Source organism: Vanellus vanellus, assembly GCF_965231255.1.
Source record: "Vanellus vanellus genome assembly, chromosome: 27".
NCBI lineage: Eukaryota > Metazoa > Chordata > Aves > Charadriiformes > Charadriidae > Vanellus > Vanellus vanellus.
Window position 1 is genome coordinate 2,615,078 of NC_138932.1, and position 69,102 is coordinate 2,684,179.

A 69,102-nucleotide genomic window follows, 5' to 3' on the forward strand; every position below is an offset into this window, starting at 1 on the left:
TTTATTTTCTCTCTCTTTTTTTTTTTTTTTTTTTGGGGGGGGGGGGGAGGGGGGGGAGGTTTCTGCGAACAAAAGAGGCAGGAAAACACATCATTTGGGGAGAGACTCGCCGCCAGCTTTTTCTCCCCCTCCTCCCTCTGCCGCAGAGACGGTGGTTTTCCCGCGGGAGGGGTCCCCGCTCCGTCCGTCCGTCCGTCCTCGCCAGGGCAAGGAGGAAAAGAGTAAATGTCCCCTCCGGAGTTGTCCCAAGGGGAAGGTTCCAGGAGAACTCCTCTGGAGCGGCGAGCAACAGTCCCCTCTGCTGGCAAAGGCCACCCAGAGCCATCCCAGAGCTCCTTCCAGCTCCATCCAGGAGCCCGGTGGGGTCCCCGCGTCCCCCCACCTCTGGGAACAGCTGTAAAAGGGGGTCTGGTTTCCCCCCCCCCCCCCACCTCCGGATGCTGCCGCATCCCCTCTCGCTGCCTGGCTGGTGGTGGTGGTGGGAGGGTGGGGGGGGTGTGGGGATACCCCAGCTTGGGGGGTCCCCAAAAGCATCGGCTTCCCAGCTCATCTCCGGCCAGACAGCCTGTCCGCCTCCCCGGCCCCCGGCTCCGGTTTGCCTCTCGCAGTCGGGATTGAAATGCCATTAAGCAGCGCGGGGAAGCGCTGAGGTGGCGGTCATTCATCTCCGGGGCTCCGGAGCTCAGGGCGGCGGGGTGACGGAGCCCTGCCGCGCGCCTTCAGCCTCCTCCTCCTCCTCTTCCTCCATGTTTCCATAGCGCATCCGCTCCGGAGCCCGCCGCTCGGCTCTTCCACCAGCTCCCAGTTTCCTCCTCCTGTTGGGTGCCCGTGGGGGTGACTGGGCGCCCCAGGGCTGCCCAAGGGCCACCAGCCCCCAATATTGGGGTCCGCCACCCTCGGGATGGAACGTTTCCTTCCTCCCTGGCCTCGCTGCCCTCTTCCTCCTCATGCCTTTGCTTTGGGTTGCCCCACCGTGCCTGGTCCCCTCTCCCTCGGCCAGCACTGGGGCTCGCTGGGACAGCCCCAGATCCGGCAGCCCAGGGAAGAGTCGGGATGCCCAGGGGGTGTAGAGGGGTCTCAGCGCTTCCCCGCCTGGGGGCAGAGCTGGGGGGGCACCCCGGGGTGGGGATGTCTGTGTATCCCTTCCTTCTGTGGGGTGCTCGGGGTGGGGAGTCACTTGGGGGAGGGAGGTCCGTGTCCCGGGGGGATGCTCGGGGTCAGGATCCGCTGGGATGGGGACATCCATGTATGTCCCGGGGGGATGCTCGGGGTCAGGATGCCCTGGGATGGGAATGTCCGTGTCCCTGGGGGATGCTCGGGGTCAGGATGCCCTGGGATGGGGACATCCATGTCCCTGGGGGATGCTCGGGGTAAGGATCCCCTGGGATGGGGACGTCTGTGTCCCTGGGGGATGCTCGGGGTCAGGATGCCCTGGGATGGGGATGTCCGTGTCCCTGGGGGATACTTGGGGTCAGGATCCGCTGGGATGGGGACATCCATGTATGTCCCGGGGGGATGCTCGGGGTCAGGATGCCCTGGGATGGGGATGTCCATGTCCCTGGGGGATACTTGGGGTCAGGATCCGCTGGGATGGGGACATCCATGTCCCTGGGGGATGCTCGGGGTCAGAATCCCCTGGGATGAGGACATCCATGTTTGTCCCTGGGGGATGCTCGTGGTCAGGATGCCCTGGAATGGGGTTGTCCTTGTCCCTGGGGGATGCTCGGGGTCAGAATCCCCTGGGATGGGGACATTTGTGTCCCTGGGGGATGCTCGGGGTCAGGATGCCCTGGGATGGGGATGTCCATGTCCCTGGGGGATGCTCGGGGTAAGGAACCCTTGGAATGGGGTTGTCCGTGTCCCTGGGGGATGCTCGGGGTCAGGATCCCCTGGGATGGGGCCGTCTGTGCCCCCCCGTCCCCATGAGGCGCTCGGGGGGGGGCGGTGTGGGGAGCAGCAGCAGTTTTGGGGGGGGGCGGTGTGGGGTGGCAGTTTGAGGGTGCCGCAGCCCCGCAGCCCCCGGCGGTGCGTGCCGCCCTGGCGTGGGGGCCCGGCGGGGAGCCGGCGAGCTTGGCACGGGGTGCGCGGCAGGCGCTGCTACGTGGCTGTGAGCAGGGCTGGAGGAGGAGGAGGAGGAGGAGGAGGAGGAGGAGGAGGAGGAGGAAGCACAGCTGGGCATTGGGGCCCTGGACGCAGCTGGGGACCGCCTGCAGCGGGGGGCTGCCGATTTTGGAAGGGGTCCCCGTGGGGCCGGACCCCTTCCACTGCTGGGGTTGAGCGTGGGGCAACGGGGAGAGCTGGGAGGCCCCCGATATCTCTGGGGCTGCAGGCAGGGGTGGGGATTCTCTGATGTCTAATAAGGGTTGTGCCCCGCTGCCGCCTTGCTCCTCTCCCTCCTCCCCCCCCCCCCCCCCCTTCCAGGGGCTGGATGTCCCAAGGGCTTTGCCCCACCGATGTCACCGGCCAGGAGGGACCAGGAGCTGCCCTGGGAAGGGGCAGGCAGAGCGGCAGCCCTGGAGGATTCACTCTGAGCCGGCGAGGAAACCCCGGCCAGGACGGGAACATTTGTTCCCAATTAGGATGGGGGGACGATCCTTGCCGAGCCGGCACGCCGCGCTTCCCCCGGCCCCGAGTCTTTTTGCCGCAAAAGTGCCGGGTGTAGGATGTGACCTCATGGGTTGGGGACGGGGTGGGGGGGATGGGGTGGGGGACGACGGGCAGAGGCCGGGGCAGCCCGTGGGTTTCACCCCTGCTCATGCCGGTGTCCATCCCAGTGTCCTGGTGTCCATCCCAGCTGTCCCAGTGTCCATCCCAGCATCCATCCCGGTGTCCGTCTCAGTGTCCCGGTGTCCATCCCAGCATCTACCCCAGAGTCCTGGTGTCCATCCCAGCGTCCATCCCGGTGTCCATCCCAGCATCCATCCCGGTGTCCATCCCAGCATCCATCCCGGTGTCTGTCTCGGTGTCCCGGTGTCTGTCTCAGTATTCTGGTGTCCATCCCAGCATCCACCCCGGTGTCCATCCCAGCATCCATCCCGGTGTCCATCCCAGTGTCCCAGTGTCCATCCCAGCATCCACCTCGGTGTCTGTCTCGGTGTCCCGGTGTCCATCCCAGCATCCACCCCTGTGTCCATCCCAGCGTCCATCCCGGTGTCTGTCTCGGTGTCCCGGTGTCCATCCCAACATCCATCCCGGTGTCCATCCCAGTGTCCCGGTGTCCATCCCAGCATCCATCCCGGTGTCCATCCCAGTGTCCCGGTGTCCATCCCAGCATCCATCCCGGTGTCCATCCCAGTGTTCCGGTGTCCATCCCAGCATCCACCCCGGTGTCCCGGTGTCCATCCCAGTGTCCTGGTGTCCATCCCAGCGTCCATCCCGGTGTCTGTCTCGGTGCCTCGGTGTCCATCCCAGCATCCATACCAGTGTCCATCCCAGTGTCCCGGTGTCCATCCCAGCGTCCACCCCGGTGTCCCAGTGTCCATCCCAGTGTCCTGGTGTCCATCCCAGCGTCCATCCCGGTGTCTGTCTCGGTGCCTCGGTGTCCATCCCAGCATCCATCCCGGTGTCCATCCTGGTGTCCCGGTGTCCATCCCAGCATCCATCCCGGTGTCCATCCCAGTGTCCCGGTGTCCATCCCAGCATCCATCCCGGTGTCCATCCTGGTGTCCCGGTGTCCATCCCAGCATCCATCCCGGTGTCCATCCCAGTGTCCCGGTGTCCATCCCAGCATCCATCCCGGTGTCCATCCCAGTGTCCCGGTGTCCATCCCAGCATCCACCCCGGTGTCCCGGTGTCCATCCCAGTGTCCTGGTGTCCATCCCAGCGTCCATCCCGGTGTCTGTCTCGGTGCCTCGGTGTCCATCCCAGCATCCATACCAGTGTCCATCCCAGTGTCCCGGTGTCCATCCCAGCATCCATACCAGTGTCCATCCCAGTGTCCCGGTGTCCATCCCAGCATCCACCTCGGTGTCTGTCTCAGTGTCCCGGTGTCCATCCCAGTGTCCATCCCAGCATCCACCCCGGTGTCCATCCCGGTCCCTCACCGCCATGCGGTTGCCCGGAGGGCAGAGCGTTGCGGTGTGCATCGCCCGCTGGGCTGCACCGCTGCAAACGAGACCGTCTCCGCCGCCTGTAATTATTTCCCAGGGCGACGAATGATTAATTCTGCTCAGGAGCTGCGGCTTTCTGCAAACTCACCCCAGCAATTATCTGGCGGGCTCCGCGCCGGCCACCCTCCCCCCCCCCTCCATCCTCCCCGGCCAGAGGATGCTCCACGCCAGAGAAAGTTTTGGGAGAGATCCAGTTAAAAAAAAGCCCCCGACGCCGACTCGTGGATGCTGTGCTTCTCCCGAGGGGGCTGGGATCTGCAAACGGGGGTCCTCAGCCGCACCCCCCAGACCCCACTGGGTGCCCGGGGCTGCGTCCCGCCACGGCCCTGCAGCGTCAAACCTAAAGATTCATTAATTACCCCGACTGGCCGTGACAAGGACGCAGGTGGGTAAACTGAGGCACGGCACCCGCTCTCCGCGGGACCGAGCTCGGCCGGGAATGCCGTGCCGGTGGGGTCACATCCGGCTGTTCCCACCGCTCTTTTGGGGCTGACGAAGCCCCCGTGTCCCTCCGGCCCCCGGACGGTGCCTCCAACCCCGGTGGGGGGTCCGCCGGCCTGGCTGCAAAGGGGGTTTTACATGACAAAGCCTCCGCTGGCTACCGGGACCCCCACCCGTGGCCCCCTCCCCATCCAGCTGAAGCTGCCAAATATTAGAAATAACCACCCAAAGGCTATTCCAGTGCCACGGAGGGGGGGGTGGGGGGGGGGGTATCCCACTTTCTCCGGTCGGGTTCAGGGGAGCCCACGTCGGCTTCTCCTCCGCTTCTGCTGCGGCGGGTGAAATAACGTGCCCGGGGCTGAGCATCCTCCTCTCCCCGGCGCTCAGCATCTCGTGTGGGGCTTTGCCAGCGGCCAGGAGGGGAGGGGAGGGAAGGGGAGGGACGAAGCGCCTGCCAAGACGGTAAGAATTTATTTCTTATTTATTTATTTTTTTTTTTTTTTTTTTTTACCCTTCTCTTAATTAGGGGAAGGAATAAATATAAAAGGAGGAGGGAAAGGGGAAGGGAAAAAGGAGGGAAAAAAAAAAAAAAAAAAAAAGAGAAAAAAGAGAGAGAGGAGGACACGGAGACGCCCAGAAGACTCCTCTTTTCTGGGTGTTTGCACTTATGCCTGGTGGAGCTGGTTCCCAGCCCTCCTGCCAACCTGCTGCCCGCCGCTGCCTGCGCTGCCCCGGAGAAACCGCAGCTCAGCCCCTCACCGGCGTTTCGGGGAAGGGGAACACCTCACGGAGCTGCCGTTCCCCCACCACCACCACCACCACCACCACCACCACCACCGCCGCCGCCGAGAAGGACCACGGCCGCGCACGGAGCGAGGTGGGACGCGGGGAAAGCGTTGGGCTCGGCCCCCATGGGCAAGCGGGGGGGGGGGTCGCAGGGGTCCGGCCGGGCAACCGCCCGCTGCCGTACTGCGCTATTAATCGCAATATCTCGTTTCACCTCTGCGCCGGTGGAAAGTAAAAAGAGAGCTGAGCCGGAGCTGAGAGGATGCCGTGAGCTTTGCCGGTGGTTTTTTCCCCCCGCGGTGGTCCCGTTTCGGGGGAGGTTTGTCCTTGTCACCCATCTCCCGGGAGGACAAAATCATGCTGGAAGTTGTTGGTTTTTTTTTTTTTTTTTGCCTTTTTTTTATTTTTTTTTTAATAGATCAGCTTGTACCGGCGTTGGCTCTGCAGCGCCGGAGGCAGAGCAGGGGGGAGGGGGGGGGGGAAGGTTTTTTTTGATTTTTGTTTTTTTTTTTTTTTTGTTAAGTTGGATGGAAAAAGGACTTTGGTGCTGCCCGGTCGCCGCAGCCCGGAGCTCAGCCCGTCTCGCTGCCCGGCCAACGCTGGGGCTCGAAGGCGTTGGGGATCAGAGGGGATTTTTGGGGGGGGGGGGCTGCTCCCCAGGGGACCCCCGTTTTGGGAGAGCTGTCGGAGGGGCTGAGGGGTCCAGCGTGGGGAAGGGGCGTCTTGTCGTGGGGGAACACCCCCCCACCCCCCTCCTCCGGTCTGTCCTGCGGAGCCTCTGGATGATTCCTTGTCCCAAGGAGGCTGCAGTCAGGGTAGCAGTGGAAAGGGAAACTGAGGCACGGAGCTGGGCAGGGTCAGCCTCCCCCCCCCCCCTCCCGCCCGGCCGCGTCGCTGCTCTCCATGGAGGGGGGGGGGGGTCGGTTTCGGTGCCCCTCCGGCGACCGGAGCATTTTGTCTCCGGGATGAAGGAGCTGCCCTTGAGCATCCCCTTCCAGGGACCGTTTTTTGGCCGAAATCACCTCCTCTCCCATCACGCTGACTTCTGCCGGCTCAGTCCAACCCACAACCTGTTGCTCTTCCTTTCGGCTGCTGGAGGGGTGGGAAACGCTCCCTTTCCCCCCAGTCCCCCCCACCCCCACCCCCCCGCTCCTTTCCCAGCCGCTGGGTGGGCGCACGGCAGCGGGAGGGCGATCGGGACGCTTTCAGGGCTGCTTTGCAGGGAATGGGTTCAGACTGGGGAAACTGGGAGCCCCGGTCCTTCCTCGGGGGCGCCGCGGTCTCGCACCGGGAGTAGGGGCTTCGTGGGTCCCACCTGAGCGGCGGTGCCAAAATCTGGGAATTCCTCCCCCCCCCCAATCCTCCTACCCCACATCGTGCCTCAGTTTCCCCAGCGGAGCCCCACGGCCGGGAAAGGCGGGGATGGGGGTGCGAACCTTCAACGTGCGCGTGCGACGCCTTCACCCGGGTGTGCCTGTGCCCCACTTGTCCCTGGGGGTCCCCACGGGGTCCTCTCCCATCGCCACCCCTCCGTGTGGGGCTGGATCTCCCCTCCCCCCCCCCCCCCCCCGCTGCGGGGAGGGGGCACATCCCGCCATCTCGGCCCTGCAACAAGAAACCCCTTTCTCCCTGCTGGGATGGAAGGAGGGGGGGGGGGGTCTGGCAGCCGTAGGGACCCCCCCCCACACCCCACACCCCCCCCCCCAACCCCGTTCTTCCGGACTTTTAAGCTCTGCCAGCGGCCGCTGCCAAGAGGCTGCCGAGCGCTTCCCGCTGCATCCCCTGCACGGAGGGGGGGGGGGGGGGGATCTCCCACCCCGACCACCTCCTGGGGGAGATGGGGTGTCCCCCCCCGTCCCCCTCCCTCCCAGCGCTGTCCCACTCCGCGGACCCCCCCCCGAGCACGGCTGCACCCCACGCGCAGGCGGGATGCTGGATGCAGCAAGGAGGGGGAGAGGAGGTGTGGAGAGAGAGGGGGGGGGACACCCCAATATAGGGAGAGCCACGTGGGTGCTCCGGAGATGGGTACACGCGTGGACGGGGCCGGAGTGTCCGAAATCGTTTGTGTCAGCGGAGGGGAAGGTTGGGGGGGGGGTTGGGGGGGGGGGGGATGTGGGTTTGTGCCCCTGGAGCGGGGCCAGGCTCTGCCCGTGGCTGCTGACTCATTCTGCAGCTGAGCATCCCTGGAAAGCCACCGCTCCCGCTGCTTCTCCTCACCCCCCCCCCTCCATCCCACCCCCCCCCCCCACCCCCCAACCCCCCCCCTTTTTCCCTCTCCGTCCCCGCTGCGGGCTGGCAGGGCACCTTGTGAGCCGGGATGAGTAACCGTCACGCGGAAGGGACAAGGGGGGGTCTGGAGAAGAAAAGCCCCTCTCTGGAGATGGGAACATCAGGCCCTCTGTTGTCATCACCCCCCCACCTCTCCATCCCCCCCCCCCCCCCCTCCCCACTCGGCAGCATCTCCTCCGTTTCACCCTGGACCACGTTCGCCGGCCCCGAAAGCGGGGCCGAGCTCAGGGGAGAAAAAACGATGGCTCCCGTCCCAAAATAGACTTCAGCTCCATTTTCCACCTGGTTTCCCACGGAAATGGAGGTTAGCCGGTCCCGCCGTGTGCGTGCGTGCGTGCGTGCCCCCGTCTCGGTCCGTTCCCGGCAGCTCCTGAGCTCGGAGGTCTGGGAGACGATCAAGTCCCCCCGCGAGCCGCAAACATTTCCCCCTCTCTGAGCTTTTTGCCCACTTTTCCCTAATCCTGCTCCCACCTTTTCCCTCCTCATGTGTGGGCTGAAAAATTTTCCATTTGTGGCAAATAGGGGGGAAAAAAAAAAAAAAAAAAAAAAGCCCCAAATATCCAACCCCAAACCCCCAAAATCCAACCCCAAACCCCAAACATCCAACCCCAAACCCCAAACATGAGAGTTTCTTGCCATCACGGGACTCCAGGACCTCAGGGCATCGCCCACGGGCAGGGAAAAACTAGGTTTAACCCTCTCCATGTCCTGTTCCCGGTGCCGGCACTGTGGTCCCAGCCGGGGATGGGCACTGGAGGGGACGGGGTGGGGGGAGCAGACAGCCTCCCACCCCAGCTTGCCCCGTTCCTGCAGAGTTTTATCACTTGAATTTCCTCCCGGGGGCTTCGCGGCGGCCGCCGGCCACCGCTCACGCCACCGCGGCGCCTTGGGAACGGGAAGAAAAGGCGCCCGCGACAAAAAGCCTTCCTCGCTTGGCCGCTCGGAGAGGGGGGGGGGGACATGGCAGCCAGCCCCCGCGCTGGAGCCCGGCCACGGCCACCGAGCAGCAGGGTTTTGTCCCTCGCTCCGCAGCCGTGGGGCTGAATTCAAATGATCCGGCCGGAGCAGAGAAAGCCCCCGGCTTGGCTCCGGCACCGCCGGCCGGGCCCTGAGCGATGGGGCTGGGGCTCCTGCTGGGAAGGGGGTGGTCCGTGGACGGCACGTGATGGTCGGCGTCCATGGTGCACGGTGCTGGGGGCTGCACGTCCGTGGTCCTTGGTGCCTAAGGGGGCTGTGCATCCATGGGACTTGGTGCCAGGGGCTGCACGTCCATGGTTCTTCATGCCAGGGGTCATATGTCCGTGGTACATGGTGCTATAGGGGCTGTACGTCCATTGTGCACTGTGCTGGGGGCTGTACATCCACCGTGTGTGGTGCTATAGGGGTTGTGCATCTATGGGACTTGGTGCCAGGGGCTGCACGTCCATGGTTCTTCATGCCAGGGGTCATACGTCCGTGGTGCATGGTGCTATAGGGGCTGTACGTCCATGGTGCATGGTGCTGGGGGCTGCACATCCATGGTGCATGGTGCCAGGGGTCATATGTCCATGGTGCACGGTGCTATAGGGGCTGTACGTCCATGGTGCACTGTGCTGGGGGCTGTACATCCACCGTGTGTGGTGCTATAGGGGCTGTGCATCTATGGGACTTGGTGCCAGGGGCTGCACGTCCATGGTTCTTCATGCCAGGGGTCATATGTCCATGGTGCTTGGTGCTATAGGGGCTGTACATCCATGGTCCTTGGTGCCTATAGGGGCTGTGCATCTATGGGACTTGGTGCCAGGGGCTGCACGTCCATGGTTCTTCATGCCAGGGGTCATACGTCCATGGTACATGGTGCTATAGGGGCTGTACGTCCATGGTGCATGGTGCTGGGGGTCATATGTCCATGGTGCTTGGTGCTATAGGGGCTGTACGTCCATGGTGCACTGTGCTGGGGGCTGTACATCCACCGTGTGTGGTGCTATAGGGGCTGTACGTCCATGGTCCTTGGTGCCTATAGGGGCTGTGCATCTATGGTACTTGGTGCCAGGGGCTGCACGTCCATGGTTCTTCATGCCAGGGGTCATACGTCCGTGGTACATGGTGCTATAGGGGCTGTACGTCCATGGTGCACTGTGCTGGGGGCTGTACATCCATGGTGTGTGGTGCTATAGGGGTTGTGCATCTATGGGACTTGGTGCCAGGGGCTGCACGTCCATGGTTCTTCATGCCAGGGGTCATATGTCCATGGTGCTTGGTGCTATAGGGGCTGTACATCCATGGTGCATGGTGCCGGGGGTCATATGTCCATGGTGCTTGGTGCTATAGGGGCTGTACATCCATGGTCCTTGGTGCCTATAGGGGCTGTGCATCTATGGGACTTGGTGCCAGGGGCTGCACGTCCATGGTTCTTCATGCCAGGGGTCATATGTCCGTGGTACATGGTGCTATAGGGGCTGTACGTCCATGCTGCATGGTGCTGGGGGCTGCACATCCATGGTGCTTGGTGCTACAGGGGCTGTATGTCCACAGTGAGTGGTGCTATAGGGGCTGTGCATCTATGGGACTTGGTGCCAGGGGCTGCACGTCCATGGTTCTTCATGCCAGGGGTCATATGCCCATGGTGCATGGTGCTGGGGGCTGCACATCCATGGTGCATGGTGCTGGGGGTCATATGTCCATGGTGCTTGGTGCTGGTGGCTGTATGTCCATGGTGTGGGGTGCTATAGGGGCTGTACGTCCATGGTGCGCGGTGCTATAGGGGTTGTGCATCTGGTACTTGGTGCCAGGGGCTGCACATCCATGGTGCTTGGTGCCAGGGGTCATACATCCACGGTACATGGTGCTATAGGGGCTGCACATCCATGGTGCATGGTGCCAGGGGTCATACGTCCATGGTGCACGGTGCCAGGGGTCATACGTCCATGGTGCTTGGTGCTATAGGGGCTGCACATCCATGGTGCTTGGTGCCAGGGGTCATACGTCCATGGTGCACGGTGCCAGGGGCTGCACATCCATGGCGCCCGGCGCCGGGGGCTGTACGTCCTGGGGTGCTACGAGTTGTACGTCCGTAGTTCTTGGTGTTGGGGGCCGTGTGCGCGCGGTGCGTGGTGCCGGGGGGCTGTATTCACAGCCTCTCCCCCGCTGCATCGGTCCCGCGGGCAAACTCAGGGAGGTCGCAGAGGGATGCGGGTGACGGGGACAGCCTCCCGTCAGGTCGGCCCTGGCAGCCGGCGAGCTGGCCCCGAGTGCGCCGCGCGGGTGCCAAATCCGCTTCCGCGGCTGCCGAAATCAATGCAGCCCAAAGAGTTCATCAATTAAAAAGCTGCTCCGAGTCTCGGGGTGGCCCGTGCTCCCGCCCTGGGGAACCGTGCCGGGCATCCCCGGTACCACCTCCCCCCCCATCCCCCCCACCCCCCAACCTCTGCAGAGGGGTGAGGGGGTATCGGGGCTGTGCCCCCAACGCACCGCACAGGAGCATCTCCCCGCATCCCCAGCGTCAGCCACCACTCCGGGCGGCTGCAAGAAGCCCTGGGCAACCGGAACCCCTCCGCGACATGCCCAATGTCCCCAGCGGTGCCCCCGGGGAGGGTGGGGGGCTCGCGACGGCAGTGCTAGCCACCGGGCTCTCCTTTCAGCGCCCGTCCCCGGCCCCATTGTGCCAGGCAGCCTTGAGAGAGCCCTGGGATATAATGGCAGCTTTGCTCGGCCCCGGTTTTCCCAGCCCGCGCGCGGGGAACCTCCGGCGTGAGCTGAATGGCAAAGAGAAGCCCTCCCGCTCCTTCCCTCCCCCTCCGCCCCGCGCTTTGTCTGCCCTCGGCTGCGTCCCCCCCTCTTCCATCCCGGCACCTCGTTGACCTCATCCCACTCCCTTCCCCCTTTTCCCACTCCTCTCCCCCCTCCCGAGCAAGCGCCCGCGTGCGCCACGGCACGCACACGCATGTGCGCAGCGGCAGGCGTGCACGCTGCAGCGGGCGGGCAGAAGCACAAGGGCCACACGTGCGCGGCCCCGCTTGCACGCTCGCCTCCTCCGGCCGGGGCTCCGCCGCCTCTCGTCCTGCCCGACACCCGCTGGGAAAAATAGATAATAAATATCCCCGTCTGAGGTTTCGCCGATGGGACCCAGTGGGGCTGATGGGATGCAGTGGGGCTGATGGGATGCAGTAGGGTTGATGGGACCCAGTGGGGCTGGATGGGACCCAGCGGGGCTGGATGGGACCCAGTGGGTCTGGATGGGACCCAGCGGGGCTGGATGGGACCCAGTGGGGCTGATGGGATGCAGTGGGTCTGGATGGGACCCAGTGGGGCTGATGGGACCCAGTGGGGCTGATGGGATGCAGTGGGTCTGGATGGGACCCAGTGGGGCTGATGGGATGCAGTGGGGCTGATGGGACCCAGCGGGGCTGGATGGGACCCAGTGGGTCTGGATGGGACCCAGTGGAGCTGATGGGACCCAGCGGGGCTGGATGGGACCCAGTGGGGCTGATGGGACCCAGTGGGACTGGATGGGACCCAGTGGGGCTGATGGGACCCAGCGGGGCTGGATGGGACCCAGTGGGTCTGGATGGGACCCAGTGGAGCTGATGGGACCCAGCGGGGCTGGATGGGACCCAGCGGGGCTGGATGGGACCCAGTGGGTCTGGATGGGACCCAGTGGAGCTGATGGGACCCAGCGGGGCTGGATGGGACCCAGTGGGGCTGATGGGACCCAGTGGGACTGGATGGGACCCAGTGGAGCTGATGGGACCCAGCGGGGCTGGATGGGACCCAGTGGGGCTGATGGGACCCAGCGGGGCTGGATGGGACCCTGTGGCGCTGATGGGACCCAGCGGGGCTGGATGGGACCCAGCGGGGCTGATGGGATGCAGTAGGGCTGATGGGACCCAGTGGGGCTGGATGGGACCCAGCGGGGCTGGATGGGACCCTGTGGGGCTGGATGGGACCCAGCGGGGCTGGATGGGACCCAGTGGGGCTGATGGGATGCAGTGGGGTTGATGGGACCCAGCGGGGCTGGATGGGACCCAGTGGTGCTGGATAGGACCCAGTGGAGCTGATGGGACTCAGCAGGGCTGGATGGGACCCAGTGGGGCTGATGGGACCCAGTGGGGCTGGATGGGACCCAGCGGGACTGGATGGGACCCAGTGGGGCTGATGGGACCCAGTGGGTCTGGATGGGACCCAGCGGGGCTGGATGGGACCCTGTGGGGCTGATGGGACCCAGTGGGTCTGGATGGGACCCAGTGGCGCTGGATGGGACCCAGTGGAGCTGATGGGACCCAGTGGAGCTGATGGGACTCAGCAGGGCTGGATGGGACCCAGAGGGGCTGGATGGGACCGGTTGCTCGTGCTGTCTCCCCCCCCCCCCCCATTAACCAGGGCACGTTTCCTCCTCGTCCCTCTCCTTTCCACCACCCAACGGTCCCCGTTACCCCGCGGCAGCGCCGGCGGCCGCCTCTCCCTCCGTGTCCCACCGCCGCCACACGCGTCACCCCCTCGCGGGCCGGGGGTCTCTCCCCGCCCTCCCCTCCCTCCTGCAGGGACGGGATATTTTTGCTGCTTCTTTGGATTTTAAGCACAGCCGGTGGGTTTTCCTTCCCCCCCCCTTCCCTTGCAGGGCAGAGGATGGCCTCAGCCCTCCCGCTGCTGCTGCTCCTCGGGGTGTTGGCCCCCACGGTGGTCCCGGAGGTGTTTGGCGCCGGAGATGGCACAGGTAATTCGGCATCGTCCGCTGCGGCCGCGCCGCTCCCTGCCCCATGGGTGCCCCGCCGTGGGGGTCTGGAGACACCCCCCCCACACACCCCCACCCCATATCGGTCCCACTCACGGCTCCTCTCTTCTCCCACCCAGAGGACCTCAAGGCTCTGCAGGTCTCCATCCCACGTCGCCCAGCGCTGGACGCCGTGCTGGCGGGCGACGTCACCATCCCCTGCCTCATCACCTACCTCGGTCCCCAGCCCACCGCTGGCACCACGGCCGGCCGCCGGGCCGTCCTGGCAACCCCCCGGGTCAAGTGGACCTTCATCTCTGAGGGTAGAGAGGTGGAGATCTTGGTAGCCCGGGGGGAGAAGGTGAAGGTGAGCGAGGACTACCGTCTCCGCGCCTCCCTGCCCATCTTCCACCAGCGCTACACCAACGCCTCCCTGCTGCTCACCGAGCTGCAGCCCAACGACTCGGGCATCTACCGCTGCGACGTGCAGCACGGCATCGAGGACGGCCACGACATCCTCGAGGTCAAAGTCAAAGGTACCTCGAGGTGGGGAGGGAGGTGGGTGGGGGGGGGGGATGGTGCGGAGGTCCACCCTGCCCAGGTGCCTTCTCCCGGCTCAGCAAACCCCTCCTGCGCCCGGGGGGCGGATGGACCCCTATGGGTGGGGGGCTGCCCTAAGGGGTACACATGTGGGTGGGGGGCTGCCCAAAGGGCCACCAGGGTGCAGATGTACCCCTATGGGTGGGGGGCTGCCCAAAGGGGCACCTGTGTGGGTGGGGGGCTGACCCAAAGGGCCACCAGGGTGCAGATGTACCCCTATGGGTGGGGGGCTGCTGGAAAGGTACCCCCTGGTGCAGATGCACCCGTATGGGTGGGGGTCTGCCCTAAGATGCCCCTGGGTGCAGATGTACCAGTATGGGTGGGGGGCTGCCATAAGGGGTACTCATGTGGGTGGGGGTCTGCCCAAGGGGGCACCCGGGTGCAGACATACCCCTATGGGTGGGGGGGCTGCTGGAAAGGTGCCCCCTGGTGCAGAAGTACCAGTATGGGTGGGGGGCTGCCCAAAGGGGCACCCATGTGGGTGGGGGGCTGCCCAAAGGGCCACCAGGGTGCACATGTACCCCTATGGGTGGGGGTCTGCTGGAAAGGTGCACCCGGGTGCAGAGGTACCCCTATGGGTGGGGGGCTGCCCAAAGGGCCACCCGGGTGCAGAGGTACCCCTATGGGTGGGGGGCTGCCCAAAGGGGCACCAGGGTGCAGATGTACCCCTATGGGTGGGGGGCTGCTGGAAAGGTGCCCCCTGGTGCAGATGCACCCGTATGGGTGGGGGTCTGCCCTAAGATGCCCCTGGGTGCAGATGTACCCCTATGGGTGGGGGGCTGACCCAAAGGGCCACCAGGGTGCACATGTACCCCTATGGGTGGGGGTCTGCTGGAAAGGTGCACCCGGGTGCAGATGTACCAGTATGGGTGGGGGGCTGCCATAAGGGGTACACATGTGGGTGGGGGTCTGCCCAAAGGGGGACCCGGGTGCAGACATACCCCTATGGGTGGGGGGCTGCTGGAAAGGTGCCCCCTGGTGCAGATGCACCCACGTGGGTGGGGGTCTACCCAAAGGGGCACCCATGTGGGTGGGGGGCTTCCCAAAGACGCCCCTGGGTGCAGCCCTACCCCTATGGGTGGGGGGCTGCTGGAAAGGTGCCCCCATGTGCAGATGCCCCCGTATGGGTGGGGGCTGCCACGAAGCCCCATGCCCTGTCGTGTGTGTGTGTGTGTGTGTGTGTGTATGTGTGTGTGTGTGTGTCCCACCCGCCGCCGCAGGGGTGGTGTTTCACTACCGGGAGGGCTCCATGCGCTACGCCTACACCTTCGCCGAGGCGGGGGCGGCTTGCGCCAGGATCGGCGCCCGCATCGCCACCCCGGAGCAGCTCTACGCCGCTTACCTCGGCGGCTACGAGCAGTGCGATGCCGGCTGGATCGCCGACCAGACCGTCAGGTGGGCACCGCCGTCAGCCTGCCCGGCGCCCCCCCCTCCCCGCCCCCCCTTCACCCCTCTGCGCGTCGCCAGCCCTCCCCTCTGCCTTCCCGCCCCAGGTACCCCATCCACACGCCCCGCGAGGCCTGTTACGGTGACATGAACGGCTTCCCCGGCGTGAGGAACTACGGAGTGGTGGACCCGGAGGACATGTACGACGTCTACTGCTACGCCGAGGACCTCCCAGGTGCCCGCGGTGTCACCAACCCTGTCCCGTCCCCCAAACTGCTTTCGCCGCCGCCGTAACTCGCCCCCGTATAACCCGTTGTAAACCCAAGCGAAAAAGCCGCCCCGAAACCTCAGAGCTCTGCAAAGCTTTGGGCGCTTCGACGCGCGCCGAAACTGCCCCCCGAAACCTTTCTGGTTTGTTTGTTGGGGGTTCTTTTTGTTGGTTTTGGTTTTTTTTTTTTTATATTTTATTTTCAGCGGGGCGCGGGGCTCGCTCCTTCAACGGCAGCCGGTGCCCACCCCCCGGTTTCGGGGCTGGAGGATGCCCCCGGGGTTGTCGGCACGTCGCCGGTACCGCGCTGCGTGTCGCTTTGGGGTTCCGGGCAAACTCACCCCGTGCTCCGCGTGCGCTGGGGTGCTGCTTGTCCTGCGGCACGGACGCGTCCCGCCGCGCCGGGGGTGCCTGGGGGTGACCGGTCCCTCCTTCGGGCTCCAACGGGGTTCCCCCGCCGGCGGCTGGCGGCCGCCCGAGGGGGTTGGTTGGGGTGACGCCGAGCAGGCGGTTGCGGGTCGCTGACGTGCGGGGACGCGATGCGCTGGTAGCGGGACGGGGGACACGTCACCGGTGCGGCCGTGGGGGCTGCCACGTGGCGTAATTTTAGGGCAGAGGTCTCCAGCGCTTCTCAGCACCCCACCGCAGCGCCCGCGGGGCTTGAGGGTCCCCTTAGGTATGTCCCGTAGGTGGATGGCGCCTCTGCGGTGCTTTTTACGGATACCTTAACGTCTCTGGCGAAGGACGGTATCCCGCGTGGCGCCAGAAGCGCCGCCCGCGCCCGCGGGTGACCGGAGACGGGACGGCGAGGACCGCGCTGGAGGTCCCCCATCCCCACGCTGGCTCCCGGGGTGGCGCAGAGGAGGCTCTGACCTCCCCCTCCACGTCTCCTTCCTCTCTTGGCAGGGGAGATCTTTTTGGAGACGTCCCCGGAGAAATTCACGCTGGAGGAGGCGGCGGCGCGCTGCCGGGCGCTGGGCGCGGAGCTGGCGAGCACGGGGCAGCTCTACGCGGCGTGGAGCGCGGGGCTGGACGCCTGCAGCCCCGGCTGGCTGGCGGATGGCAGCGTCCGCTACCCCATCGTCACCCCCCGGGAACGCTGCGGCGGAGCTCTGCCGGGCGTCAAAACCATCTTCCTCTTCCGTAACCAGACGGGATTCCCCGATGCCCTCAGCAGATACGATGCGTATTGCTTTCGAGGTAAAGAGGGGCGCCCCCCCCCCCCCCCAGCCCTATCCCGACGATGCTCCCGGGCGGGGACCGGCGCTGAGGTTTTTTGGGAAGCCTGCGGGCGAAGGGCGCGGGCGCCCGGCGGGTGCAGCACCGGCTCCTGCCCGGAGCGTTGGGCGCAACGGAGCTGCCGTGTCGCGTAAGGTCGGGGTCGTAGCGGCATCCCCGCCGCGCTCGCCGTTATCGCGATAGAGCAGGGGTGCTCTGTACCGTCGCAATCGCGCGCATCAGCCTTTCCCGGGGGGGGGGTGTGTGCGCCTTGCACGCTCTCCGTGTTGCATGACAATCTATCGTGATAGGGGCGGGATAACCTGCATGGTCGCGATACTGCACGCCAACGCATCGTGATAGAGGAGGGCTGTTCCGCATGGCCTCGGTAGTGCACACGGATATATCGTGACAGAGTAGGGTTGCCCTGCACGTCCTCAGTACTGCGTGCCGCTATATCGCGACACAACAGGGTTGCCCCGCACGTCCTCAGTACTGCGTGCTGCTATATCGCGACACAACAGGGTTGCCCCGCACGTCCTCAGTACTGCGTGCTGCTATATCGCGACACAACAGGGTTGCCCCGCACGTCCTCAGTACTGCGTGCCGCTATATCGCGACACAACAGGGTTGTCCTGCGTGGCACCGTCGGTCTGCGTGACTCGTGCGGGCACGGCTCCGGGACGGTTGGTCCCCCCGGCCAGGGGGGGGGTCCCGACCCCGCCGACTGGGCTGTGCACTGGTGGCCGTGGGGGATAAACTGGGGGAAGATGAGCGAGGATGAAGGCCGGCAGGGATAACAGGCACGGAGGGAGGGACAGCCGCCCCTCCGCTCCTCCTCCCCCCCCCCGCCCCGGTCCCGCATCTCCCCCCGGTGCCACGGGGGCACCTCCAGGGATCAACTGGACGCCGCGTCTCTCCGTGCCTCAGTTTCCCCCATCTCTCGGTAGGGAACGCCAGGGGTTAGGCAGGATGGACCCGTCCCATGAACCCGTGATCCCAGTAACCCACTAACACCCCCCCACACCTCTGCGCTCCCCCGGGGTGGGGATGGGGAGGGGGGGGGGGGATGTGGAGAAGGACCCTCACCGGGGTGGGGGTGCCGGCGCGCATCAAGGTTTAGGGTTTGCCAGACGAGGAGGAGGAATGGCGGGGAGAGCCGCTGTCGGGAAGGGCAGGGACGAGCCGAAAGTGCTGCGAGTGGCAAATTCGGCGCCGCCTGGACGCCCGCCGAAGCCACGAGCCGTGGCCGGGCGGCCGCGGGGGGAGCCGGGCTGGAGCGGGGCTCGGGGCACCGGCGCAGGTGGTATAAATCAGCGTATGAACAGAGCTCAGGATCCGGCCCCGCCGTGCGCTGCCAAACCCCGCAGCTCCCGCCGGGGCTGTCGGCTCCGCCGGCTCCGGCAGAACCCGGGAAGGGCCCGATCCTGCCCCGCGCTCACCCTGTGTAGAGGGGAAAGGGGAGGTCGAGGAGAGCTGGGTCCCCGTCGGGGTGCCAGGCTGTCCCCAGGGCTCCGGCCCCGTGCCGGGGCGACGGCGTCTCTGCCTGCCGCCGGGTCAGGACCGGGCAGTAATATCCCACTTTCTTTCTGCCCACAGAAGGGACAAACTCTTTCCCTGAGGCCGCAGGAAAATACGGAGCCAGAGAGCCCGAGGGCCTCCAGGAGATTGTTACAGTGGCAGAAAAGCTGGAGGAGCTGCAGCTGCCCAAAGCGCAAGTGGAGATTGAGTCGCGAGGGGCTATATACGCCGTCCCTTTCTTTAAGGACGCTGAGCTGGAAAAGCCGAGCCCGTCCCCCGAAGACGCACCGGGGCCAGTGGCCCGGCACCCCCCGCTAGATACCTCCGTGTCCTCAGGTCACCCGTCCGCTGCCGCCCCGTTTCCCACGGCCCTGGCCGTCCCTGAGGCAGGCGTCCCCTCCCCCTCCGCCCTTAGCTGTGGTGTAAAACCGGGGAGCCCGTCCCCCCCCGCGGAGGAGGATGGGGGGACAGGGACAGTTGGGGAGCGCGCAGCGGCCGGGCGCGAGCCGTCCCGCACGGGGTAGGTCGAGCGGCCGCTGCGGCCATGCCAGGGCTGGGGTGCAAGAGAGAAGCCGGCAGGGACGCAGGCGCCGGGGTCGCAAGGAGAGGTCGGAGGCACCCGCGGGTGCCCGGGTGGCCCCAGCCGTCCCCATCCCTCCCAGGGAAGGAGGAGCACCCACGGCCGGGGCACCGCGGCCTTGGCGTAGGGCTGCGCGCAAGTCACCGGCGCGGGGACATCCGTCTGTCCCTCCCTCGGCTGGCGTCCGGCACGCAGGGTCAGTGCCGGACCGCGGTTTAGCAGCACAAATAGCCGGAGAAGGATGCTGGCAGGCGGAGGGAGAGGAGGCCAGGCGCAGCGGTGAGGGGCTGAGCACAGCCCCTGCCGCAGGGAAGCCTGGGCCGGGGCTGGGTTCGGCAGCGGCCGAGCCGGAGCTCCGTCTGCCGTGCCGGGTGAGAGGGGACAACGTCACACGGGCTGAGGGCCGTTTCCGTCTCCCTTATGCCGGTGTCGCCCCCCGCTCCAAGCTCTGCCCGCCACGGGCAGGGTCTGCAGTGCTGGCGGGCGACGCCGGTGCCCGCGGCCCCGTGGTCTGGCCGGCTCCCGGCGCCGGCGTCTCACTGCCATTGTGCCTTGCCCTTTGCAGAGGAGGAACCGGCAGCAGAGGCGGGCAGGAACGCTGCCAGCACATCGGCGGAGAGCCCCGGCGGAGGGCGAGACCCCGGCCAGCCCGTGGAGCCGGATGGAGCCGCTGGCACACAGACGTTCTCCGTGGCCCCGTGGGCGGGCGCAGAGGGACCCACCGGTGCCCCGTTCCCGGCGGGGGCCGCAGCAGGTGACACGGAGCCTCCCGAGGGGTTTCCCCGGCCGCCCAGCCCCGTTGCCCCCACGCGCCGCCCCGACCGCCCGCGGGATGCCATGGGGCGGCCAGCCCACACTGCCAGCCCTGGGGCGCCTGGGCACCGGCTGACACCGCCGACCGGTGCCGCTTCTGCCGCCTCGACAGAGAGCCGAGAGCCCGGTGGGACCCCCCCACGCGGTCACGAGTCCGGCGGGGCGAGCGCCCCCGTCCCCGCCGCCGAAGACGCCGAGCTCTCGGGAGACGTGGTGGAAAGCCCCGGGGCGTCGCCGCTGCCCCCGGCGCCCTCGCAGCCGCAGGAGGAGGGAGAGGAGCAGTCGGGGGCTCTGTGGCTCCCTTCGCCCGCGGTCCCCGGGGAGGGGAGCACCGGCCCCGCGGCGGAGGCGACGGCGGTCACACCGTGGCACGCAGCGGTTCCTGGTGGCGGCGGCGGCGGCGGCAGCAGCGCGCCGGCCGCGGGAGGCGAGGAGGCTGTGGCGAGACCCCCGGGCAGAGACCGCGGGATGCCTGCTGTGTCTTCGGAAGAGGAGGAAGAGGAGGAGGAGGAAGAGCAACCTGCTCCCTCCGTTGCGACCGTGGATGGTTTCCTTGCGGCCATTCCCGGAGAACCAGGTGGGACCCGCAGGGATGGACTCACCTCTCCCAGTACCGGCAGCTCCGCGCTGGTCCCGACGGGGACCCCGCTGGGGGATGCGGCCCCCAGCACAGCTGCCCCCCTGCCCGCCCTCCCCACCGAGCGGGCCAGCGTCGGGGCGGGCGCCCGCTCGGCCGGGGGTCCCCGCCGTGCCACCCTCGCCCTCGGGGCAGCCCTCCTGGCTGCTCTCTGGCGGTAGAGAAAGCCAACACCTTTCCTTCACGCTGCGCTTCCCTCTGTCCGTCTCTCCGTCCGTCCGTCTGTCTGTCTGTCTCTCTCTCTCTCTCTCTCTCTCCTCCTCAGCTGGGTAAGGGAAGGTTACAGGTCCGGAGAAGCACGTATTTGTCAAACAAATTGGTCCAAGCTCTGCATGCACTTAAATCTCTTCTACTTCTGTGAAGTGTTTTAATGACTGTTTCCATGAAAAGAAAAAAAAAAAAAAAAAAAAAAAAAAAGAAAAAAAAAATCAAAAGAAGGCCCCAAACCCTCCTCTGACTAACAGTGATACTAATAAAGGGAATTAAAAGCTTTCTAGAACAAGCACCTGGGCGAGCTCTTCCCTTCGTCCTTGCGCCTGCTGCCTCGCTCGCCGCCCGCGCGCCTCTCCCACTGACGCACTAATCCCCCGGTGTCCCCCGTCCCCCCCCCCCGACCCTGTACCCGCGAGTCCCCGGGTGGGACGGGACCCCGTGCGAGGTGGAGCAGTGGGGTCCGGCTGCTTTGCACCCTCCGTCCCACCCACCCCCCCCCACCTCATCCCCCGGGGCTGGCTCACCCCACGCGGAGGGACACGGCCGGGGGGGGGCTCCCTACCCTTGCATCCGTGGGGGGCACCGATGGGGGCGAGCATCATGCAGCCCTCCATGGCCAAGCACCCCAAAGCCGCTGCGGTCCCCCCAGGGAGTATATCCCCCCTCTCCCCCCCCCCCCCAGCCTCGCTGGCCCCACAGGAGGGCTGAGCCGGGCGAGCGGTGGGCGCGTGAACTGCCGTGGGGAGGCGGGGGGGGGGGTTGTCACCCACCCAAATCCCACCCTCCGGCCCCCACGCCGGGATGCTCCCAGCGCCGATGCCGCTTACGGCAGCCGAGCCCGTGGCCCCTCCGCTCTCCCCCCTCTCTGCAAGGGCGGCTCCAGCGGAGGGGACGCTCCAGCTCGCTGCCCCCCGCCCTGGTCCGACAGTGTCCTGCCCGGTCCCGTGGCACGCAGGATGCTCGGTGGCGAGCGGCCAGACCTTGCGGGGACGGCTGCCTTTGCGCTGGCGGAGCAGAGACGCTCAGAACGAGTCGGCCGTGGGGCGTTAGAGCCTTAAATAGCTCATCCCGCTCCGTGTCTGGGTCTGCTGGGGATGCGCCGCGCGTCCCGAGCCAACCGCCAGCACCTTGCAGGGAGGCGACGGCGCTGGGGACGGGGCGAGGGCGGCAGTATCGTCCTCGGCACGGCCGAGGACCGTTAAACGGGCATCGTCAGGCTGGAGGGTGTCAAGGACTTTCAGTCTCCGCTCCGCCGGCGCCGGCGGCAGCTTTTAATCACGCTCTTGAGCCGGGGCTGGGAGCACACGATGTGCTCCGGGGCGCCTTAATGAGCGTAACGGGGCTGGTGGGGCACGTGCGGGTCGGGGATGGTGCCGGCTGAGTTATCAACCCCCGGCCAGGCTGAAGGTGACACCACGGGGACAGGCGCGAGGCTCACCTCGCCCGCCGGGCTGAGGCCGCGGGCGGCTGGGACGCGCCGAAGGCTTTATCCTTCGGGCGTCCCATCCCCAAGCGCCTTCTTCGCTGCGTCGCTCCAGGGGAAAGCAGGAGCCGTCCCCGGGCGGGGGGAGCGGGCCAGGGGCTGGCACAGCAGCGAGCCCACTGATGCGGAGGACGAGAGCGTCCAACTCCCGTCCCCGTGCCCTGGGGGGAGGCCAAAGCCCCAAACCCTGCCAGCTCTCGGCCGGGGCGGCTGAGCCGGCAGCTTCCCACCAACCGAGAGGGCGGCGCGGGCAGACGGGATGGCTCCGGGCACGTCACCGTGGCCCCCGAGTCCTTCCCCTACCCCAGGCTCGGGGTTGGCCCCAGACTCGGTTGGCTGCCGCGTAGGTGTTGCTGTAGGATGCTCGCGGCAGAGATGAGGCTTTAACGACGCCGGGCGCTAACGCGGTCCTCTCCATCTCTGAGCTCCCCGTGGTGAGGAAGGCTGCGTGTGCCTTTGCAGGTGGCTGCGTCCCCAACCCCTGCCTGAACGGAGGGACCTGCACGGAGGACGGCGCCCGGCTCGCCTGCCTGTGCCTGCCCGGCTACGGAGGCAGCAACTGCGAAAGACGTGAGTCGTCGTCCCCCCCACCGGTGCCACCACAGCCCCCACTGAGCTCCTGCTGAACCAGGAGACATAAAAGCAGGGAAATGAGGTTTTTTGCTTGCTGGTGAGCCGTGCGCCGTCCCCCTGACCCTCTCCTCTCTCCCCGCCGCGGCTCAGCGCTGGAGAAGTGCAGCCCGGGCTGGGACGGCTTCCAGGGAGCCTGCTACAAGCATTTCTCCACTCGGAGGAGCTGGGAGGACGCGGAGACCCAGTGCAGGCATTACGGGGGACACCTGGCCACCATCCTGACCCCCGAAGAGCAGGACTTCATCAACGGTACGTGGCGCCGCCCCGGCTCCCACTGCATCCCATCCCCTGGACCTCTGTCCGTGGGAAGCTCAGCATCCCGCAGCGCCGGCTTTCGGGTTTTAAACCTTAAGCCAAAAAGCAGCCGGGAGCCAAGGTGGAGCCCTGCCCCGCTGCGCCGAGGGAGAGGCAGACGCAGTCTAGGGCAGCCGAAGAAAATAAAGAATAAAGGAAATAGTCAATGTGACGGATTGACCAGAGGGAGGTCAGAGGTTCACCGGCCGCTTTGGCTCGCGAGAGACGGGGGGGAGCAGGACAGATAGGAGGATCGCTGGGCTGACGGGGGATGGATGCACGGATGGATGGATGGAGGGATGGAGAGGCAAATACGTGGACTGACGTGAGAGAAGACGGATGGACACACGGATAGACACGGGAGCAGACAGATACACGCACGGGGCGGGGGGGGGGGGTGGACAGCAGTGGAGGATTGGCCGCGCGCGAGTAAATTTGAAGGCAAAGCAATAACCTGCCCGAAAGCAGATGCGGAGGGAGAAGAGGGGGAGGCAGAGGAGGGGACAACAGCAGCGGGGACGGGGCAGGGGGCGAAGGGGTCTGGAGGGAGGAGGGGGAAGGAGGGAGGGAGGGAGGAGAAGGGAGAGACCTGGCAGGGACCGGCCGGACCAGAAAAGGGCAGGCAGGGACAGGCAGGGACAGGCAGGGACAGGCAGGGACAGGCAGGACCGTGGGGACACAGGGCTCTGCCGCCCTCTCCCGGTCAGCCCCGTCCCGCCGCTCCCCCGGGGGTGCGGGGGGGGGGGGTGCGGGGGGGGTGGGGTGGTGGTCCCGCTGTGACCCCTTCGGGGCTCCCTTTGTCCCCAAACCCGCAAACCTCCCATCACAGCTGCGGGGCTGGGGACGCCCCCCCCCCCCCCCCCCTTCCCTCCCAAACCCCAAATCTCCCTAAATTCAGCCTCCAGCTCCCTTGAGCCCCATCCTGACAGGGAGTGCTGGGGGGCCCGGCTGTGCTCCCCCCTCCCCATCCCCCCAACACCCCCTCTGCCCCCCCCCCTCCCGCCTCCCCAGACCAGTACAGGGAGTACCAGTGGATCGGCTTGAACGACCGCACCATCGAGGGGGATTTCCAGTGGTCCGATGGGACCCCCTTGGTAAGTCGTGTGCCCCCCCCCCCCCCCGGGGAGAAGACACCCTCCCACCCCACCGGGCACCCCAACATCCTCCATCACTTGGGAAGGTGCCCACGGGACGGGTCCAACCCTGGGACCAGCCACCCCCCCACCCCCCCCCAAAAGCCGCTCGCCTGGGCCGGGCTGAGCATCCTCAGGGGTGCCATGGGGGGAGCCGGACCCCAAGATTTGGGGCTGCCAAAGGCCGTGCCAAAGGGGCACGGAGATGGCACCTCATTCCCCACGGGGGTGTCACGGCCAAGAGGCTGCAGATGGGTGTGCGTTGGTGCACCCCCTCCCCTCCACATACCCCCCCCCCCCCTTACAGGGCGTGCTGGGGTGCCCCACGCACCCCGTCCCGTCCCCCCCTCCCCTCTCCCCAGCTCTACGAGAACTGGCACCCCGGGCAGCCCGACAGCTATTTCCTCTCCGGGGAGAACTGCGTGGTCATCGTGTGGCACGACGGGGGCCAGTGGAGCGACGTGCCCTGCAACTACCACCTCTCCTACACCTGCAAAATGGGGCTGGGTAAGCCCCCCCCCCAACCCCCCCCCCAACCCCTGCACCCCCCTCGGGCAGTGGGGGCTGCACCCCTCCGCCACCCCAAAGCGGGGGTTCCCCACCATCCCCCGCGGTGGGGAAACGGGTCTTGCGCGTTTTCGGCTTGTTTGGGGTTTATCGAGGGCGGTGGTGGGGGAAAAATGGGCGGTTCGCTCCGGTTTGGGGGTGCCCACGTGTGGTTGGCTGCAATGACCCCCTTGTCCGTCTGTCCGTCCCCCCCCGCCCCCCCTGCCCCGCAGTGCAATGCGGGCCGCCCCCCGCCGTCAGCAACGCCCGCGCCTTCGGCAAACCAAAGCAGCGCTACGAGATCGGCTCCATCACGCGGTACCAGTGCCGCCGCGGCTTCGTCCAGCGCCGCTCGCCCATCGCCCGGTGCCGGGAGGACGGGACGTGGGAACCACCTCAGCTGACCTGCCGCCCCGGTGAGCGCGGGGGTCCCCCCCCCCCGCCTCCCCCACTCCCCCCAGCATCTGCCTTTGGGGCTTCCCCTTCACCTTCTTCTCTGTGTCCCCGGTGTCCCCCCCCCCCTCCAGGCTTGGCTCAGCCCCCCGATGACTGAGCGAGACCCCAGGGCAGAAGCCACCACCTCCCCGGGGGCCCCGGAGCCGGCGCGGATGGGGACGGCACCGGGACGCCAGCGCGGACCCCGACGTGGCACAAAACCTCACCGTTGGGCGTCCGCCTCCTGGTTTGTTTTATACCTGTACAAAGAAATCCTAATAACTAAAGATCCCCTCAAAAAGGAACCGACAACGACCCGAAATGTCGCACGAGGGCTGTTTTGTTCCCGGAGTCGCAACAGAGCTGAACTCAAGGAGGGGGGGGAACCGCGGGAAGGCGATGGCATTGATGCGCCACCGTCACCTCCAGCCGCTGTCCCCCACCTCTGGCCCAAATGTCCTCATCCTGTGACACCCTGGTGGGGGGGGTGACACGGGGACGTGCCGTCCCGGGGTGCAGGGGGGCTTTTGCACTTCCCAGGAAAGGCAGAAACCGCTGCCGCGGGCTCGGGGCGGGTACGCATCGCCCAAACCTCCCCTCTGTGCTTCTGCGGGCATTAAAACCAGTAAAGGGATGGCGCGCGGCGGTGGCGTGGTCACCGGGGCAGCCCCGGCGCAGGGGTGGGAAATGGGGAGCGTGGTGGCACCCACCGGTGCCGTGGAGCCGGAGAGCCCCCGGCACAGCCCCCGGCACAGCGACGTCCGCAGGGACCGCAGAAACAAGGAGGTAAAGCCCAAAGTGACCCCATATCCCGGCGGCGCTGGGGACCGGTCAGGGCTCGGGGTGGGACGCTGCTCCCGGCAAACACAGGGGACCTGGTGGGGACATCGCAGCTGCCAGGGGACGCTGGCATCTCCCCGCGCTGTTTTTCCCCCCTGCGCCGTGCCAGCTCCGGTGCTTTTTATAGCTCTCCCTGGTCGTGCCGAACAGCAAAACCCAGAAAGCCCCGGTGTGCCGTGCCAGGGACACCCATAACCCCGGGGACGGGGTGGCGGTGGCGGGGGGGGGGGGACCCCGCATTGGCTGCCCCCCCTGCTGGAAATCCTGGTCAAATTCCCCTCGTCGAGGGGCCAAACGGTGCCGGATGGAGGTTGGGGGGCGGGCAGAGGCCAGGAGGGAGCTCGGCTTTGCCGTGCAGCTTTACCGTGGCTTTATTAATTGAGAAGGCGAAACTCCATTAGTCACGCTCGTTAATGCCCAGCCCTCCGGCGCGCCTGCACCAGACGCAGTAAGCGAGGACGGGGCGAGGGATGCAGCGAGGTTTGGGCGGGGGGGTGGATTAGCCCCCCTTCCTGACCCAGCAATGGGTCCGGCTTCTCCAGCAAGCCCCAAACACCCAACAAACCCCACAGCAGGCTGGGGCGTGGGGAACAGCTCCGTCAGAGGCTGCGCCGAGCACCCGAACGCAGCTCTACGGCTCCGTCGGAGGACGCACGAACCACCCCAAATCAACAGCAGACCCCTCCCCCTCTCCCCGCATCATACCCTGCCTCGAGCTCTCCGTCCGGGTGACGAGGGCCGGCATCCCGCCACCGTCCCCTCCGCTCGGCCCAACTCTCCTCCCGGCGTTCCTACTTCCCCGCGAAGCAGTAGGTGCCGTAGGTCCTCATTTCCTTGCTGGGAAAGCCGAAGCTGCGGACGCCGGGGTCCGGCAGCCCCCCGCAGCGCTCGCGGGGGGTGGTGATGGGGTACCGCACGCTGCCGTCCGCCAGCCACCCCCCGTCGCAGCGATCCAGCTGGGAAAACTTCCAGGCGGAGTAGAGCTGTCCCACTTTGGCGATGGCGGCCCCGTGGTTGCGGCACGCTTGCCCGGCTTCCTTGAAGTTCAGGTGGCCCCGGATGAAGTAGACCTGGCCTGGGGATGAACGGGGACGCGGCGGGTGAGCGGCCACCGCCGATGGGAACAACCCTGGTGCAAAGCTGGGTGGGCATCGGGTGCCACCTTGGGAGGGACAAGGGGCGTCAGGGCTACCTTGAAGAGCAGAGGTGAAGCAGAAAGCGTCGAATCGGTCCTTCTGCTTGTCCCTGGCCCCGTAGGTCCGAACGCCCGGCAGGAGGAGGCGGCCGCCGCACGGCTCCCGCGAGTTGATGATGGGATAGTGGACGGTGCCGTCGAGGATCCAGCCGGCGTTGCACCAGTCCAGACCCTCCGTCCAGGCTGCGGGGCAAGAGGCGGCTCAACACCGGCACTTCCCTCCTCCTTTGCCCAGCGAGGCACATTTTGGGGCAGAACGAGGGGTTTGGGCGTTTTTTTTGGGGGGGAGGGAGTGGGGGGGGAGATATTTCACCTTTGTAGAGCTGCTGGTAGGTGGCGAGGCGGGAGTCCTGCTGCTCGCAGGCTCGCTTGGCTTCGTGGTAGTTGAATTTGTAGCGCCCGTTGCTGGGCTGGTAGGGGAAGACGACGCCTGGGGGAAAGGGACGGGGATGGAGGGTGAAGGAGGTGCTTTCCCGGAGGAGAATTGGGCTTATCGTCCCCGGGAATTTGGTGCTGAAGATAAGGTTGGGGCAAGAGGGGACACGAGGGCTGTAGGCACCCAGCCACGGACCCCCAGCCCAGTCCAGCGTCCCCTCTCCGCTGTCCCCCACATGCCCGGGGGATGCGGCAGGATGGAGCCCAGCCTCACCTTCGAGGTGCAGCGTGAGCGAGACGCTCTCATCCTCCAGCCCGTTGACGAGCTGGCAGCGGTAGCGTCCCTCGTCCTCCAGAGCCACGTCGGTGATGGTGAGCGAGGCGTCGTAGCGGTGGCTGTGCCGCAGGCGCACCCGCGGGCTCAGCGATCCGTAGTTCTTGTGGTACAGCCCGTTGGTGATGATGATGATGTTCTCCCGGTAGTTGGCCGGTTCCACCTTGCTCCACTTCACCCGGTAGTTGCGGGGCAGGGCGCGCAGGACGCAGGGCAGGGTGGCCGTGGCACCCCGCTGCGTGTGCACCGCGGCGTGGAGGGGCTCCAGCAGGTACTGCAGGCGCGGGGGGGCTGCGGCACCCCCAGGGCTGCCTCAACAGCAGCTCACCGTGGTCCCGCCACCCCTTCAACGCCTTCCCCGAAGCCCCTCAACTTATCGGCGTCTCCAGCCTGGTTTCCATCACCCATCCCAGCTCCTTTCCCACCCCCTCCTGTAACCCCCGGCGTGCCCAGCGCAGCCCTCGCCCTGGCTGGACCCCCCCAGCGTCACCTCCCTCCTCCAGCACTGACCCCAACCAGCAGCGCCCCGTCCTCCCCCTGGTCCCTACTCCCTACCCGGGGTCCCCGTTGGCCGCTGGAAGATGCTCAACACCGGAGGTGCCACCAAGAGCCAGAGGGAGGCGAGCAGGAGAAGCCGGTGCATCCTTGGAGCCGGGGACAGGACGGTGCCTGGGGGGGAGCGCAGGGGTCAAGGACATGCGGCGGGACATACTGCGGGGACCGGAGGACGTGGCTTGCTGCCATGGGGCCAACGATAGCCCTGCTCTGTTGGGGGCTCACCGACATTTACCGTGCAAAGGGGACGTCCCCTCGCAGGACACCGCGCCAACAGAACGTGCCAACCCTCCTCCCCGCACCTCTTACCGTCCCCAGCCGCGTCCTTTGGGAAGCCGCCGTTCCCATCCAACGCCTCCAGCGCGCGTCCTGCCGCGTCCCGTCTCCGTCACAGCCGCCCCATGGCGGGGCCGAAGGCTCCGGAAAGGTCAAACCTGCGTCGCGGCGCTGCCGGGAAGAGGGGACAGGGGGACGCGGCGAGGGGGTGCTCCCAGCCAGCCCCTACCCTGTCACCGCGCCGGGGCGGGCAGTGTCCCGGCAGCCCCGCGGTCCCTCGGTGTCTGCTCCCATGGTGCGTGGGAGCGGTGAGCGCCGGCCGTGCCCTCTCTCCCTGCCCTGTCGCCGTCTCTTCCCGCTTTCTTCTCTTTTTTATTTTTTTTTTTTTAACCTCCCTCCCCCCCCCCTTCTCCCCAACACCTCCCCGAGGAACGCACGGGGAGGAGGAAGCACAATTTCCCATTGTGAGCGTCTTTCTCTTTATTGTTCTGCTCGGCAAAACACAGCGCGCCCGGCTAACAAACATCCCTTTATTTACAGGCCGCAACGACGGGGGGAATTCGGGGAAAATGCCAGCACGGCACAAGGCTCCGGTAGCCCCTTGGGCCGGCAAAGCCTCCCCGCGGCATCGGCCCCCGGCGCCGGGACGGTGCTCTCTGCTCCCACGGACATCAGGGCTACGGTTAATTTTACGCCCCCCTCCCTCGAGTCTTGACGGCGGGACGCTGCCCCCATCCTTTGGGGCTCATGGGGGGGGCGTCCCGTCGCTCTTACGTCCCACCGGCCTTATCCTGCCCTGCGAAAAGGCATCGGAGAGGCTTCTCCGTCATCACCTTGGGGCCGGGGACGCTGCCCCGCAGCAAAACAAGGCCACACAATGGGGTTTTGTCTTCCGGGGCTCCCTGATCTTCTCCCTCCCCCAGGGTCCATCTCCAGGGCTGGGGGAAGCTCTTCTCAAAGGAAACAGGAGACAAGCGGCGTCTGTCCCCGCCACGTCTGTCCCCGCCACCGAAGGACACAATGATCCCGGCTTCGCCGTGGCACCCACGGCGCGGAAAACAAACCTCCTCCGGGGGGTGGTGGGGTGGTGGTGGTGGGGGGGGGAAAGCAGCACCAGGACGTGCGCTGGCTCCCCGGCCCCTTGCCCCCGGTCCACTCTCTGTTCAAATTTGGAAATTTGGTTGTTTGGAGGGGTTAATGCAAAGACCTGCCCTCGCTTGGACACCAGCAGGCTGGACTGGAAGCCTCAAGGCTCTCCCAGCTCAAAAAGGTCAGTGCTTTGGCTCATTTTGATGAGCAAAAGGCGGCCAGAGGTTTTGCTCCCCCCCCCACCCCCCACCCCACCCCCCGCAGGGAAAGGTTAAACCCACAGCAGCACTGCGCCTTCTTCTCCCACCTCTCCCCACCGTTATTTTGGGGGTCTGCGGCTGTTCGGAGAGCGCCCGCGATCCCCCTCCATCCCAATTCCTATGCCCACGGCTGCAAAAGCAGATCGTGACCCCCAACCCCCCCAAACCCCCCCAGCAGCGGCTCGGGGCTCCTTGGCCGGAGGATGCTTTTTCCCAGCCCCGTGGTACCACCAACCAGCGGAGTCGTTTCTTGCGGTTTTCCCAAGTGAAGGCAACAGCTACACCCTTCGGCTCTCACAAAACCACAGCCCGAAGCAGGGCGCTCGCCGGGGCTTCCAAAAAGTGACTCATTCCCCTTTCCCATCCCGTTGGCGTCAGGGCATGACCCCCACCCCATGCTGCTTATCTGAGGTCATAAATTGGCCCGGCGCTGCGGAAAGGAATTACCCGACTCACTTCCCAAACACACGCTGTGTTTTACTTCTCGGCTGCTTTTCTCTTCCTCTCCCTTTTTTGGCATTATTCGGTACGTTACAACCACCACTCCGCACAGGCAGAAGCGGCCAAAACAAAGCAAAGGGAACTCCGGTGCTCCGGCTCCCCCCGACCTCTCCCGGCACCGGTTGCCCACCGCAGCCTCCGACTCCGCTCCTCACCCTTAATTTCCCCAACTCAGCTTCTCCTCCTCCCCACGCAGCCCCACGGCTCATCTCTGGTGGACGACTGGTAGCCCGTGAGCCGGCAATGTGCCTTCGTGGCCAAGGCGGCCAATGGTAGCCTGGGGTGCACTAAAAAAAGGTTGAGGGGGGGCATCCCCCCCTGCTCTGCTCTGCCCTGGCGAGGCCGTAGCTGGAGCGCTGTGCCCAGTGCGGGGCTCCCCAGTTCAAGGCAGACACGGAGAGGGTCCGGCGGAGGCTGCGGAGATGCTCAGGGACCGGAGCGTCTCTCTGCCGGGGACAGGCGGGGAGAGCCGGGGCGGTTCAGCCCGGAGAGGAGAGGGCTGAGAGGGGATCTCATCAACGCCGAGCGATGGCGAGGGGACGGGGCCGGGCTCTTCCCAGCGGTGCCCAGCGACAGGACGAGGGGCGACGGGCACAAACTGGGACACGGGAGGGTCCGTCTGAACACGGGGAGGAACATCTGTATCATGAGGGTGGCGGAGCGCTGGCACAGGCTGCCCAGAGAGGCGGTGGAGTCTCCTTCTCTGGAGAGATTCAGACCCCGCCTGGACCCCATCCTGTGCGACCTGCTCTGGGTGCCCCCGCTCTGGCCGGGGGGTGGAGGAGATGAGCTCCAGAGGGTCCTGCCGACCCCCCCGCCGGTCTGGGATTGCGTGATTCTTCACCAAAGTCCCCCTGATCCATCACTTTTCCTACTGACCGCGTAGTTTCCACCTGGCTTCGCTGAGCTTGCCGGATCCCACCAGCTCAGTCCCACCGCGTTCGCTGCACCACCCTCCATCTCCCCCATCTGACCTGATTCCCACCCCCCACACCGTCACGTTTCTCCCACGCCAAACCTCCCGAAAGGCTGAAACCTCAGGGGATCCCCCAGCCACGGCTCCCCCCAGCATCCCACCCCGACCCGCTGGCACCCAGCCCGAGACGGACACCGACACCAAAAGCCCCGCGCTCTTCCCCGCCGCAGTGTCCTGAGCCACCTGAGGTGACAAAACCAGACGCCGAGGCGTGCCGGGGTGGCCAACCCCGGGGTTTCCGTGTTGGCAGCTCCGTCCTGCTCCCGGCCGGCTCTTCCGCCCGTGGGAAGCACCGCGGCGAGGGCAGGACCTGGCAGCCACCGCGGCAGGCGGAGTTTGCAGCCCCGGCGCGTCTCTCCTCGTGTCTCCCCGGTTTCGGGGGGGTTTTGCCTACCCCGGCTACCCCGCGACATGCCTGAGGACACCATCGCCTCCAGGCTCCGGCTCTCCGGGCTGTGCTTCCTCCTCCAAATCCTCACCATCATCCTCTTCGCCGCCTTTGTCCGGTACAGCCCAGAGAGCAGCTCCGGTCTCTGCTCCCAACAGCCGAACTGTAGCTGGAAAAACCAGGACTCGGGTTTTCAGCATCCCCGTGAGTACCGTCGCCCCGGGTGGGTGCAGAGAGCGGCTCTATCCTGTCCCCAGGCGCTGCTGAGGGGGTGGCACGGGATGTCACCATGTCCAGGCTGCGGACCTGTCACACCATCCAGCTCTGGGTCAAAAGAGAGGAGGGGGAACATCAAGCCGCAGGGTTGGGGTACCGGTGCAGCCCACCCAGGAGGGGTCGGTGGGCGGAAAGCAGACGTGCTGCAAGGATTTCCCGCGTGCTTGGACAAAGCCAAGCCTAAACCAGGGATATTTTAAGAGCCGGAGCACAGCGGGGATCACCGGGTGCAGTGACAAACCTGGGGTTGTCCTCCCATCCCCGGGGCGGGGGGATCACGGTAGTTTTGGGGTCTGCAAAACTTCCCACCAACCCGCTGGGTTTCGCAGCGCCGAGGGATTTGCACCGGAGCTCCTTTCGTGGAGGATTTGGCTCCCTCGGTGCTGCCGCGGGGTCCGACGCGGGGCTGGGGGTCTGCCCCGCTGGGAGCATCCCTCCTACACGCTGGGCTTCGCTGCGGAACCCATCCTGGGCTGGGGGATGAAGGATTGATCCCGGTTTTTCCGAGTCGAGGGCAAAGCTTGGATTGGAAAGGAGCCCCCGGAGCGCCGCGGCAGAGGGAGGGGAGCCGAGCGGAACGGGAGCAGCCTGGCAGGGAGCAGGCAGGTTCTCCTGGTTTCGCCTGCCCACGTAACCCCACCCAGCGCAAGCAGTGACTCACGGCTCCGGCACAACTCTCGGCACAGCCGAAGGGTGCAAAGGGCATTTAGCCCAAGTGAGAATCTCATCCCCCCTCCCCCCCCTGCTCTGGTTTGCCGCCAAACAGGACCGGATTGGTACCGTTTTTCTGTTCACCCTTCTGCTCCTCTTCTCCTGTGAAGCGGGACGTGATGTTTTTGGGGGACAGCAGAGAGGTCCCAGGGGGTGGCTGACATCTCCGACCCACCTTTGCGCTGGTGTAGACGGCTCTCGGCCACCCCAAGAGGTTTCTGAGCTGTAGGGCGAACCACGTGCGCGTACCGAGGTACCTGCACGGGGCGGTTGCGAGCAGAGCCGCAGGGACCGCGGCAGGCAGGGACGACTTTACCTGTCACCAGCACAAGCAACAACCACTCGTGCTCTCCGCTGGAGATCTCCAAGGGAGATCCAAGACCAGATCCACCACGGTTCCGGAGACACGTAGGCGGAGCAAGGCTGATTTGAAGGTTAAAGCCTTCAGCTCCCCAAAATCTGTTAGGGCAGGGGGTGTCTGAGCCCCCCCGGGGGGACCGGCAGGTGGGACTGTGGCTGTCTGCCCTGGACGCCTCCCGACCCATCCTTCTCCGCTCTGCCAGGTTTCCGGGATGTCCACCTCCAAGCTCTCCTTGGCTTCGGGCTCCTGGTGGCCTTCCTCGGCCGCTATGGGCCGGGCAGCGTGGCCATCAGCATCCTCATCGTGGCCTTCGCCGTCCAGTGGGCCGTACTGATCCAGGGGTTTTTATACTTCTTCCTGAATGGCAAAATTTACGTGGGAGCTCAGAGGTAAGGCGGGAGGGAGCTGCTGCCGCCCAGCCCTGGTCATGCCGGGTGCAGCCCTGGCACACTGGCTCCCCCCTCCGTAAAACTCACAGCTCGGCTTTGGAGGAGCATCGCGAGCACGAGTAGGACCAGGCTTCGGGGTTATTTGAGTACCACACTAATAAGGACTACCTAAGTCCTGCCCGACGTTACAGCCGGGCATTTAGGGGGGGGGCACACTCAAGCCCAGATGTCCCTTTGTCACCGGCATGGCAAGGCTCGGGCCGCCCCTTCAGCTTGCAGGAGCGGTGGGACGCGGGGCTGCAGGCTCAGCTCCCGTCCGTGTCCCCCCCCCAACCCTTGCTCTCCCCAGTTCCCGCGCTCGGCCCCCCCCCACGGGCAGAGCCGGGTCCAGCCCCACACCTTCCCCTCTCCTTCCCAGCATGGTCAGTGCCGACTTCTGCACCGCAGCCGTTCTGATCTCCACCGGAGCTGTTCTGGGCAGGGTAAACCCCGTCCAGATGCTGCTGCTGACCCTGCTGGGAGTCACCCTCTTCGCTCTCAACGAATACATCCTGCTCAGTCTCATGGGGGTGAGTCAGTGATCGGGGGGGGCCACCAGAAAAGGGGGTCACCATGGGTTTAGGCTCCTCATGTCAAGACCTGCCTTGTCTGGAGAGACAAATCCCATACGCCCCCCTTCCCACACGCTGTTTTTCTGTACTCACCAGATAAGTGACAGCGGGGGCTCCTTGACCGTCCACACCTTCGGTGCTTATTTCGGCTTGATGATTTCGCGGATCTTGCACCGGCCTCACGTGGACAAGAGGAAAGAACAGCAGGACACGGGCCACCAGCCAGATGTCTTTGCTGTGGTTGGTATGGAGCTCGAATCCTACAACACCCGAGTCACAGACGTGGTGGTGGAAGGAGCATCACCAACATTAGGACAGCACGGCTACGGCTTTGACCAGCAGAGCCCTGCAAACCATCAAGGACAGAGAGGTCCTCCACCTCCCCGGGGACCTGTCCTGGGGCAGAGCCACCCTCCCTGCAGGAAAAAGCTTTTCCTCGTGTCCAACCTGAACCTCGCACACTGCAAGCTGGGGCTGATTGCATCCCTCGGCACCAGCAAGAAGTTTCTTTCCCACGAGGGATCAACCCCAACATCAAAACCCGTCTGTTCCCCTTCCCCGCAGGAACCATCTACCTGTGGATCTTCTGGCCCAGCTTCACCTCAGCCACCACGGTCCGTAACAACGCCGAGCCCTGGGCAACGCTCAACACCTACTTCTCGTTGGCCGCAAGCACCCTGGCCACCTTTGTCCTCTCGCCTGTCCTCTACGAGGAGAGCACCCTGCGGATGGTAGGTCTTCTCCTGGGACAAACCCAATCTCATGCACTGCCCATGTCCATCCTACAGGGATGGCGAGCATGAATACACAAAAAGGGATGACCATTAGGCTTTCTTAGGTTTGTTAAGACCCAATTTGATCCCTGAGGAATCCCAAATCCCCCCAGCCCCACGCTGATACCCTCCACGGAGCCAATTTCCCAACCGTGTCCTGCTCCATCAGGTTCAGATCCAGGATGCCACCTTGGCTGGCGTGGCTGTGATGGGTATGGCCGGGGAGATGCTGGTCACCCCCTTCGGAGCCCTCACCGCGGGGTTTCTGGCTGGCCTCATCCCCCCGCTTGGCTTCAGGTTCCTCACGGTGAGTCACCTTGGGACAGCAGAGGACATCGGTCCCAGGTCAGGGGACCACCTGCCTCTGGGGGAGGCTGTGTTGCCAACCGGCTGTGGCACAGCCTCCCCGGGTAAGCATCCCCCATCTGAGCCCCGGCTCTTCCTGACGTTCTTCCCAGCCCGTCCTGCGCTCCAGGCTGAAAACCCAGGACACGTGTGGGGTTCACAACGTCCATGGGCTGCCGGGGATCCTGGGCGCCTTGCTGGGGACGCTGCTGACGGCACTGGCCACTGCAGACACTTATGGTGGCAGGTGAGAAGAGCCAGAATCAGGGGTGGCGGTGACGCCACGTGCCACGCTGGGGCCGCCACAACCCCTGAAATGGGGGATGCTCCACACACCCTCTGTTACAGCACCCCCTTATCACACATCACCTGCAGCCACGAGTGGGAGCACCCCCGTTTCCCTGCCGGGGTGAACAAGCTCCCCAAAAACCCATCCCCGTTCCGGCTTGCAGGCTGGAGCTCGTGTTCCCGCTGGTGGCCCAGGGCAGCCGGACGGCCACCGATCAGGCGCTCTACCAGCTCTGCGCCCTGCCTGTCACCCTGCTGCTCGCCACCCTCGGGGGCTGCCTGACGGGTGAGTTTTGCCTCCGGTGGGATGAGACAAAGCGGGTGCGAGGGGCAGGGGAAGTGATGGGGTTTGGTGGGGGCAAGTGACGAGTTTTGGCTGGGGGGGGTGGGGGGGGGAAAGCCAGGAGCAGCCCCAAAGTGACCCCCCCCCCATCATTTGAGCGAGAAATGTGCCATTGTAGCCAAGAAGGCCAATGGTAGCCTGGGGTGCGTTAAAAAGAGGTTGAGGGGGGTCATCCCTCTGCTCTGCCCTGGCGAGGCCGTAGCTGGAGCGCTGTGCCCAGTGCGGGGCTCCCCAGTTCAAGGCAGACACGGAGAGGGTCCGGCGGAGGCTGCGGAGATGCTCAGGGACTGGAGCGTCTCTCTGCCGGGGACAGGCGGGGAGAGCCGGGGCGGTTCAGCCCGGAGAGGAGAGGGCTGAGAGGGGATCTCATCAACGCCGAGCGATGGCGAGGGGACGGGGCCGGGCTCTTCCCAGCGACAGGACGAGGGGCGATGGGCGCAAACTGGGACACGGGAGGGTCCGTCTGACCACGGGGAAAAACGAGCGGGTGACCCCTCTCTGGCAGGGGGAGATGGAGTAGATGAGCTCCAGAGGTTCCCCGCCGGTCTGTGACCGCCTCTGTGGTCAGCCGGGGTGGGCAGAGCCCATCACGATCCCCCCCCCCGGTGCCGGTGCCGGTGCCGGTGCCCGGCGGAGCCCCCGCCCGGCGCTGCCGCTAGATGTCAGGGGAAGCCCGGCGAGAGGAGCCGGGCTGGGGCGGTCGCCCCGCTCTCAGACGCCCTCGCCCGGCTATTCGGGCATCCTCAGGAGCCGTCCTGAAAATGAAGGGGTTGAGATCTCCCCCGGACACGCGGAACCTGGAGAACACCGTCCTCCCAGAGGTAAAGTTGGGGTTTGCTGGAAAAAATAAAGGGGTTCAACGAGGCTCAGGCAGCAGCGGTTGGATGCTTCTCCATGGAGGGAGACAGCTTCATTAAAGCCTCCCATCCAGTCCCGCTTTGCCCCAAGCAAGGCCCGTTTCTGCCCTTCTCTGTGTCTCCGCGTTGGCGCAGGTGGCGGAGGAAGGATGCGACCGCAGGGCGAGCAGAAAGGAGCCGAGGACCAGCACCTTGGTCTGATGAGCCCGACCCCTCGGTGAGGTCCTGCACCACCAGGCTCGACCCTCTGCTGGCATCACCAGTGCCGGACAGCTTCTGGCAACCCAAATTTCCCGGCAGCCTGCGCCAGAGACAGCCAGGCTTGTCCCCAGGTGGGAGCCAGCTCCTGGTCCCAACGGTTTTGGGAGCAGTCGGGTGCCCACGGGCCTTTGCAGGGTGAAGAGATGCCGCAGTGACACGGGTGCTTGCGGTGGGAGTGACCCAGCTTGCTCCAGGGACACCCCAGGGTGTCCAGCACTGGCTCAGCCACTTCCCCTCACCGCTCTCTGCCTCAGTTTCCCCATCTACTGCTCTCCCAAGAGAAGGCGGCAATGAGGGGGGGGGGGGCGTGTTGGGGAAGGGGCGTACCAAGGCTCCACAGAAAGCAGAAAAGACTTTCTACGGACATTTTTGCACACAACGATGAAAAGACGGAGAACTTTTGTAGCTTCAGCCTTTGCCACGGGAATTCACGCGGCACCCGCCCGGCTTTGCTGCCTGAGTTTCCCTCAGGACCCTCCTTCACCCTAAAGACCCATGCACTGGGTTTCATGGGTTGCCCCATCCCCATTGCCCCCCCACCCCCACCCCATGAGGGGGGTACCCTCCCAGAGCTTTGGCTGCAGCCCAGAGCACCCAGCACCCGGGGGGCAAGACCAGGGTGATACTGGGGTCCCCAGCACAGGGACCACTTACCGCTCATCACCTTGCACTGGGGACAAGAAGAAGCCCCCCTCCTCAAAACGGAAAAGGGCCCCCCAGTCCCCTCGGGAGAGGGGTGCTCCCCTGGCCACCGCAGCCCCCGGGTCCCCCCTGGCTTTCCAGGACCCCCGGCACCCCGTGTCTCCATCGCCGAGAGGGTCTCACCCTGCCTGCCTTGCCCCAGGCGCGGGCAGCAGCCCCCAAACCCCCCACCCGGGAGCCGCTTCCAGCACCCTGCGGATGCGGCAGCTCAGGCGAAGCCAACTGGAGCCGGGGCAGAGCCCCAAAGGGCTCCCGGAGGGGCGGTGGTGGCTGTGCCGGGGGTCCCCAGCGGGACCCATGAGGCCCGGGGGCGGTCGCCAGACACTTTCACACCTCCAGTGCCAGACTCCGGCGCTCGCCACGTGGGGTTCCCGCGGGCGCAAGTGTCCCCAGCTGCCAGCACCGGTCCCTGGGGAGGGGGTCACAAGCCCCGTCCCATGCAGAGGGGACAGGGGGTTCAGGGCCAGCGCAGGGAGGTTTGGGGTAAGCAGCCACGTTCGGGACCATCTTGTTTTAATACCTGCTGCTGCTGAAACACAGATATCTTTTTTTAATTATTGCATCAAAGATGAAAAAAATAAAATAATCATTTGGTTGCAGGCTGACCATGAAACATTAAACCATAAAAAACATAGACCCATAAAACATCGCCGTGCTCTTTATCCTTTCTAAAAGGAATTAAATCAAATTAGAGAAAATCTGGAGTCTGAAGCACTGCTCCACAGCGGAAATTCAAAACTTCTCGCTTTGATATAAGTCAAACCATCACTTCAACTTATCCAGCTTCAGTTATTTGTTACAGAAAACCTGCTGAAATCAACACATTTGCTTCGGTGCCGCCGAATTTCCACCACGTAACCCAGGGAAGTGGGCCACGCGGCCCCGTCCCTGCTGCCACCGCAGGCGCTGGGGAGGGTCTCTGCTGTCCCCGCTGCGTGCAGAGACCCCAGCCCCACTTCACGCTCGGGTCCCGGGGCAGGACACGTCCCATGTGCCCACATGCCCACGTCCCCATGTCCCTGTGCCACGCACCGCTCCCCGGAGGGATGCAAGAGGGAGAAGCGGCACGAGGACCGATGCCTCAGTAAGGGGGTGCCCGGCTCCAGCCAACACCCCCGACCCGGGGTGCGGGACTCACCCCCAACCCCAAGCCACCCCCTCCCACCTCTCCTCCTTCCCAACCCTCTCCTCCTCTTTCCCAGGCTTCTTTCCTCCTCTTTCCCTTTCCCCTTTTTGATCTCCTCGCAGCACGTTTCAAAAGCAACCCACTGCGACGGGAAGAAAAGCCCCTCCAGTGAGATCATTGCGAGACCCCCAGACGGAGGGGTCGGGTGTGAAATGGACCTCCCTCCTCCTCCTCCTCTTGCCCGGCCCCCCCGGCCCCTCTGAAAGGCTGTTATGTTTTGTAATCGGATTAGGGGAGCCCTGCGCCCTCCCTGCTCCCATTTACCAGCGCGACCAAGCTTGCGCGCCGCCACTCTCCCCGCAGATTGTTTAAGCGAGCCGGGCGCGAGCGGCGAGCTCGCCCGTGCGGCGGCGGCCAGGGTAGGTTCGGCCGGCGAGAGCCTGAAAGGTTTAGTCAGCGAACAAATTGCTTCTCTGTAGGGGCCGTTTTCTTCCCAAGTTGAACATAATGATGGCAGTTTGGCGAACAGATGGTGCAGCTAAGCAGATAATCCCGCCGGCCCCGCTAGCTCGGGGAGAGGCAGCGCCGGCTTTGCCCGCAGCTCCGGGGGACCCGTCCCGGGACAGGCGGGTCGCGGCGGCGGATCGCAGCCCGGGAAGGCAGGAGGAACTTGGGCGAGCACCCCACCTTCACACCTCTTCTGCTTCGAGGGTGGTTTGGGTGGCAAGGCGCCGCTCGTGCCTCAGTTTCCCCTGCCCTGCGGGGAGCCCTCCGCTCCGTCGCTTTTCCAAGCCGGGCTCATCCTCAGCTCGCAGCCTGACGCACCGCGAGTCAGCACCGCTTTCCCCGCACAGGAGCAAAAGGACAGCTGAGAAAAGCTCATTTTATTCTCATTTTCCTCTTTCGCCCCTCTCTCTCTAACAACATTCGAGATGCGGGAAGAGCCGGCGAAGAAATTCTGCCGGCTCGCAGGGGTTGGCTGCACGGTGTGCGTGCGTCGGGCTCAGCGACGCTGGGACCCTCCTGCTAAAGGACTCTTTATTTAAAATACACCTGCAGGAAAAGCCCAAGGCCCCGCCAACACGACGCAGGCAGGGGAAGGGCACGGCCGCATCCACGTGGAGCAAGCCCTGCCGGTGCCCCGCTGGCACCAGGGACCCTTTCCCCCCGCCGCGGGGCCCTCGCAGCCTGCGGGACACGCTCCAGACGCACCACACGGCATCCCTGCTTCCAGGGGGCTCATTTAATTCACGTTCCCCCCTCCCCTGCCCTCGCCAGCCTTGTCCCCTGAGGACCCCGGCTCCGACAGCTCCCTTGCCCTCTCCCGCGGCAGCCCAGCTGCCGAGAGACCTGCCTAAATCACCTCTTGCTAATGCAGGAGCTCAATCAGCTGCTCAAAGGGGGTTTTACAAGGAAAAGCAATAACAACGTCTATCTGTTACAGCTGGGGAAACTAAGGCACACAAAGAGGTGCCCAAGAGTCCATTGGAATTAGAGGCAGGACAAAGCCCGGGCTCCCGGCGCTCCCGGCGCTCCCGGCGTACGTGTCCTTACACATCCACAGCCCCCCCCCCACCCCCCCACCCCCAGGAACAGCTGATGCCGTGTGCTGTTTGATAGAAAGCCAGCTAATCATCTTTCCCACCTTCGTTAAGAGTGTGAATCGTTATCCGAGCGACACCTGTAAAGCTCCTTGTCAGACGAGGCTGGTGCACACGTCTAATAATGGGCACCATATGGGAGAGGGAAGGCTCAGGAGAGGAGCAGGGGCCCGACCATCTCCGTGCCGAACAAAGAGCAGCGCCCGACGGCTTCCCATCGCGGCACAGCATCACCAGCACCGGCGCTGGGCTGTCTGAAAGACCGGCAGTGCTGTGCCGTGGCGAGGGAAGAGCCGGTGGTGGAGGAAGAGCTCCTGGTTCTAAGGGAAGAGCCGGCGGTGGAGGAAGAGCCCGTGGTTCTAAACATCTCCCTAACTCCCCAAACGATCCCCGCTCTTTGGAAAAGGACCCAGCACAAGCAAACCATGTGAGGGTGGCAGGTTAAAGGCAGGAGAGCCATCGAGCCCTGCGTGCCATCCCCGCAGCGTGCCCAAAGCCTGGGACCGAGTGTCCCAAATCCACCAAGGCACATCCCGCCGTGCCCCGGAGCATCCTCTCACCGCCGGCACGGCAGAGGCCACCCATGGGTGCAGACCTCCCGGGCCCCACGGGTTATACGGTGATGAGGCAAATACGGTGCGAATTAGAGACAGGTCCCTGCAACTGGGGCTGATCCAGAGTCCCCCACGCTCCCTCCCTGACCCCAAACTTGGGGGGCAGAGCTCAGCCCCTGTGCCAAGCCACCCCCAGGACGAAAGCCCCCACCGCCTTCCACCCGCTGCAATTACAAAGCCCCATTTTCAGGTCCCCATTCATCGCCCGCAGCGTAATGAGCCTCCGGGCATCGTCAGCAGGGGCAAAGCAATTAAAATCCCTGGCATGGCGGTCGCGTGGGTGGCTCCGGCGTTGGCTGCTGCCGGCACCCGTTTCGGGGCGAGCGGGCAACGCCGAGGCCGGGCAGCGCCTCAAAGCGCCGCGTCTCCCCGCCGGCGAACAATCGGCTCGTTCTTTGCCGGGTTAAAAGAATAATAAAATAAAATAAAGAGGGAATAAAGGCCCCAGTAAAACTGGGAGTCAAGTTTATTTACAAACTGAATATGAAGTGAAGGGCCTGGAACAAAGGTGTTATGTAAGGGACAGTCACTAAGGGGCTCTTTACCCACGCTAATTGCCACTTGCGCCGCGATATCCATTTATCTCGCCCCTGAAACGGCCTCCTCAGGCTTGCAGGTTCAAGCACTGCTTCTTTGCAACGCTGCCCGGCACAATTAGCCCGCAGGAGCAGCGGCCGATGCAGTCCCACCGCCCGAACCCACCGGGAAGCCTCGGTCTCTCCCCAAAAAGCGGGATGGGGGCGGCAGCGGGTGGACGCGCCGGCGGTTTGGTAGGGAGAGATGCTGCCCTGCGTCGGGACTTCGGTGTCGGCTGTGTAATGGGGAGGGACGGCGGCGCTCGGTTCTGCTGGAGAAGACCTCCGGCATCAACCCTGCCCGAGCAGCGATGAGCACCAAACCGTCACGGGCTGCTCAGGGGAGCGGCTGTTAACGGCCATAAAAGACCAAGATCTGGAGAGGATGAATGAATCCGGCGCTTGCGATGATGTTTCCGAGTGGTCCGGCTGGAAACTGCCTTCAGACGCAAAAGGCCGAAGGGCAGAGACTGGTAATAAATAAATAAAAATAAAACACGGGGAGAAGAAGCTGCCGCGATCGCTGCTGTGCCCCGCAGCACGTGGCCTTTCTGCTCCCGTCCCCGCTGTCACCCTCGGCACTGCCCGGGCTGCGAAGACCACGCAGGGACCGTCCGCTCTGCTCCAGCCGAACCGGCGGGAGAGGGAGGAAGAGGAGGCGGCAGCATCCCCGGAAGCCGAGAGGTCAATTTTATTGACAAACTGCCTCTTGAATGGAGCGCGGGGAACAATGCCGACCCTCAGCCCGGGTCAATCGGGACTGTGTAAAGCGAGGGGCCGGCACCAGCGGCCCCAGGAAAGCCCTCCAGGCGAGTGGCCTTTACCACCGTGTTTGCTTAACCCCTGACCCCTGCCTTTTGGGGTTTAATTGAAATCCCAGCTTGGTGACAAATTGGCATGACCAACGGGCCGGAGGGTGGGAGGGCGAGCGCGGAAGCCATGCCGGGAAGCCCTCTCCCTGCTCCGGCAGAGACCGACCCGCTGCCCCTTCCCCGTCCTGGCACGGGCCAACTGCAAAGCGGTTTACACCCAAGTCGAGTGTTTTAATCACAGCCTGCTCCTTCCTTCTCCTCCCAAGTCACTGCCCAAAGGTGGCCACGATGGTGGCCACGATGCCTTTGGACAGGCAACCGCCTGACTCCGCAAGCACAACGCGGGCAGGAGCAGGCAGGCGCTGCCTGTAGACGTGCCAGGCTCCTTCAGAAAAGCCCGTTTGGGCTGAAATCTCCTTGGACTAAGATGCTCTGGTGCTTCTTTAACCACAGAGCTCGTTAGCCCCGGGTAGAGGCATTTGCACTTTGCACCCCGGCAAACCCCCGCCACGCAGACCCCTGTCCGCAGGGAAGGGTCACAGCCCTTCACCGGTCTTTTGTGCATAAGTAAAAACCGCTTTTTGGAGTCAACAGTAGAAATGAGCTTCTGAAAAACCAACGTAACTAAAGCCCCAAAGCAGATCCCGCAGGCTGGGGATCGAAAAACTGACGTCGAGCCAAAGGGGGCTGAAGTCTTCCCGTTTCAGAAGTTCCTGGGAGAGAGGTGAGAAAGGACAGACGCACCCTTGTGATCGCGGCAATCTTCGTTTTCTGCAGAAACCAGACTAAACCCAAAGAGAAAAAGCCCCAAATCGGCCGCCTCAAAACCCCCGTCCCTTTTACAGGGCATTAGCAGCAGCCCAGCCGCTCCCCGCGGCACGTCAGCGATGCAGCGTTGCGCTCCGCGAATTTACCGCTGCGCCCGAGATGGATGTCAAGGTGGGCATTACTGCTGGCTAAAGGCACTCTGCGGAGCTACGGCATAATCCTCCAAAGCACTAATATTTTTCCCTTCATTTCCCCCCCCACCCCCGTCCCAGAACACTGTAATCATCAGATGCTGAGATTAGACTGCAGGGTTTTCCTGCCCACAGGTAGATATTTAATATTTTACGTCCCGTAGATCATCCAAGATCCATCCCAGCTGCTCTTTAAAGGGGACGGAGTAACGTCTGGTCCCAAGTGCAACCAGAGCCCCAAAGCACAAACGGCACAAGTGGGGCTTGAACCAATTCCAGCCCAAACCCGCGCAATTTCCGCGGGCGGGCAAGAGCCTGCGCGTCACCGAGGCTCCTGCCCATCGTTTTGCCGGCGCTGCCCTTGCGGCCGGTCCCACGGGATTTTGCGGGGTCTGGCGAAGCGTCCCACACTTCGGAGCATCAATCACATTTTTACAGTACCTATAGGAGCCTTTCACTCGGTAGCGGATGTCTGTACATCCCACTTGCGCTAAATCACCTTAAAAAGAGAGTGGCTCCGCTTTGAGGCAAAAATCCCCAAAATATCCCCATTGGTGCAGACTTTACCATCTGTACCTCATTTGCAAATCATCGACAGGGTTTTTTACATATCCTAAAATACTTTTAACTGCAGGTTTCGTGTCTGCCATCCGTCACCCATTAATACCTTTCACTGCTGTTATTGTTATTATCCCTATTAAACGCGCAGCCATCCAATTGGTAAATCAGACACCCTGTCGACTCAGGAGGGCGTCAGCCATCGCCAGGGCTCGTTGTCAGGAGGTGCAGCCATCGGAGGCGATGAGGCTTTTAAGAACAACCCCTCAGCCCTCCCCGTTAGTTGGTCTCAAACCGGTTTGCCAAAGAGAAGCAGATTCCCCGGTGTGCAGAAGGTGGGAGGTGACTTGCCTCCAGTGACTCCCATAAACTGGGGGGCACTGGTGGGGACTGGACTGTCCGATCCCTCCACCCTCCTTGCCTCCCTGCTCAACCTTGGAGTTTGGCACGTTTCACGGGCGAGAAACGGACTGCAGTTTTGCGATGCTTAACCTCCTCGCCCCCCAGCCCCACGCGTCCTTGGGAATAAATCCGGGATGATTTCATCCCCCCTCCGAGGTTTCTCTCCCCACCTCCCAGGACCATGGGGTCCTTACGCTCTGCTGGCTGTCACTTAGCCACCTTCCCTTGGGTCACCGCTATTCCTCCCAACAACCTTCGGTTTCCACCAGTTGAGGTTCTTAGGGGCTTCTTGCACAAAACCCTTTGAGGTATTTCACGCGGGGCTTGAAAAGGCTCCTGCTTCCTCTGGGGGGCATTATCATGACAACCGGCTTTAATTCAGCGCCGATCCAGGCTCCCAGCTGGATCCTCAGCCACGCCAAGTCCCCCCGACACCCTTCGGCTGGCGCAGAGAGGCCAAAGGAGCGCGCGGGTCCCAGGATCACGGGGAACCGGCCCAGCCCCATTTCCCAGTCCCCATCCTCATATATATTCCCTCCCAGTCGCCCCGCGCTTTTCTCTGCGTGTTCTTCTTTTGCGAGAGCTGCCCTCCTCTTCCCCACTCCCACCGGGCGCTTCCCCCCTCCCCGCGGTCCTCCTCTGTCCCCGGCATCCCCCTTTCTCTCGGCTCTCTATAAACAAAGCGCCTCAGTGTCTGGGGGGAAGAAAAGTTGCATTATGCAAATGGGAAAAAGCGAACAGGAGATTTCTCACTCCGAGAACCCCCATTCCGGGCCCGCACCTCGGTTTCCATGGCATGGCCAAAGCCTGCTGGAGGCTGGTTTGCATACGGATGAGAGAGGAGATGAAATCAGCACGAAAGCCCATCGCTGACAGAACGCCATTGTTTAGCCTGTCTGATTTGGAGGCTAATGAAACGCCATTAAAAAAAAAAAAGAAAGAAAGAGGAAAAAAAAAAAAAAAAACCAACAAAACAAACCCCGCCGCTTTCATCCTGGCTTTGGTCAGTGACGGGGAAGGGGGGTTAAATATGACGAAGGAAGATCGTCTGCACGATGGGGCTTGGGGTGAAGGTATTCTGGCAGCGGGGAAGGAAATTCCCAGGATGCACTGCCCTCGTGAGCCGGAGCGATGCCGACGGGAGATGGTGCTGTGGGCAGAGCGCTGGGCCGGGAGAGGCTGCGAAAAAGCTGGCAAAATCAGCCCTGCTCCTCTCCAGGAGATACAGCAGTACCCGGTACGAAAATACCCCAACCCACCGCTGCAGCCACAAACCCCCCTATCCCACAGCACGTCTCGGGGAGGGTATTGACCCACTCAAAAACACACCGTGGCCGGGAAAGACACCGGACCAAGCGTGTGGGCTGGGATCAGGCTCTCCTGGTCACAGGCTTTCGGGAGAGGAATGAATTAAAACCCGTGAAAGCAAAGGCGGGAAGAGGGTGAGCGAGCAAGCACGCTGCATTAGCGCTCCTTCGCCGTGCACGCTGCGACTGTGCTGGCGGAGAGGGAAAAGCCGTGAGCATCTCAAAGGACAACACAAAACATCAAGAGGAATGGGCGCCCCATCTCCCCCACCCAAACAGCCGCCTCGGGCTATTCCTGATGCTGAGGAGGACCCAGCACCTCTCAAAGCGCTCCGGGGAGGTGGGATGGGATGGAGCAGGAGCCCAGCGACCGGCTCCCGGCCCCGAGGACCTCTCCTGCCCTCGCCGTGGCCACCCAGCCCCTTTCCCCCTGCCCCGCTGCCAACGGCACATTGTCTCCAGTGTGTGCCTTCCAGAACAGCATGATTGGCCTTGAAAGGGCTCTGATTTGCTTTTCCCGGCCCATTGAAACGCCGGAGACCAAAGCCTGTTCCCTCCGGGCGCTCGGAAACCTGGCACCCTTTCCACATCGCTTCCCCGTGCCCCTCAGCCCAGGGGCTCCTGCTGAGATTTTGCTGTCAACAGAGTTTTGTTCCCTTTCGAGGGCGGCGCAGAAGGGACACAAGGACCTTGAAAATGGCAGCTTCTTTGACACCGCTATTCTCCTTCGACCCCCCTGGCTGAATAAACAGCTCAGAAAAAAATGGAGTTTACTGTATTTCCTCCTCAGGGGGAAAACACTGCATCTCGGTCCTAATTAATTTACCTAATTAACATTATCTTCATTGGGTCTGTATGCAAAGACCTCTTTCTGTACTGGCCTGGCCGGGACCGAGGAAAAAACAGGAATAAAACATATTCAGGCATCTCCCGGCCCCGACTGTAAAAGGGACATCGCTGGAAGAAGTGCGCCGCTCCGATCACTTCAGCACAGGAGAAAGCGGCTGCGGGAGAGTCGCCTCCACCTCGACCTCCTCCCGTTTGCAAACAGGGCACAGGATGGGGCCGTATTCCCGCACACCAGCATCTCCATGCCGTGTTGGATATGCAGCCCGTGTCCTCGGGGAATGAATTGCTGGGACCGGCGTGCCTGGGGATGCTTGGGGGGATGCGGGAGATCAAGGGACAGATGCTGTGAACGGGGTGGCAGGGGGAAAATGCCCGCGAAAAGGCTAAAATTCAAGCCGCTGGGCTGACGACTCCGCTGCGGTTAACCAGCAAGCTCTCTGCCAGTTTATACCTGCCAGGGAGCCTGCCCCGTGTTCAGACCCTGAATTTTCCTGGGGTTTGCCCAGGTCCCGGGCGGTTGGTGCCGAGGAGGCAAAGGGCCCTGCGAACCCTCCGCCGTCGCCGCTCGCTCTTAGCAAAGCCCTGCTCTGCTATTTTGTTCTTTTCCCTGCCAGATGCCAGCTCTCTTCAGCCTCTTTCTTCTCCCCACGCTTTGCTTTGCCGCATAGTTCCGGAAATCAGAAACAAAAGGAGAGGAAAGAAAATAGGCTGGATGGGGGGTTGGGGGGGGGGGGGGGGGGGAGAAGGGGGAGTTTCCCTTCCGTTAAGCTTTTTGCAGCTCTCCCTGCCTCCCAATATGAGACAATCTGTGGCATCTCACATGACGAGCGCTGGCGCCCACGTGCGCGCCCACGTGATGAGATGCCCGGCTATGCCAGGCTGCGGGATGGAGGCGAACGGGGAGAAGCTGGCTCCGCAGCCCGACCCCCTTCGGCCGGAGAAACGTGAAGACGCAGAAGAGAGAAGCTCCTCTCTGCTCCCGACCTGCACGCCCAAAGCTGTGTGCGCTGCCGAAACCCACGCTTTGGGGTGAAAAAGCATTCCCAGGCTGTGCGCTGGCAGGTTTTGGTGGTTTAGTTTCTGCAGGAAGATCTGTGCTTTCAGGGCAGGACGTGGACTCAGTCCCGCTGTTGCTACCAGGGCCCCTATAGGTCAGATACCAGCAGCCAAAACTTCCTAAGGACTGTGAATTGTAGAGTCTGAGCCGCGCACCTCTGCCTCCCCCATCATCCCCCCTTCGAACAAGGCTGTCAGCACGGGTTTAGGTGCCCACATCATCCGAACCATTCGATTTAAAGATATTTTTTGTTTTATAAAGGGAAATCCCCCATCGCAGGCTTTGTAACCCTTAGCTGAAACCGCCAGCAATCATCCCAGAATTTGTTTTCCTTACCAAAATAAAGTCCCAGCTCGGTGTGCGTTTCCATTTGGAAATGTCAGCTCCCCACAGCAGCCCACTCTGAGCGTGCTGCCCTTCCCACCGCCCCTGATTTACAACGGCACCGAATTTTAACACCACGATAAGCAGTTCCCGTCCTCAGGAGCCCCATCAGGATTCCCCACGCCAGAGGAGGAAGGGGCAGAAGCTGCTGTTGGTCCTGATGGACGAGAGGGAACGTCTCACAGGCATCACCCTCTGCTTTGCTTTATTTGAGGAGAGTGGGAGCACGGCTCCAGCCCTGGGAATCGTGCCGCAGCCAGTGCGAAGCCAGTCTGAGCGGCAAAGCAGGGTCTGGTTGACTCCAGCCACTAGTAGGAGCTGCAAAGTGTGAATCCGAACAGCGATAAGAAACGAGAAAATGGGCCAGAAAGGGATGCGCCGAGGCAGAAACGAGGGCTAGCTCAGCTCCAACCACTGGTTTTGCACTGGTGCACCTCCCGGGTTGTGCTCTCCTGCCGCAAATCTGCTCCAGGCTCTTGGAGGAAGAGCCCGGCAAGCACAGGGGCTGCCCTCAGTTCCCAAAGCGAAGCCCCGTGCGGCCTTGGCGGAGCACCGGGCTGACAAACACCATGGGGAGCACCAACCCTGCAACACAACCCGCCAAAAGCAGACATTTCCACAGCCCAACTGAAACTCAAGTCATTTCCCGGAGGAGAGACCTCAGACATCTTCACCTGCCTGCTGGACCAGGCGGAGGAGAGATGCTCCCACCATCAGAAACCTGCTATTGGCAGCAGGTGCTTTGTCCACCCCGTTTCCAGCTGCTGCTAGACTTTCAGTAATTCTCAGTGACCTCATTTTCACTTAATTTTGTAAATCATTTTTGGGTTGTTGGTTTTTTTTTTTTTTTCATTTTACTCTATTTTTAATTTGTTGTTGTTTCCCTCTGAGCTGGAGTTTGTCATTTAATCAACTTAGACCCAGATAGCCTGGAGGGTGTTTGGGGAAGGGGGGTAGGGGGGGGAAGAATGAAAACGCTAATGTCACATCACCTCCCTAAAATGAGTTTTAATTGTAATCCTTTAATCCCTCTCAGATGGCCCTCTCTCCACTGATGTTTTTCATAATTATTCCTTGCCATTTTCCCATCGGTCTAAGGAGTGTCTTCAAGAGGGAGGGGGTGGAGAAAAGGCCCTTTTATAAAATAATAATAATGGGCCAAATTAAGACACAAAGAGGGAAATAACAAGGGGGCAAGGGCTGCAGAGACAGAATGGGGATTATTAATGCCTCCCCCCTCAGAAATTTCAGTGATGGTGCTCTCAGCCACCCCAATCAGTGGGCAATTGAGGCTTGTTTGCTCGAGTGGCTGCACCCTCCTACAATGACCCACATTTAGCCAAGTGGCTGCATTGACAGAGTACCAGGTGCGCAGGATTGGGAAACCGCCTCCAGGCAGCGTCTCGCCAGCCCGCCCCGCTCAGCACAGAGGGGTCTGCGCAGGGACGGCCACCTCCGGGACGATTCCCAACTGCCCGAGTCACAGGCTGGACCCGAGGATGAGATGGTCAGTGGGAACATCCCTTCCAGCGCTGCTGAGCTCCCAGGGCCCTCTGCCACCCTGGAGAGCTTTGAGGGGCATCGTTCCCACTGCTGCTGCCAGCTGTCGGCCCCTTCGCCCTCTGAAATGAGTTGTAACTCATCTCTTGGTTTCACTCAGGTGGAGCCTGAAGGATGCTGAAGAGGAAGGGGATTGCATTCCCCAGCAGCAAAGGACATGGCTGGGTGGGGGAGCAGGTCGGAAAGGGTCTTCATGGAGTTCTCAGTCATACCCAGGGGCCGCTGAGCCCTCAGTGCTGCCTCCAGCCCTCCACCAGGATCAGTGCTCCTTGCACTGGTACCTCCAGCACCCACCGTCACAGCCACCCCTGGCAGGAGAGCAAAGCAACTTGTCCCCAACTGATTTACCAATTTCGGCACCAAATTTCACCCGGGATCCCAGGGCCTCTGCTGCCGTGGAGTGCCAGGCACATTACATATCTGATGCAGACTGTCCCCCCAGAGTGCAGATGCCGTACAGACCACCCAAAGCCTGTTGGAGGGACCGTGAGCCCGATAGAAGTTCTCTGGATGCTTCTGAGCAGCTTGGAAAGCTAACGGGAACCGAGTACCCAAGTTCATCTGGCACTTGGGAGCTCAGGTCGCTAAAGACATAGGGGTGTTGATTCAGGGGAGTTAAGCCCAACCTCCCTTTGAAAGGATGTGGGGCCGGAGAGAACGAGCGGGAATTGAGATGCAGTGGAAGTCTGGTCGCTGAACGCAAGCCGCAGAGCTTTCATTAACTCCAGCGTTGCTCTGGCGAAGCACCCCGGCGAAAGGGGAACGTTTACAGACCACTGAACTTGTACTTAATCTAGGAAACCTCTTGTACAGGTCTGACGGGGGGTTAATCCACCCCTAACATCTCTTTCACCCTCTCTCCCCCTCCCCAGCCATAAAGCTCAATGATCATTGCTAATCATCACATCACTTCAATGAGCCTGACCCAAAAAGCTCCTCCAATGCCTCTCCCCTGCCTGTCCCGCTCCCCGTTTCAGCTTTCTCCCCACAGCAACCTGCACCATCCCACCCTCCGCCACGGCGCAGGGATCAAATTGACAGTGCATGTCGGCGGGGCGACCCTCGGGGATGGCAGGTCGCGTCCGCAGTGACCCCGAAGGGCAAGTGATTCTTGTGGGAACAAAGAGCCCCTGTGTGCCGACGGGCCGGAGTTTGTGTGCAATTAACTCTGGTCAAACCAAACAGACCGAGTTCATGAGCGTGGAGTCTAAGAGCATCATCGGGGTTTATAGACTCCCGGCTCCAAGGGAAGGGGGACTGGCAACGCCTGAGCAGCGGGAGCCGCAAAACTAGAGGCGAAGAGAGCCCTGGACACAAAGCAGGGCAGGGAGGGGGGCAAAAATAGGATTACAGCAGGGGTATGGCTGACAAATTGTGTCAGGCACCAGGAGCATTTGGGGAGGAGAGCTGCAAAGAAAAGGATCCCTTTAATTATCAACGGTTGGGCACCAGAGGAAGAAGTGCCTCGTGGCTGGAGGGGAGCGGTGGGACGGCTGGACACAGGGCTCCCACCCGCAGCCTGCGTCGCTGTCAGGAACGGGGAGGGTGGACAAACCCCGTCCCTGTCACGGGCCGAGGGCTGGTCGGGGTCCTGAGCACGAGCACAGAGGGGCTGTTTTACCTCCCGCCTCGCCTGGCGCTGGAGGGATGCAAACCCCAGCCAGCCAGGGGGAAAACAAGAGCTCAACACCACAAAGGGTGTCATCCCTCCCTGCCAAAATGACATCTTTTCCTCCTAAAAAAACAGGGAAGGAAAAAAAAAAAAAATATTAAATTTGCTATGTGGAATTTCTCAAGAATTCCAGTGTAGGAGCATCAAAGCGTTTTGGTTTGAATTGCACCGAAACATGATAATTACATGGAGAATTTTCAGTTCTTCACATAGCACAGTCTCACTAGAGAAAAGACACACAGCAGAAGTTTACTGAAACGAAACAACCAAGGTAAAGGTACTTTATGGTGCTTCATGTTACCGGCCCTCAATAAAAGCAGTGGAAGAATGTATTAGCAGGTTTGTTCTGCTGCTGAATGGAAAGTATTCCTGTAAAATGTGTCGATTTCAACAAAACTGCATTTTCCCATTGACATATTGCCAGCAAACCGAACCCATCCGCCCTGAGCTGCTCCCAGGCTCAGGCACAAACGAGCCCCTTTGGGCTGTGCCCAGAGGCCCCAGACCACAAAAATGACCACGAAAATCATCACAAAACCCTCTCCCCCCCCCATCTCTACATTAACCTCCCGCTCCAGCAGCGGCATTCTCCATCCCCTGCAGCACCCTGGTTTCAAGTGAGGGTTTTGGACAAAGCCAACGCTCGTGCTTGCAATCACCAGCCTCAAACATCCATGTTGAGCTGCCCTCCTTTAGGAGAAACACCTCTTCCGACTTGTAAAAATGAGATTTACCCCCGGAATAAAGACAGAGGAAGAGGGAAGGGTGGGGAAGACAACCCCCCAACCTTTGCATCCTTTTGAACTGATTTTTTCATTATTTTTTTTAACCCCGTTTCCCAGGTATTTGGGAAGTCTGGAAACGCAGGTTCGGCTGGGGCCACCTCTGCAGCGATGCCATGTCCCTGGGCAGCCCCGCTCCCCCTCTGCAGCCCCTCCAAACCCCTGACCCCCTTTCTCCCAGCCCCGTTTATTGTCCCTTGGCGGGCAGACATGGAGGCTGGCACCGAGTCGTGGGAAGCAAACAAGCAGCTGTGGGTGCCGGAGCTCGGCGGCCGCCCTGCCAGGCCCCTTCGCCCCCCAAACCCAGTGCCATCCCCACCCCACAGCGGGGGCAGCTGGGGAGGCGTAGGGAAGAACTGGGGTGGGAGGGTGGATCAAAAAAAAAAAAAAAAAAAAAAAAAAGAAGAGGGGGAAGAAAAAGAAAGGGAAAACAGCCCCCTGTAAAATAAAGAGGAGGAGAGAGCAAAAGGGGTGTGTGTGTGTGTAAAAATCGTTAGCACTAATTATCAGGCACAGGGACAAACGATTAATTTGCAAGTCAATTAGTCTCAGATAGGTTCATGTTTCCTGTTCTCAGCCACTGAGGGGGAAAGAAAGAGGGAGACACAACTGCGGCCTTAATCCTCCTCAGAGGCGGCCATGGTGGGGCCGCCTGCCCGTGCCAAGGCAGAGGGAGGGGGGCTACAGCTGGCACTGCCGCGGTGGAGGGGCGGCCGCAGCGAGGGGCCGTTATGTGCCAGTCATTGTGCCCTCCGGAGAGGCCCTGGCACCACGCCGGCGCCTTCCCCGCCGGGCGGCCGCCGCCATTTGGGAGCCCCTGCCGCCATTTTGTTGATGTCTGGGGAGGGCGGCGGCTGCCGCAGGCTCTTCCATGCATAGAGCCTGTCGCCATGCTGTCTTCCTGCCTCCTCTCTGTCCCTCGTTCCCCCTGCCAGGCTGCTGGGACCATAAGGGCCTGTGTGGCCATCAGGGCCTGCAGGTGCCACCAAGGCCTGTGGCCGCCATCAAGGCCTGATTGGTTGCTAGGAAACCCAGTGGCCTGGTGGGGCCTAATCCGGCCTGCGGTTATGGCCGCACCAGGCCCAGTCTTGCCTGGGGTTATGGCCACACCATGGGGATGGGGCAAAAGCCTCCTCTCAGCAGGGGAGTTGGCGGGGACCATGCTAGGAGGGTCCAACTGGAAAATGGCCCCATCTCAGCAGCCGAGGTGGGTCATCCCCAGGAACCGACCCCTCCATGTGGGTCCCCAGCCCTGCCCTGGAGAGGCTGTCAAAGTCTCCAAAGGGATTGGTTTTAGCCCAAAATTGCCCCATGAGCTGCAGCAAGCTGGGGTCCCAACAGCAACCGCGAGGCTGGGGCAGCTAAGGATTGCCTAGGAGTCTAGGGGGGGGAAGAGACTTGGGATGGGTCTCCATGATGTCCCCCCACCCTGAACCTCAGTTGTGGTTTCTCTGTCACCTGGCGTCACTGATTACACAAGAACTCACAAAAAAACAGCACACTGTAAAATATGTATTTTCGAAGAACAACTTGGAGTCCAATGAACCTCACCCCCTGCTGGAGAAATGTGGGGAAAAACCTGAAGAAAACCAGCTCAAAACAACATGGGGGGGGGGGGACGACACGACCTCCAAAGTGAAAGAGAGAAGCACCAGCAGCACCCCCAGCTCCACCCTGCGGGACAGACAGCCCCCAAGGACACACGGATACCAGCCAGAGAACGGGCACCCTCATCGCTTCCCTCTCCAGCCACCCCCGAACCCCAATTCCGGGGAGGACATGGCAGCTGCTGAGCCGCGCAGGGTGCATGATCTGAATGTGCGCCGCGTTCCCCACGCTCTGCACGGGGATATTTGTGTGCGTGTGGACACAACATGTCTGGGACCTGACAAAAGCCATCTGATTGACACAGAAAAGGGGGCTGACAAAAGGCCGAGCGGGGCTGGAGAGCGGTGCACAATGCCGGGCACTGGGACCACGCGCAAGGGTGGGGGATCGAGGGAGGCAGGGGGGAGCGGGGTGGCTTTTAAGGACACCTCCGCCTTCCACATCTACCAAAAAAAAAAAAAAAAACCCACCAAACTCCAAAATAAATACACTAAGGATCCTTCAGCCTCGCTTTTGTGCAAAGCAGAGGCGTTTGCACCTAGCCAGAGGATTTTTTTTAACGAGCATCCTCATCCTCAGCGGTGGCAATGACAGTTTTGCTGCCCGTACCGTGGCCGCAGCCGACACGGGGACCCTTTTTGCCAGGTGGGACATGTCTCCAGAGACAGCTGGAAGCCACCATGCTTTGCCCAAAGCCCACTGAAGTTTTTATAACCCTTTGCAATGGTGAAACCCAACAAAGGTGTGAAACAACCAGGAGAGTGGCCTGAAATTTGGTTAAAATGCCTGTAGAGCAGCGGGCAGCTGAGCCCTGGAAGGGGCTGCGGCGTGCAAGACCATCACCTTGCCCTGCCTGTCCCTTCAAAAGTCACCCTTCCCTTCAAAAGGCCCTCCACGGTGCTGGGGGGCACGATAAAACCCACGTATTTTTCTTATTCTAGGCAGCTTATTCCAGTTGGAGCAAGGACGCAGCTGAATCCCCGGGAAGACTTGCATTTTTCTAAGACAATTTCTCAAAACCCATTTGAGTTTTGGGCGTTTTTGGGGTGGGTTTTTTTTTTTTTTGTTTTTTTTTTTTTTTTTTTGTTTCCTCCCCCCTTGTCTTAATTGTTTGAGATTTAAACGGCTCCGCTGCGACAGGGAAGTCCTGGAGCAGCAATTGCTTTGCTGCACAAGCCACACTGGCTCCAAATGCCTCTGAGCAGGGAGGGGGAAAAGACACTATTTATCTTTAAAAAGTGAAAACTCGCCACACTTGTTAATCTTCTGCTTTAACCATATTCTTAAAATTTCGACCAGCTTTGTAACTCATTAAGCTTTTGTACCTGATAGTCTCAAGGATGGTTTTTCAAGCAAAACTAGTTTTGAGGAAGACTGACCCAAGTTTAAAAACTTTTGTTCAGCCACACACCTGGGATTTCATATTTCTGTGTATGCACTGAATATGTCTCAAGACACACACTGTCATTTTGATACATTTTTCTTTAGGGTTTCTAATATATATATATATTTTTTTTTTTTTAAAGGGGCACTATGAAAACGTTTAGTTCACAATAAAGAATCAATCCAAATTCCTAAGAAGAATAGGAAATACCCTGGGATGATGCTACACAATAGAGCTAAATTGGTTCCCACCAGCTCAGGACACTTTAAAAGCCTTGTTAAGATTTCTTTTTTTTTTTAAAAAAAAAAAAGTGGACATTTTCAATCATAATTTAACATACAATATTTTATCATAACAATTCCTAATAAAATGTTGACAGCGTATTCAAACATTTCTCGATTATTGTTAGTTCTACCAATGAACAAACATTAGCGGCAGTAATAACAACGTAGCTAAAATCCCTGTTTTTTTTACCTTTTAGGGGCAAATGATCCCTACGGTTTATGCCCCCAGCAGAAAAGTAATTTTTTTTTTTTTTTTTTCGTTTGCTAAACCCAGAGGCACAAAGTGGGAGAATTACATTTAGTAACTGGCTTAAAACGGGATCCTGCTTGACCCGACAAATCCCGGGTAACAAGACTGCTTTGTCTGAGCGTGTGGCAGGCGAGATTTCACACTTCTCCCCCCCGCCCCCCCCCCCCCCCCCCGCCCAGAGCTGAGACCAGACCCAGAAACGCACGATATTACCCCAAACTTCCCCTCCCGGGGTTTTAAGGCGAGAATTCGACTTCAACGATTTTTAGCGGAAACAAACAAAAAAAAAAGAAGTAAAAATTTGAGTCAATTTAAAGAGGGTCGTGGTCCTCCCCCCCCCGTCTCGTCCCCCCCCCCCCCCCGTTTATGCTGGGATGGAAAAACGAGAGAAGTGATAGAAAAACGCAGCTGAAGTTTGGCGGGGAAGGACGGAATGGGGGCGATTCGGGGGGATTTGGGATTTTCCCCCGCCTCCCCCCCCCAGGGCGGGGGGCGGCTCGAGGGGGGGGAACGGGGAGAATTTCTGCGAGGAAAAAAAAAAACCAAGGAGAAAAGGGGGGGAAAAAAACCCACAAACAAACAACAACCCATTAATATTTTAAAACGAAGGACAGCGGTGTGATCCGCGCTCTGCACTTTCAGCCCGAGGTGCTAAAACCCGGGGGGGGGGGGGGGGATTTCTGCGTTCTCCACCCCCCCAACTCCCTTAAATGAGCTTTTTTCTACCGATTTGGGGGTTTTTAAATCCCGGTAAAAACAACCCGACGCCTGCGAGTTCAAAACGGGTCTTTTCGCTACCGGCAGAACCCGGTTTGCAAACGAATTATTTGCCCCAGGTCGCCTGTTGCCAACCCGCTGCCCCCCCATCCCCTCGGTCCCCCCCTTCGGGACCCAAAAAAAAAAAAAAAAGGAGGGGGAGGGGGGGGGAGAGGAGTTAACTTCGCCTCCTTTGTTATTTCTATTTGTTTGTTAGTTCTGTTTTACTTCGCTCGTAATCTGGGGTTACTCTGAGCAACTGCGCAGCGACTAATTTAATTTTTTTTTTTTTTTAAAAAAAAAAAAAGCTCATTTTATAATCTGATTCGGGAGGGGGAAATCTCCGTTTACGATTTTTTAGTTTTTTTATTTTGTTTCCCCCCACCCCCCGCCCGCCTGCTGGACGCAATCATTATTCTTGCATTTTCTAATGAAATGTAAGATTACAAATTAATTGAATTGCTTCACCCCACCCCCCCACCCCCCCTTCAATCTGTCATCTTTGTTAAATTTGGGGCTAATCGTAAATAAATTGCAAATATCCAAAGCAAAGAGTTGGGGTTTTGTTGGGGTGGGGTTTTTTTTGGTTTGTGTTTAGTTTTGTTTTGTTTTTTTTCGGTTGCTTTGCGTTGTGCTTTACCGGGGGAAAGGGGGCCGATTTGGGGCATCTTTGCAAAAAGCAGAGAAATCCCTGAGTGGAGGGTCCCATCGGGACCCCCCCCTCTGCCATAGGTTTCTCCCCCTCCTCCAGTCTGCCTTCTGGGGAGAAAAAGAGCAAAAAAAACCACCCCACACTACAAAACAAAAGAGAGCTTTGAATGGCTGGGAGGTGAAAAACGAGTGATTTTTTTTTTTTAAATAAAAAAAAAAAATACAACCCCCCTGATTTTAACTGATTAGACAGCAAAAAGCCTGGAAAAGGGAGCGGCAGCAGCTGAAAAAGTACCCTAAAACCTGCCAGCCCCCCCCCCCCCCGAGGTGACTCTGAGGGGTCCCGCAGCAGCGAGCGCGGCGCTCGGTCCTTCCCGCGCTGTATCCAGCCGTCACCCACCGAGGCTGCATCCCACCGGCAGCCCCCAGAAAAAAAACTTAGTCTAAAAAAATATATATTTTTTTTTTAAAAAAAAAAAGCATTTATCTTATGAATGCACCATCAGTTCATGAAACTATAGCATTACTGGAAATCCTGGAAAATAATAAATAAATGATTTATGTAGTTTAAGCTTTCCACTTGATCCTCTAATATTAATTTCATTGGGTTTAATGATATTTTGGGAGGGGGGGGGGGGCATACCTAAACAGAGCTCCTATCTTTATAGCCATAGAGATTATGATTTTTTTTTTTAATTTACAGCACAGTTCTTTTAGAAAGCACTGCAACTACATTATTATTATTATTATTATTATTATTATTATTATTATTTTAAACTTTACGCTTGTCCTTTTTACCTGCTGGCGTATGCAGTGACCACTTGATTACCTTTATCACAAACAGGGCGCAAACTGGCACATTTTCTCTCGGATAAAGAATTTTTAAATGCGATGAAAAGTTATTCCTCCACAACATAAACCCTTCGGCTGAAGCTCATGCGACCGTGGGCGCCTCGTGGCTGCGTACACATACGCTCACACGCGCACACCCATAGTGTCTTTATAGTAGTTCAGATTTGTCCCAGACTCATGCCATTTTTGGACAACTTTTCCTCTTCAACCAAGAGTTTTCACCAAAAAAACCTCAAGGTGTTCCTGGAGAGAAAAATAGCTTCATAAATATATTAATTGCTGCTGCTGCCCCAGGAGCCACAGGCAAGAACTGGGATTTTCACCCTCCTCTTGCCAACAGCGAAAAAAAGAAGATTTGTCCCCGGAAAACTCGGCTCCAAGACGCAATGAGAGGTGCCCTGGCACATGCACTGGTCTCTCACCCACTTGGGCTCGCTCCTTACCCCCACCTTGGGCTACCCAGGCACGCTTCGAGGTGGCCACCGCTGTCTGGGAGCCCTGGCAAACCCCACAAGCGGTTTTTGTCCCCTCTGCCCTCACCCCAACCTTTGTTTCGCCGTCGTGGTCCTCAAACCAGGACAATCCATCTTAAAGGAGCTTCTATTTTCACCAATACACAGATTTTTTTTTTTTTTGGGGGGGGGGGGGGGGGAATAAATGTAATAAATTAGATAGTCCAGGTTCTGTAATGCCAGGGGCTTCCCAGCACTGGGATGGGGAGACCACTCTCCCAGTGGGGTAATTCTACAAAAAGAAAAGCCTTCAGAGCCCATAAATATTACACTTAATATTTGATTTCGGAATAAGAGGGTTGCACTGGAACTGAAAAAATCAGCGAGCGTCATGTAGGGGGGCACCAGAAAGGACAGATCTCCCAAATTTCTAGCAACTTAAACGGGCATTTTTTAATATTTTCTTTAGGAGATTGAAACTTTTTTTTTTTTTAACTGACTAAAACCCAGAAGTGGTTTTCAAAGCCAAGTGCTGCTCTGTGCTGCGCTCGGCCAGGTTGGGGAGGGCGGATTTGGGGGGGGACACTTCACCCCAAAGCAGGACCTGCATTTTCCTCTAAAAAAAAAAAAAACAAACAAAAAAGAAACAACCCCAAAATATGAAAAAAAAAAAAAAAAAGAAACCAAAACCAACTTCATCGTGCACGCTGCCTGGCTCAACCCGAACCCTTCCCCCCCCCCCCCCCCGGCTCTCCAAAACGCCGCATCCCGAGGAAAACCGTTCGACCTCGTGGTGGATTAACGGTTCTCTCCCCGTTCCCCGGGCAGCTGCCGGGCTCCACGCAAACCCACCCTCCCTCCCCCCCCCCAAAGATGCCGCATTCCAGCCCACCGCCTTATTTCCAGGAGGAGGAAAATTTCGGGACATCATCTATTACCTTTGAAACCACAATTAACGGCCCAACGAGCTGTTATTGTTCTCTTATAAAGCAGACAGAACTCTTTCTCTTCTGCTGCTGCGTTCACATATGCCATACCCCATTTCTTCCTAATCCCCCATTAGAAATAAAATTTAAAAAAAAAACCCAACACTTTATCATTTGGAAGACGATAAAGTCCTACGGACACATCCTTTAATTATACATAAACAATTTCCGATAGCATTGTCACTGCTTTTCACTTCTTTTTAACCCTGACCGCTTTTATTCGACCTTTATCTAAGACATCGCCCTCCACCCCTGGACCAGCCCAGGCCTGATCCTTCCCCGCAGCCCCAAACCCGCGCTTTTTTGGGTGCGCATACAGCGAAGCAACGAGGCGGACGGCATTCTTGCGCCCGCCCTGGCACGGCAGGGAGGTCTCCGTCCACGCGACCGCGATTGCTCCGGCGGTTGGCGGGTACGAGGCAGCACCGAAACCTCAGCTGGGTAACGGATAGAACCAAATCTACCATTATTTACACCAAACAGGGCGGCGTTTAACCCGGTATTTCACAGGGATCGGTTTAACCTTCTCTACGCGGGCTTTTTTTGCACCACATCCCCCCCCTTTAGCGCTCCGGTTCCAGCGGTAGTTATGGGATTTAGCACACAAGGGCTTCTAAGATCACTAATCCTATTAAACTTCGGCAAACAGGCAGGGTAAGAGCCATTGGCCGCCCAGGGCCGGGGAGAGGGGGGACACGCACGGTGGCAATGACCCCAAATCCTCAGGGAGAGGCGACGCGCATGGGCTTTACGCTCCCCCCTAATGATCTGCCCCCAAACTGGCTCCCACGGGCTGGGACACGGGGGGTGAATTGGCCCCAAGGTGCCCTACGCTCAGCGGGGCGGTGGGATGGAGGGTGGTACTGTCACCCCCAAACCCCAGGGTGGATTCCTCGGCCGTCCTCCCTCTCGGCTCTGCCACCACCGGGCAGGGACAGGGGGGGCACCGAGGATCCTGGGGGGCCCAGTACCCCCCCACCCTGAGGACCAGCACCGGAGGGACCCTCCCTGCATCCCCCATCCCTGCAGCAAGGTGCCCCCCCCCCACAGGTCCCATCAGGGACAACCTTTGCCACCCACCCCTGGAAAAACCCTAAAAGCGCAACGGAGGGGAGAAGCCTCCACCCTTGAAATCCCAGTTAAACCATTTTCCTCTCCCCCAAAAATAAACCCCCAGTGCTTCCCAGTGCCAACAGAAAGCTCGCGCCCTGGCACAAAGCGTGGAGAAAAAAAAAAAAAGAGGGCAGCAGCTGCCAGGCAGCGCCGAAGCAATGACATTTATTGGGGTGGGGGGGGGGTGGGGGGGGACACAGGATGTCGATGGGGGCAGCTGGCTGCTGATTATTATTATTTAATTTTTTTTTTTTTTTTTTTTTAATTCGTCTTCCTTTAAATAAGATTGTTCCAATTAACAAAGCGCTCGCCCAGAACAGGTTTCGGAGAGGAAAGGAGCGGGCGCAGGATTCGCCACAGCCATGGAAAGAAAAAAAAAAAAAACAAAAACAAACAAAAAACACCAAACCCCAAAACAAAAAAAAAAAAAAAAAAAAAAGAGGAATCCAAATCCATTTATACACGGAAGTCTCTTGTCCAAGCTGATCTGAGCGAGAGCGGCGTGTGGAGGTCATGGGGTGTTATTTATGATTTTATCTAAGGACGTACCCAACCAGGGCTTTAGAGAAATTGGGTTTTATCTCCCCCTCGCACCCCAAACGGGGTCACCTCCACACCAGTCCTCCTGGCCACTTTGGGGTTTGCACAGGGACCAGTTTCCACCCAGAAAGCGTTGGGGGAAAAAAAAACCATAAAGCCAAAAAAAAAAAACCAAACCAACCCAACCAAAAAAAAACCAACCCCAGATTGGAGCCTGGCTCGTTCGCAGGGCGATGCCCGGGATGGTTCCCGGCCTCAGCTCCGGCTCCCATCCCACCCCGCCGCCCTTTGTCTCCCGGCCCCTTCGCGGGGGTGCCCGGCCTTTTATTGCCATTAACATCCGGAAAATAAATGAAAAAATAAACAGCCTCTTCCCAGCTGAACCGCCACATTTCCCCCCCCCCCCCCCCCCAACCCCATTAATACAACCTTGAGCCGCTCTGACAAACACTCCCTTTTAAAAACGCCAGCGCAGTTGGAAAGGGGTTTGTTTTCATTTAGGGGAGATGGGTCATTTTTGCCTTAAGAAATGGTTTTTTCTTCATTTACGCTGCAATAGCGTATTTACGAGGGGTCCGTTGGATATTACGGCGGCGGCACACGCTGCAGGTACGGGCATCGGGATTATCACGACATCGCCGCTCCGTGCCACAGTTTCAAGCCTCAAGAGCAGCTGAAGTCTGTGATGCTGAACGTGGCGATTTATGAATATTTCGTCATATTAAAAATAAAAAAAAAAAAAAAAAATTCTTTTATTATCCCACCTATAAAGCACAGGGAATTGCAGAGCAATTGGCTAAGTTCAGATCCGGTCAAAATATTTTTAGCTTTTTTTTTTTTTTGGCGATGTTTTTGCAATATTTTTGTCAAATGCTAGCTATGACTGCATGGCTATTTCATGACAAAAAAAAAAAGTTTACTGAGCTTTTTCCAGTTTAAATACAAGAAAATACTGATTTTTACTTGACAAAAGTTTAAAAGAATTCCCATATTCCATTAAAAAAAAATAATATATATATATTTAACAGACATCCCCCCTCTCCTCTGTGGCCACATGAGAGGGAAGGAGCAGCTTGGGGTGGTTTTGCCGCTTTTGTAAAATCAGCTGGTGGAGGATGGGGACAGGAGGGGGACAGGGAGGGACACGACTTGCACCCCCCTGCCCAGGGAATGCCCATCACAGAGCCCAGTTCACCCCCGTTTCCCACCCAGGCACCACCGCCCAACCCCAAATCCGGCTTTAAACCATTTAACCCTGAAAATAGTTACGATTTTAACCTTTTTTAATTCTCTCGCTGGGTGGGTAGCGGGGGCAGGATCCGGCCCCCAGCCCATCGCTCCGCCGAGAGCATCACTGCCCCTCCTGCCCGGTGTCACCGCATCCCCGGTGTCACCGGGGCTGCTCGTCCTGCCGCCACGCAGGGCTGACATTTGGGGTTTGGGTTTTGCTGTGGGTCGTCCCCCCTGCCCCCCCCATGCATTTTCTGCCTTTCCGCAATTCCCGGGGCCGTGGGGCTGCACTGCAGTTCCAGTGCCGGTACCGGTAGAGGCTCCCGGAGCCTCTTTCAGCCCTGCCTGATGCTCCATCACCTTCCCCGTCCCCAAAACGCTCCTGGTTCTGTCACCTTCCCAGTCCCCAAAAAAAAAGCCTCGAGGGGTTCACGGGGAGCCCAGCATCGCTCCCGCCTGCCTGTTTCGCTCTCTCCTTGTATTCCAACCCGGGGTTGGAACCTGCGGGTTCAGCTCTGGGGCTGCGCGTGGGGAATTTGCGCAGGAGGAGCATCCGCCCCCCTCTTCCTCCGTGGGGCAAAGCCCCCACTGCTGCTCTTCTCCCCCCCCCTCCTTTTCCCCTAAACTTCTCATCCTCAGCCAAAGGGCTCAAATATTAGGGCAGGGCTGTTTGCGCAACCCCATCTGGTACCCACCTGGTTTTCCTGGGAGGGGGGGCAGGGGAAAAAACCCAAATAATTAAGCTTTTTTTAAAAAAAAAAAAAAAAAAAAAAACAAACAAAACCAAACAAACAACTCCACGCCGAGTCAAGCGGTTGGCCGGAATAGCTCAAACGGCGCAGGGCCTTCCTTCGGAGAGCTGCCGGTTGATTTCTGGGGGTGCCAATGTGATTTATTTGCAGTTTTTACCTCTTCCACGCCCGGTTTTGGTCTTCGTGTTTTGGGTTTTTTTTTTTTTGGGGGGGGGGTGGAGGAAGACATGCCATCCCAGGCCACCTCTTGCTGGAGCGGCCAAACGAGCCTCCTCCGCACACCTTGGGTGCTCGGAGCTGCCAGAACACGTAGAAAATAGGCGTAGCCCTCATCCCAACCCTTTTTACCCCAAATCCTGCAGGTACTGCTCATCCCAGGGGAGCTCTCACAGACCACAGTGGGGACATCGGAGAGTGGCTCTTCTGAGGGACCGCATTTACCCATCGGAGAACGAGCGATAGCACAAAAACCTTCAGGAATCGCCTCCCCCGAGCCTGGAGCTGCTCAGTTTTTCCCCCCAAACCTTGCTAGAGGCAGGGGCGGGGGGGAAACGCCGTATCCCGCAGCCCTGGGGCAAGCCCGGCATCCCAGGCTGCTCCGGTGGGATGGAGAAGAGAGGTGGCAAGGGACAGCCTGGAGTTTAGGGGCGAAAATAGCTGGGTTTGCACACAGGCACCCCAAATCTGGCCAAAGCCTGGCACCCGAGAGCTGTCCCAGTCTCATCTCAACTTTTACTGGTGTCAACTGGGTGATCCGACTCTCTGGACCAGCCCAGGGGTGGAAGGAATCCTTCACTAGGGGGTGAAGAGCTCTTCTCTCCAGTTGTGCCCAAAGTGGAGCAGTTGGGGATATGACCAGCACATGGCTTAGCGGGTGGAGCAGGCTGGACCTTTTTCCGATGGAAAAATGACAATTCATCAAAAGCAAGATGTCACGCGTAAACACGGTCCATTTCTACAAAGAGTTTGCTTCGAACGAGAAATCGGGAGGGGAGAAGCACCGAAACGAGATCAACACATTTTGCTTTGGGCTTTTCAAGAAGGAACACTGAGCTGGTTTTAAAAAAAAAAAAAAAATAAAATAAAATAAAGCGCTTTTCATTTTAATATTTCACATTATAGAGTCTAAAGCAATTTACTTTGCAATTTCACTCCGAGAAAAACATTGACGTCTCAGCTCTTGTTCTTCCTCAGAAGTGGAAGAAAGGGAGAAGGAGAAGGAAAGAAAAACCTCAAGTCTTGCCAATGAATTTAAAACATCCAGTTCCCCTTCCGGCTCTCTTAATGAGATCGGTCTTGAATCTGTAGGAACCCCTCTCAGGAAAAAATCTCATCCGAAAGGTTTTCTCGACAACGAGAAGAGATTAGGAATGGAAATGCCCACGGGAAAGGAGCAAGTTGGAGAACACTTTTTTTTTTTTTTGGTGGGGGAAGAGGGCGCTTTTGGAGAGACCGAACACGAGAAGGTCCCGTGGGAGAGGGGGAAGGGACCATCTGGAACTACTTGTTGTAGCCGCCGCGACATCGCGGGGAGCGGCACCAGATGAAGCGTGTGGAGGTCGCGCTGAACCGCCTCTCCCGCCGCCATTTCAGCGGGAACCGTCCTGATTTACCCCACCCAAACCAGCCCAGGATTTACCCCAACGGCAGCGCTTCTGTCCCCGTCTACATCGGGGAGCTCCTTCGGTCCAGGGCGCTGGTGCCACCAGAATAGGCAGCTTTGCTCTGGCGTTAAAAAAAATAAAATTCAAAGCTTTTCTATGCAGAAAACCCCATAAATAATCTAGAAATAATAGAGCAGCAAAGAGCTCGTGGATGAGGTAGAGCCAACCTGCAGCTGCTGGAGAGGCAGTGTCCGAGCAGGGGCTGCTCCCAGCCCGCTCCCGTGCAGGAGGATGCCATGAAATATGTGGGATCTACTGCAAAACTGCGCTAAGGTGGGTGATCCGGAGCCCTGCAGCCGCTCACGGCTCGATCCCGCATCCCCGAGGGCAGGGCTGGGGCTCGCTCTCCCGTCCACGCCAAGTGCCACCATCGCCACCTTCCCACCTCAAGGCTCCTTCCAGGAGAACGCCACGGGGACAAAGGGAGGCTTCGTGGTCCTCCAAGACCAACCACTCGACGTGCAGTTGGCACCAGGAGAACCAGTGCCCGAAACAAGCGGCACAACTGGAAGGGGAAAAAAATAATCCACACCAATCCATTTTTTTTTTTTTTTTTTTTTTGGTAAACGCTTCCAACCATAGGAAATAGAATAGGACAGAGCTGGAGGGATGGCCAAGTCCTGGCAGACACGACCCCCTGCTCCTCCTTCTCCATCCCACCCTCCGGCACCTGCCCGGGGGTAGCGCTGCCTCCCGCTCCCCCCCCCCCCCGGCTGATTCCCCGGCAGATTTTTAGCCGCCACAATGGCAAGGGGCAACGGCGCCGGGCTGATGCCAGCCGCATCCCGGGCTAACGCTGCCACCCCTTTTGTTCGAGGACATTAAAACCCCAGAAACGTTGGGGTGGTGGCGGTGGCGGGGGGGGGGACGGACCGGGAGGGCTGTCAGCGCATGATGAGTGACTGCGCAGCGTTACCCGTCTGGCACCGGTGCCCCTCGCCACAAATGCCATTGGCAAAGCTCTGCACAAACATCTTTTCAGGGCTCGCCTGGTTCTCCCGGCTGCCATAGAAACCCCTGTTTAGCTGAAAGTATATTAAAGGGTGGCGCTGGCCCTCGCGCTGAATTCATCACATTGTATTCCCCCAGAGGAGAGAGAGAAAAAAAAAAAAAAAAAAAAAAAAAAGAAGAAGAAAGCCCACCCCTTTGTGCCTCTGCCTTCGCTTTCTCTGTCCAAGGGAGACGGTCGTTCTCCGGTTCGTTTTTGTACTTGCCATCGCATCCCCTCCCCAGCCCCAAGCGCGGCACAGCCCTGGGAAGGACCGCTGCGTCCCACCAGCCCTCGCCTTCTGGCCTCCTCTCTCTCTCCATCTCCCCAAACACCATCAAGGAAACGCCAAAAAGCTCCTTAGAATAATAATAATTAAAAAAAAAAAAAAAAAAAGGCATATATGGAAAAAACTAAGGGGGTAAATCCCTCCCTGCTCCCCCATCCCGCTCTTCTCCACCCGTTCCTCCCCAGTGCTGCAGTCTAAATCCGGAGTTGCAGCCGGTGGGTCCCAGTAGGGTTTTTTTGGGAGGCAGGGAGAAGCGGGCAGAGGCGAATTTGGTCACACGCATCCCTTCCCTTACACAAGCAGGCTGAATAGGAAGTTTCCAGCTTGAACAGCAGCAAAATTGCTATGGAACACATCTCAATTATGGGCAAAATTATACGTAAGGTATGATTTGAAGAGGTATAAACCCATTTTTCCCCCCAAAAAAAACCTGCTGAGCACGCTCATCCCAACACAAGGCAAAGACCCGGCCCCGAAACCTCCCCGTGCGGAGCAGAGCGGCTTCGCCCGCCCCCGCCGGCCCAGGAGGGACCTCGGGGGCAGCAAAGAGGTAATTTAGTCACTTCAGGCGCATCGGAGGGCGCGAGCCGGGAGTCACCGATTCAAGCGGATTTCATGCCCTGCCACTGGACGTATCTCTCTATCAGGACGGCCGGCGGCGGTCTCGCAGCAGCGCCTGTGATCCACCTCCAGCCTCCCCTGCGCAGCCGAGCCCTCGTCCCACCACGGCAAAAACCCAAACAGCCCCAGGACGCTCCGGATTTACACCGAGGGGTCAAAAGGCCAACCGCGTTCGCCAAAAAAAAAAACTCATCGCCTTCGGGGTTATAATCTGCATTTGCGCTTACAGAAAGGGGAAACCTCCCCGTTTCTCGCAGAATTTGCGCAGTGTTTGTGACACGTTCTCCTGCAGGTCCCCCCCCCGCAAAAAAAAAAAAAAAAACAAAATAAATTGTTGGAGTTTTCCTCCCAAAGCTTCCCATTTCAGCAAAAAGGAATCCGTTTTGCCCAACTTTATTGGCCATTATTTTTAGCCGGTCCTCAAACCTAAACGGAACTTACTCCTTATTGCTCACATCAGCGCCCGCAGAGGCGGCTGAACGCAGCCCCTATCTCAAATCCTCCGTGAAAGTACTTCAATTTTCAAAAACCTCTTCCCAATTTAATTTTTTTTTTTTTTTTTTACCATTTATTTTACCTCTGCTGACAATAAAAGCGGAAAGGATCAAAGCCAAGCCCTTTTGTGGCTCGGGGTGCCCCCGCCATCAGCCTGCTTTGTTCCAAACACCCTCAAAGAAACTCTCATTTTGGTCAAGAGCCAATTATAAAAAATTGGGTTGGGGGTTTGCGGAGCTTCAGAGGTGTAAAATTGTCAGCCCGTCGGTAAAGCTACCAAACGGTGGTGCGCTAGGCAGCGTCTAACTGGGCCTGAGCAGAAGGAACGCGGGATGGAGGGGCCGTATCCTAAAGGTCGGAGGAGAATGGCAGTTTCTCAGCTCAGGAATGAGCCCTCCGTTCCTCATCCCTCCTGCGCGGCGGCATTCTCCCTTCCCCAGGTCCTGGCTGAGGTCCTCAGCAGCGCACCACGGGCTCCGCTTGGCCCCAACAGTTCGGCTGAGCCCCACAGATACCCCAAGAGTCTCGGGGCTGGGGGGGGGGGGTGTCCACCTGGCCCCACACAGCCCCCCCAGCAGCAGGACCAAGCAACGCTGGGAAGAGTGACCCAAAAGCCATCCCCTTCCCAGCCCCACACGCAGGCAGGGCGGGGGGAAGCTGGGTGTCTGCACCCAGGTGACCCCACACCGGGACTGAGCATCCCACGGCCCCGCAGCGCCGTCCAGCCCCAACCTCCTCCTCCTCCTCGTCCCGCAGGAGCACCCGGAGCCTCCAAACCCACCCCATGAACCAACACAGGGCACCCCACCAGTGTCCCCCAGCCACCCCGGGGAGCGGAGGAGCCCCCCGCTCGGGTCCGTGCCGCCACATCGGTCCCACTCGACGTCACGGCGCTGGGAGGACCCTGCCACGCTCGTCTGGCCGCTCTCTGCCGATCTGCATCACAAAAGCCCCATTCTTGCGAACTTGGGCGACCTCCCGACCTCGCCAGCTCGGGGAGTGAATGGCTTTAGTCTGCCACGACCATCATGTCACTTTGATTAGTGCGTGAATAAACTCTCAATCCCGGGCTGGGGGAGGCAGGGCTGGCGGGAGCCGCGCTGGCTCTCAGCCCCGGCCACGGGGACGGCACCCACGGCCAGAGAATCACAGACTGGTTTGGGTTGGAAGGGACCTTGAAGACCATTCAGTGCTATCCCCTGCCCCGGGCAGGGCCACCTCCCCCCAGCCCAGGTTGCTCCCAGCCCCGTCCAACCCGGCCTTGAACCCCTCCAGGGATGGGGCAGCCACAGCTTCTCGGGGCACCCTGCGCCAGGGGCTCAGCGCCCCCACAGCCAACAATTTCTTCCCAATATCTCATCTCACTCTCCCCTCTCTTAGTGTCAAACCGTTGCCCCTTGTCCCACGGCTCCCCTCCCTGACCCAGAGTCCCCCCCCAGCTCTCCTGGAGCCCCTTTAGGCACTGGAAGGGGCTCGGAGGTCTCCCCGGAGCCTTCTCTTCTCCAGGCTGAACCCCCCCACCTCTCCCAGCCTCAGTCCCGCACCCAGAGGTGGCCACAGGGATCCCACTGCCCGGAGCCCCCTCGGCCAGCCCAACCAGACCAGGTAACCCACCACCCTGCCCTCCATGCAAGGTGGCACTGAATCCCACCTCCATTCTCCGGGGTTGACCCCAACCCCTTCCTGCCACTACCACCTCCCCACGGAACCTCAGTGGCGAGCACAGCAGCCAAAATTAAAAGTTTAAGACCCCCCAGGGAAATACTGCCAGTCGCCCTCATTACTTCAGTGCCCAAAATTCAGCAGCACCCAAAAACCATCGAACAGGTCGCTGCGCCAAACCCCCGCCGCAAGCATCACTCGAGCAGACCGGGCTGGATCCAGCCCAGGTCCCTCCAGCCCCTTGAAGGGGTTCACGGAGAGCTTCGGCAGCCTCCGAGACGTCTCACCCTTCCCAAATTGCGTAGGGAAAGACAACCACCTCTCCCCCAGCCCAGGGCAGGGTTTGCTCAGCGCACGGATGCCTCTGCATCCACGAGAAGCTCAGCCATGCGGTTCTGCGACACCGGGCAGCCGGTGCCACTCGCCCAAAGGGGGGATTGGGCGCTGTGGGGACAAACAGGGCTGTCCCTCACCCCAAGGATGCTCC

The 69,102-nt window shown here is 60.8% G+C and overlaps 3 protein-coding genes across 3 annotated transcripts; 2 read left to right on the forward strand and 1 right to left on the reverse strand.

The window, feature by feature from the left end:
- Positions 1 to 13,229: 13,229 nt before the first annotated feature.
- Positions 13,230 to 25,192, forward strand: BCAN (brevican; the record flags this gene model as incomplete). The annotated part of the gene is given in 14 exon segments (XM_082495973.1): positions 13,230 to 13,317; positions 13,455 to 13,850; positions 15,135 to 15,309; positions 15,408 to 15,535; positions 16,475 to 16,768; positions 18,386 to 18,825; position 18,827; positions 19,453 to 20,277; positions 22,496 to 22,603; positions 22,757 to 22,915; positions 23,972 to 24,054; positions 24,456 to 24,600; positions 24,873 to 25,055; positions 25,167 to 25,192. Coding segments are annotated over 14 exon segments (3,051 nt in total).
- A 1,396-nt stretch (positions 25,193 to 26,588) lies between these two features.
- HAPLN2 (hyaluronan and proteoglycan link protein 2) lies at positions 26,589 to 28,943 on the reverse strand (the record flags this gene model as incomplete). Its single annotated transcript, XM_082496111.1, has 5 exons — positions 26,589 to 26,989; positions 27,107 to 27,292; positions 27,423 to 27,539; positions 27,759 to 28,126; positions 28,879 to 28,943. 5 exons carry the CDS (start codon positions 28,941 to 28,943, stop codon positions 26,706 to 26,708), a joined length of 1,020 nt encoding a protein of 339 aa, XP_082352237.1. The 3' UTR covers positions 26,589 to 26,705.
- A 2,943-nt stretch (positions 28,944 to 31,886) lies between these two features.
- Positions 31,887 to 39,385, forward strand: RHBG (Rh family B glycoprotein; the record flags this gene model as incomplete). Its single annotated transcript, XM_082496112.1, is given in 13 exon segments — positions 31,887 to 32,067; positions 33,414 to 33,600; positions 34,019 to 34,169; positions 34,308 to 34,455; positions 34,776 to 34,942; positions 35,154 to 35,291; positions 35,443 to 35,576; positions 35,782 to 35,903; positions 36,953 to 37,030; positions 37,033 to 37,116; positions 37,119 to 37,357; positions 37,360 to 37,480; positions 39,270 to 39,385. Coding segments are annotated over 13 exon segments (1,866 nt in total).
- Between the last annotated feature and the right edge of the window lie 29,717 nt (positions 39,386 to 69,102).